Source organism: Pseudophryne corroboree, chromosome 11 (genome assembly GCF_028390025.1).
Source record: "Pseudophryne corroboree isolate aPseCor3 chromosome 11, aPseCor3.hap2, whole genome shotgun sequence".
Taxonomy (NCBI): Eukaryota; Metazoa; Chordata; class Amphibia; order Anura; family Myobatrachidae; genus Pseudophryne; species Pseudophryne corroboree.
The window spans coordinates 343,771,902-343,843,990 of NC_086454.1; the positions used below are offsets into that span (position 1 = coordinate 343,771,902).

A 72,089-nucleotide genomic window follows, 5' to 3' on the forward strand; every position below is an offset into this window, starting at 1 on the left:
GTGCGAAATCTCCTTTCCTCTAAACTAAGCGAGTGTTCAAGTGTCCTCTGTGATGATCTTACCAAAAACAGGTCCCGCGCAAGCTCTGTTTATTGTCCCCTTATATATTTGTAGATGTTGATCATGTCCCCTCTTAGTCTCCTCTTTTCCAGTGTAAACATGCCTAGCCTTGCAAGCCTTTCCTCGTATTCCAGCTTCTCCATGCCCTTAATTAGTTTGGTCACCCGCCTCTGAACCTTTTCTAGCTCCAGGATATCCTTTTTCTAGTATGATGCCCAAAATTGCACACAGTATTCAAGATGTGGCCTCACTAGTGATTTATATAATGGGAGTATAATACTCTCGTCCCTTGCATCAATTCCCCGTTTTATGCATGCTCATATCTTATTAGCCTTCTTTGCTGCAGTCCTACTTTGGGTACTGCTACTCAGTTTGCTATCTATGTGAACACCCAAGTCTTTTTCCAGTACAGAATCCCCTAATATTACCCCATTTAGTATGTAGGTGTTATTTCTGTTCTTGCTACCACAGTGCATTACCTTACACTTGTCTGTATTGATGCACATTCTCCATTTCGCTACCCATGCTTCTAGCTTAACTAAGTCATTCTGAAGAGACTCAGCATCCCCCTCTGTATTTATAACCTTACACAATTTGGTATCGTCTGCAAAAATTTACACCATGTTCTCTAGACCTGCTGTTAGGTCGTTAATGAAAATGTTAAACAATGGTGATCCAAGTACAGACCCTTGTGGCACACCACTTAGCACTTCAGTCCAATTTGAAAATGATCCATTAACCACAACGCGCTGCTCCCTATTATCTAACCAATTACTGACCCAAGTGCATATTGTGCTCCCTAGCCCTATTTCTTGTAGCTTATAGATAAGACGCATGTGTGGTACAGTGTCGAAAGCTTTGGCAATGTCTAAAAAGATTACATCCACCTCCTTACCCTGATCAAGGTTCGCACTTACTGTTTTATAAAAGCCAAGTAAGTTGGTTTGACATGATCTGTCCTTCACAAATCCATGTTGATTCCTTTTAATTACCTTATTGGCTTCAAGGAACTTCTGAATACAGGCCCTCATTCCGAGTTGATCGGTCGCAAGGCGAATTTAGCAGAGTTACACACGCTAAGCCTACGCCTACTGGGAGTGTATCTTAGCTTCTTAAAATTGCGACCGATGTAGTCGCAATATTGCGATTACAAACTACTTAGCAGTTTCTGAGTAACTTCAACCTTACTCTGCCTGTGCGATCAGTTCAGTGCTTGTCGTTCCTGGTTTGACGTCACAAACACACCCAGCGTTCGCTCAGACACTCCCCCGTTTCCCCAGCCACTCCTGCGTTTTTTCCGGAAACGGTAGCGTTTTCATCCACACGCCCATAAAACGCCGTGTTTCCGCCCAGTAACACCCATTTCCTGTCAATCACATTACGATCGCCGGAGCGATGAAAAAGCCGTGAGTAAAAATACTATCTTCATTGTTAAATTACTTGGCGCAGTCGCAGTGCGAATATTGCGCATGCGTACTAAACGGATTTTCATTGCGATGCGATGAAAAATACCGACCGATCAACTCGGAATGAGGGCCACTATCCCTTAGAATACCTTTCAAAACTTTCCCCACTATAGATGTAAGACTAACTGGTCTGTAATTACCCGGTTCAGCTTTACTTCCCTTTTTGAATATAGGCACTACTTCCGCTATACGCCAGTCTTTGGGAACCATACCTGATATAACTCAATCTTTAAAGATCAAAAATAGCGGTCTTGCAAGTTCAGAGTGAAGCTCCATTAGAACCCTTGGGTGAATTCCATCGGGACTCGGTGACTTATTAATCTTTAAATTTTTCAATCGGTCACAGACTATCCTCCTCACTTAAATAAGCACTTAGCAGTGGGACATTATCTTTATTGAGATTGTGTGTTAGTCCCTGCATTTGGTCCTCTCTTGTAAATACCGTTGAAAAAAACTCATTTAGTTTGTCCGCTATGTCATGATCATTTTTGATTAAGACTCCCAACTTTTCTTTTAAAGGGCCTATACTTTCCTTCTTTAATCTCTTGCTGTTGATGTATTTAACAAAAAAAAAAGGGATTCGCTTTGCTTTCCTTTGCTACTAGTTTTTCAGTTTCTACTTTAGCCGCTCTTATTTCTTTTTTGCATATTTTGTTACAATCCTTATAGCGCTGAAATGACTCCCCAGGTTCCGTTGTTATTAATGATTTCTGTGTGATTCTTTTACTTACAGTAATACTAAATTCTTGCTCAATGTACTATATTTCATGTCTGTAAAGCGACTTTGAGTCCTAGGGGGAAAATCACTATAGAAATAAAGTGATTATTATTATAAGAGAAACATCTACAACATTACATACAGTATGCGGCACCGTATGACCTCCGCTGTCCGGTAATGAGGGAGTTAAGTCGGGCTGGATCCTGGTAATGAGATGGTGACTGTGATGATGAATTGTCAGCTCACACCTCTCTCTGTGCAGCCAGCGCATGTGATACAGTGTGATCAAACTCCTAATCCGGCGCACAATCGCTCTCCCTGCAGAGCTGGGAATTATTCCTCCTTCCCATAGAGGAACATCTGCCCCAGCTGTCAGCTCACTGGCATCACATCATGATGGATGAGTGGTTATATACCCTCTGTAATGTACCGCAGTGCTTCCTGTCCAGCACGCCAGGACACAATGCATGTCACAGAGCGCGGCTCGTCACACATTACTGGTGCACAAGATGTGCAGTCAGCGGGACAGGACAATGCAACGAACAAAAGCCATTAGCAAAAGGCTATCAGGATTTCAATTTGTACTCAGGTTTTTTTCCCCATGAAAACTGTGTTATTTCATTACGTTATTTTCATTTTGATGTTTTAGTTGGTCCTGCCCTCTTCTCCCCCCCCCCCCCCCATTTGCTGAAATGCAAGAGCATCGCTGTTTAGCGATGCACTCGCATCTTAAGGGTTGCCCCCTGGCTCTGCAGCCTGGCTGCGAAGGCAGTCGCCGGGTCACCATGTTTTGGGTCGCAGCGGCTGCATGTGACGTCATGCAGCCATCGCGGCCCGCACACCTGCTTTGTCCGGACCATGCACCCCCCAACACCGTGTCGATGCCCATTAAATGCCGCATCGACTCCCCCGCCCGCACTGCGAATGCCTCTGCCCGTCAATCAGGCAGAAGTGTTTGCATAAGTGAGATGCCGTCACATGTCACCATGTACGCATGAGCAGTACGGCTCCAGCGCGTGCGCACACTGCACAGGGGCTTCAGTATACGGACGCATTGCTGATGTGTTCTATACTGAATTAGGCCCAGAATCTGCTTTAAGAGTTGCATGCTGGTATTATTGAGACATAGGGCCTAATACAGACCTGATCGTAGCAGCAACTTTGTTCACAGATGGGCAAAACCATGTGCACTGCAGGGGGAGGGGGAGGGGGGGGGGGGCAGATATAACATGTGCAGAGAGAGTTAGATTTGGGTGGGTTATTTTGTTTCTGTGCAGGGTAAATACTGGCTGCTTTATTTTTACACTGCAATTTAGATTTCAGTTTGAACACACCCCACCCAAATCTAACTCTCTCTGCACATGTTACATCTGCCCCACCTGCAGTGCACATGGTTTTGCCCATCTGCTAACAAAGCTGCTGCTACGACCAGGTCTGAAATAGGCCCATACATAGGTGTCGGAAAGTGATGGGGCGCATGGGGGCAGCTGTACCCAACACCCCCCTCCCCACCCCCAAACATGATGCAGGCGCTGGTGCGGGGGAGCGCTTACTTCCGCATACCCGTAAGCGGCTTCAACTTTGAAAGTAGTGTGCTGCTGCAGGCAGGGTGCGGTGCCCCTTCTGTACTAGCCGGCTGTCTCTCTCTAATGCATCACCAGTGAAGAGACGGCCGGGTAGAACAGAAGAGGGGACACCTGCGGCAGCACACTACTTTGGAAGCCGGCCACGGGGATGCAGAGGTAAGCACTCCCCCGCACTGATGGGGAAGGGGGGGGGGGGGTTGAAGGAGAGGAGACCGGCACCACAGCGGGGGGGGGGGCATATATGTTTGTACACTGCTAAAATGGCAATCTATGATCATTTCCTAGCAAGAGAGTGACAGAGTGCTCCCTTCATTAATGTGCCCCCTTTATGATTGCTCGGAGAGCAGCACTCTGCGCTGTCTCCTATGCTTCATACACTAGGGGGGTCATTCAGACCTGCATTCAGATAGTCGCCGCCCATAGGGGAGTGTATTTTAGCTGTGCAAGTGTGCGATCGCATGTGTGGCAGAGCTGTACAAACAGGTTTTGTTGTGCAGTCTCTGCGCAGCCCAGGACTTACTCTTCTTCCTGCTGTTCGGGACCGGAATTGACGTCAGGAATCCCTCCCTAAAAACTCTTGAGCCCGCCTGTGTTTTTCCAGACACTCCCTGAAAACGGTCAGTTGCCACCCACAGGCGCCCACTTTCTGTCAATCTCCTTGCGAACGCCCGTGTGAATGGATCCTTCGCACAATCCCGTCATAGGGTGCCGATGTCTGTTGCAGCCATGCTACGCGCCGGCACAGTACGGTGCATACGCATGCGCAGTTAGGATCTGATCGCCCGCTGTGCGAAAACCCACAGCAGCGATCAGATCTGAATTCCCCCCTAGGACCTAGTCTGCAGGGAGGTGCAACCTCCAACCTGGTGTGCTACAGCACATGTGCAGCCTGCAGTGACAGTATTGCACACACGTGCAGTACATAGCTCCTGAGGTGAGACACCTGTTAGCTGCAAGATCCATTACTCTGTACCTGCCGTTACCATATAAGTAATAATAAGTAAGTACATAATAAGCCCCGCATCCTGGTTCAGGACTCTCCGTGTGGCCTAACAGTCACTGTAACATCTTCTGTGCTCCTATTGTGACCTCCATCCCTATAGGCCATGGGGGTGATTCCGAGTTGTTCGCTCGCTAGCTGCTCTTAGCAGCATTGCACACGCTAGGCCGCCGCCCTCTGGGAGTGTATCTTAGCTTAGCAGAATTGCGAACGAAAGATTAGCAGAACTGCGAATAGAAATTTCTTTGCAGTTTCTGAGTAGCTCCAGACTTACTCCTACACTCAGGGCCGGTTCGAATGCCCTCGGCGCCCCGGGCAGGGAATGGGGGCGTGGTTTACTACAGGGGGCGTGGTCAGGCACGCCCCCTGTACAGCAGAAGCGCCGCTTAAATGCTGAGCGGTGCGCGATGACGTCATCGCCCACCGCACAGCAAAAGGTCCTCTCCGCGAAGGGAAACTAGACGCGTAGTGTCTAGTTCCCTTCGCGGAGAGGACCTTTGCTGTGCGGTGCGTGATGACGTCATCGCGCACCGCTCAGTAATGGTCCTTTTTGCGAAGGGAAACTAGACGCGACGCGTCTAGTTCCCTTCACGGGACCAGAGCCGCAGGAGCCGGGGGGACACAGCGGGCAGCGGAGGGCACAGCAGTGGCGGATCTTGCCATGGTGCGGCGCCCTCCGGATGGCGCCAGCGCCCTCCGGAAGGCGGCGCCCCGGGCAAAAGTACTGCTTGCCCGTGGCAAGATCCGCTACTGCCTACACTGCGATCAGTTCAGTCAGTTTGGTTCCTGGTTTGACGTCACAAACACGCCCTGCGTTCGGCCAGCCACTCCCCCGTTTCTCCAGACACTCCCGCGTTTTTCCCTGACACGCCTGCGTTTTTCCGCACACTCCCTTAAAACGGTCAGTTTCCGCCCAGAAACACCCACTTCCTGTCAATCACACTACGATCAGCAGAACGATGAAAAAACCTTGTTAGGCCGTGAGTAAAAAAACAAACTTTTGTGCTAATTTAATTGGCGCAGGCGCACTGCGAACATTGCGCATGCGCAGTTTGCGACTGATCGCTCCGTAGCGGAAAAAAAATAATGAGCGAACAACTCGGAATCACCCCCTATATACTGACCTCACTTACCATCAGGTATATTATGTGCACAGCCGTGTATTCCATTACATATCACTATATAAGGAGAAAGTATGATGAACATTTCCATTGTTTTCTAGTTTACCGGCAAACACTGGCATCACAGAGCGCCCCCTACTGTATATTAGCCTGACTTACACCATCTGCATCTGTCCTCACACAGGCACAGTATGTGTAACACCAGCCATTGTTATCTGCTTCTTCCTGGATTGGATCTACACTCAGGGCTGGTTGGAGCGCTTGCAGTGCCCCGGGCAGGCAATGGGGGCGTGGCTTCATACAGGGGGCATGGTCAGTTACGCCCCCTGTACAGTATGAGCGCCGCTGAAATGATGTGCGGTGAGCGATGACGTCATCGCGAACCGCACGGCAAAGGTCCTCTCCACGAAGGGAAACTAGATGCTACGTGTCTAGTTCCCTTCGTGGAGAGGACCCTTGCTGTGCGGTGCGTAATGACGTCATCGCGCACCGCACAGTAAAGGTCCTCTCCACGAAGGGAAACTAGACGCTACGCGTCTAGTTCCCTTCACAGCGGGGGGCAGCGGGACAGACCGGGCAGTGGGGGGCACAGCAGCAGCGGATCTTGCCATGGTGTGGCGCCCTCCGGATGGCACTGGCGCCCTCCGGAAGGCGGCGCCCCGGGCAAAAGTCCTGCTTGCCCGTGTCAAGATCCGCTATTGTCTACACTCTAAGGGTGGAATTCAAATATTTGAAAAGTCGGTTGGGTGTCTGTTTTTTCCTGTCTATTAGATAGGAAAAAACAGACTTCCAACTGACTTTACAAACAATTGAATCTCCCCCTCTGTCCACTACACCTGTGTTTCCCTGTGACCAAGGATACATACACCCCAGTGTCACATAGTCCTTACTACAAGTTACCGGTGGTGGTGGATTTCCCACAAGGCAGGTGAGGCACATGCCTAGGGGTGACACTTGCTGGGGGAGGCGGCACAGGATGCTCACATACATAAGATGCCTGCCAGGGCCGATGAGACAGGGTGACTCTTTTTTTTATGTTTTTTGTCATTACAATTTATTTTTTTTAGTCTGTAAAAGGGGGGGGGGGGGCAGTGGTCTGAAAATTGTGGTGGCGCAGCGGGCGGGTGAGGTTGGTGCTGCTTTGGCAGCTGGGAGACCCCAACATGAAGGGAGCAGTGAAATGATGACGGGGGGTAACCGATAATGTTGTGCCTAGGGGCAGCCTGACCCCTAAATCTCTCTCTCTCTCTCTATCAACCCTGGCTCTGCATAACATAGATCAATGGGCTCCATATTCTCATTGGTATAATGACATCATGATTGTTATAATTAACTTTTTTTTATACCTATATAATTGGTTTGTAAGCCTAAAGCTGCATACCACCAATGGCTTAAACAAGGGGAGATCTCTACGGGTTATACCCCATCCACTACCCACCCTACTACTAAACCCTATTCTCCTATGCACTAAGGAGTGATGCATATTTGAAGAGACAGGAGACCTCATCTCTCAGTTCATGTAGAATGCGGCAGGCTGGATGGACGTCATTCTCACCTCTCTGCACTTCAGATGTCCTCACTGGCAGATCCTACGTAGATCACGTAAAGTGTGTCTGTTCCTGCTCCAATAGTGATTACTTTTCAAGTAGCTACAGGGAAGCCGCTAGGATATGGGTCTTCAACCTGCAGCCCTCCTAATACTAGGACAGTGGTCTCCAACCTTAATTGGGGTATGAGCTACTTTCGGAAAATAAAAGTTCTGAAGGAGCTACCACCTCCCCCCAATGCGTGTGCGTTCCTGCGAAAGTGGGTGTGGCCTCACAACTACAAGTAATGCACCCCCCCCCGCGTAGTGCCAGATACACAAATAATGCCCTTCCGCAGTGCCAGATATTCAAATAATACCTCCCAGCAGTGCCAGATACACAAATAATGCCCCCAAGCAGTGCCAGATACAATGCCCCCACCAGTGCCAGATAAAATGCCCCCTCGCAGTGTCCGATACAGTGCCGCACACAGTGCTAACCCTTGCTGGCTTCTTCTACTGCCGCCGATGCTGCTCCTCCTGTATGAGGAACGGAAGAGGAGGAGAGCGCAGCGTGCACCTCTCCTGTGAAGTCCGGAGAGCGGCTGCGGTGAGGGTGACAGAGTCTCCGGTGGCGGCGGTCATTTAAAATATGGTGCCGGTAAGTGAGCCAATCAAAACTTGCGGTCCGGCAGCCAATCAGGTGCCGCCACTGCCGGTCCATGAGCTCTGATTGGCTGACGGCTGGCACCATATTAAAAATGAAGGGAGGAGGAGTGCCAGTGACTGCCCAAGCCCGTGCGCTGTGTGAGCTACCGAAAATACTACTGCGAGCTACGGGTTGGAGATCACTGCTCTAGGACAATATATCCTTAATCAGTGCTGCATAGAGTTTTTCCTTCCTAGAAACCTTGTTTATATTATTTTGTTGCTCTCCAGAGAAGCTCTAGCCTGAGACACATTACTGAGCAAAGAGGTCTTCTAATGGTCAATGTTGCCTGTTACACTGCCTAGTTCTGAGAGATGAACCTGGGAAAGTAGACTCGGCTTCAGACCATTTGTGGCCGCATAAGGTGAGGAAATAGACTGTTGGTTAATATTCCGCTCTGTTCCACACCTTACCCCTTCAGATTGAGTGGATTAATGCAGAATTTGTGGTATTAGGAAAGGTCTATTTGTCTGAATAAATGACACAAGATTACAGGGGTCTTACAGGGATCTCCTGAAGAGTCTTGATGATCATTCTTGATGTGGGAGCGGTAGGTTATCTCATGCAGCAATGTCTGCTCTCCCTGTGAATGAGAATCTGGCTCTGCAAGCCATAGATGACGGTTTAGTAAGAATATCGTTGTTTCTTGCAAAAGTGCCTGTTTATTTATAAATTGGTATTCTCTACTGCACCTCATTATGTTATCTCTGAAGCCTTGGACCTGCTTCAAGAACACTTGCCAACTTTTGATTGGAAGTCTGGTCAGATTCCCGCTGGAGGCTCTATAAATGCTTCACTTCAGAGAAGCCTTTAAGCTCCATTCACTTAGCTCTTACTGAACGTCATTGTAGAGATGCCTCTGATCCCTGCGATCGCCAGGGTGATGACACACAGGACACTATTGTCAGTCATTCTAATGATCAGCAGCAGAGATGATTGGCTCATAAACACCAGAAGCATCTTCCTCTGCTGTGTCACGGTGGACGCCTCGATTTCTGTCATTGGGCAGAGGAGAACGTTAACCACCAGCGCAGTGCAACTAGGATGAATCCATTGTCCGCTTGCCTCTGACATCACCATTGCATTCACCTCTGAAATAGGCCCAAAATGTATTAGACTAAGGCATAGGAGCCAGCTCTGTCCAATTCTATGCACCATGCTTGATGACTTTATTACTATTCCCTATGGGAGACCCCAGTTGGTGATTTCAGTTTGGGAGAAGTGAGGATGTTGCGCTGTGCATCACATCGCCTTGGCGCCACGCACAGCTGTACAATGCCAAAAAGTTGTACCACTGCGAAGCCAAGAGTGGGCAGCAATGACATTATTCATCGCAAATAGACTAATCTACTGAGGAAGTGGGTCATAATCAGGAGGCGGGTCTTTTTTGGGCTCTGAGAGGGTGGAGATGCCAGGAAAGTTCAGCCACACCCCCTTCAGTGTACAGCATATACAGGGAGCCCTGGTATTCACAACAGGGAGTGACCACGCTCAACACTTGGCCACGCCACCGACACTTTCAGGGTCCAAAAGATTTAATTGCAGCCGCGTCTTTGCATGGGATTATTCCAGTGTTGTTCAACCACTGTGCCGTGGCACACTAGTGTGCCCTGAGCAGTCTCCAGGTGTGCCGCCATAGAAGCAGAGCCAGGCCCGTCAGTGTGCTGCCTCTACTGAGGCCCTGGAACGATCAATACTGGTGGGTTTAGTGGTTGCAGAGCCAGTTCTAATTTTGGGTCCGGGCAGTGTTGGGCTCTTCTGGCTTTCTCAGATGTGGCTCAGGCGTTACCTATGGAGAAGCTACGACATGACATCCTAGGACACGCAACTGCACCATGCATCACCATTATATTTGAATGTGCCTTGGCAATATTTAGATCTTGTTCAGTGTGCCGCGAGTTGTAAAAGGTTCTAAATCTCTGGATTATTCAGTCATATAGGAATGGGGGTCAACGAGAGCAACCCCAATCACTTTCAAAATTTGGCACCTCTTGATTAAGGTGCTATTTATCATTATTCGCCTCACCGAGGTAATACATTTAATTATCCAACTATATTTATTTAAAGAAAAACTGCCAGGTCAGATAAGTTACCCCAAGGTGGGTTACTGTGTATACGAATGAGCGGGCATGCTGTCTCACTACATACAGGGGAAATGAAAGCCCAAATTTGGACTTACAGTCTTTAAGTAAAAGGAATAAAACATTTAAAGCAGTGATGGCTAACCTTGCCACTCCAGCTGTTGTTGAACTACATATCCCAGCATGCCCTGCTACAGTTTTGTTATTTGGCCATGCTAAAACTGATGCAGGGCATGCTGGGATGTGCAGTTCAACAACAGCTGGAGTGTCAAGGTTAGCTATCACTGATTTAAAGTATTACATAAATAAGCACTATATATATATATATATATATATATATACATACATACATATCTTTATTTATGTAGATAGATATTTAGATAGATATTTAGATAGATAGATAGATAGATAGATAGTTTATCTTTAACTTAAGTTCATTAAATATGTTTCTCTTTTTTTCTTTATAAATACAAATAATTTCAGCGTTATTGCAAAAAAATAAAATAATATAAATAAATAAATAATAATGAGATTGTTTGGGATGGCCTCCACACGGTCCTGGGGCTGGGGTGGGAGAACTGCAGGGACAGCAGGATGCCAATTAACTGTCCAATGGTGGTTTATTAATTTCATTTCCTGCTGGTGTTAATAAATACATAAACACTTAGAGCCTGATTCAGTGATGTAAGCAAACGCCGCAGCCAAAAGGCCTAATTCAGACCTGATCGCTCCTTTGCGAATTTGCGATCGGATAGTCACCGCCCAGATAGACTGAATATCCGCCCCGTGCAAGTCTGCGTACGCCGTGCGGAAAGCTTTTCAAATGCCAGCTGCAAATCCGTTAACAACTCACTCACCATGGAATGATTTTCCAGTCTGTGCGCAGCCCAGGACTTACTCCTACACTACAATAGAATCAGGCTGATCGGGGCCGGAGCTGACGTCACACACCCTCCCGAAAACGCTTGATCCCGCCTGCATTTTTTACGGACACTCCCTGTTGACACCCGCAAACGGACTCTTCCTGTCAAACACCTTGCAAACGCCCGTACGAACAAATTTTTCGCACCATCCCGTCGCTGTCCGACGCGCCTGCATACACAGTTTGGACCCTTTCGCACGCTTTTCGAAAACACACAGCATCGATCAAGACTGAATGATCCCCATTATTGCATGGGATGTGCTCCTGTAGGACAGCCAGGTATATTGTACCGCAGAGATCTGCAGCGTCCAACTCAGATGGGAGTTCAGTCTCTCCATCCCACCTCACTAGCCTGGGCTCCGTGCCAATGTCTCCTACACACACACATACACAGACACACACACAGACACCCTGAGACACCCCTCCCCTCACTGACGCTCACTCCCTCTGTATACTCATTTGCAATGCAAGGCTCACTCCTCATCAGTGAGGCCCTCAGGCTGGGGATGTACGTCTGTGCTGCATATCCGCCAGCCTGTCACTGCTGCCTGCTGTAAGGAGGGGATTAGTACATCTCATGCAGCCCTCTGCCCTGTCTCTTCCTGCTCAGCTGAAGGAGGGTGCAGCCACAGTGTCTGGATGGAGCCCCAGCCAGGGCCTGGTCCCTCAGGTGAGAGATGTTGGTCCCTTCTCCCAGGAGATGCTTCAGTCCCTGCAATCCTGAGTCTATGAGTTGTGTGGGGATATTCGATGAGTTATTTGTGGATGAAGGGAGCAGGTTGGGAAAGTGCGCATGGTGTCCTGGGATGCTGGGGACGTGGGCACTTTGCTGGCGGTCACTGCTGCATTGCATAGAGAATATTAATAGAGACCAACATGACATTCTGCATTAATAATAAGCGATAATGTTTCTGTGACGTGATGTATTCTCTCCAGGTGTGCACATATGCAATATCAAGTTGTCATCATCAGTTCTCTCATCATGATACATAATATTCTTATTTATCAATATTGTGTTTTTCAATCTTCTTTTTTTTTTAATTTTGAAATGTGTATCTCACAGCTCTTCCATGCAATAATTCCGTATCGCCCGCAGTGGGGGACGCCTGCAGATGATTGCTGGAAGCTGTGCAGACAAAGCAGATTTTAGGAATATTTTGTAAGAGTCCCAGCAGCGTCTGCAAACCACAATTCCGGCTGCAGTGTTGCTGGTATGAGAAGGGGGGGCTGCTACAGTATATGGGGGGGGGAGCAGAATCTGGGAACGCTGAGAATTCCTGGTGTATCAGAGACAGGACAGCTGCACAGAATGTAACAGAGACAGCGACACACTGTACTGTGAGGGTGACATCCAGACACAAAGCCCCCGGGCGGTTGGTGTAAGTTTGCAGAGCTCTGTAAGACACTTGTGTAATCCCGGGAGCAAAGCCTGACAGGCAGCAGTACAGCTTGGGAAGGCGGTTTGGGGGGAGGTCAGGGATGGGGTGCGTAATTTGGGCTGGTAATAAAGACCGGCCCATCCTTATTCTCTGCCATTCAGAAAATATACCATGGATGCACGATAACAGTAGAAGAATGGAGTTACATCTAGCCAGATATGATGGACAAAAGTTGAATTTCCTCTGTTAGCTCCTCACGTACACAGCGGTGGACGGGTAATGCAGGCTGTAGTAATGCTGGACGGCCTCAATCATCACAGCAAAAGCAGCTTCACCGTCATAAGGCTCAGCCTGGTGATGCCAATGGCAACAGATTGCTGCCCCTAGAGAGTGGCATGATGAGAGTCACACGGCATTTATTCCGAGTGACACTGTCCTCTGGGGGGAGCTGCAGCTACACAACACAATTACCCAGTACCAAGTGCAGTATATACCCAAACCTCCTAACCCACCGCTCTATGCTCCTCACTCATCCCCTCTGTGTCACCCGTCTGTCTGCCCCTCCCCTATAGAGTGTAAGCCATACTTGCCTACCTGACCCTCTCCATGAGGGAGAAAATGCTCTGTTCCTGGACTTTCCTGGTAATGTATGATTGCCATCACCTGTGGTGAGCTAGTTAATTGATAAGAAAGGTGTTTCACCACAGGTGATGGCAATCATACATTACCAGGAAAGTCCAGGAACAGAGCATTTTCTCCCTCATGGAGAGGGTCAGGTAGGCAAGTATGGTGTAAGCTCTCATCCTAACCCACCGCTCTATGCTCCTCACTCATCCCCTCTGTGTCACCCATGTCTGCTGCTACTCCCCTATAGAGTGTAAGCTCTCATCCTAACCCACCGCTCTATGTTCCTCACTCACTGTCTCTCCCTTCTGTCACCCCTGTCTGTCTGCCCCTCCCCTATAGAGTGTAAGCTCTCATCCTAACCCACCGCTCTATGTTCCTCACTCACTGTCTCTCCCTTGTGTCACCACTGTCTGTCTGCCCCTCCCCTATAGAGTGTAATATCTCATCCTAACCCACCGCTCTATGCTCCTTAATCACTGTCTCTCCTCTGTGTCACCCCTGTCTGTCTGCCCCTTCCCAATAGAGTGTAATCTCTCATCCTAACCCACCGCTCTATGCTCCTCACTCACTGTCTCTCCCTTGTGTCACCCCTGTCTGTCTGCCCCTCCCCTATAGAGTGTAAGCTCTCATCCTAACCCACCGCTCTATGTTCCTCACCCACTGTCTCTCCTCTGTGTCACCCCTGTCTATCTGCCCCTCCCCTATAGAGTGTAAGCTCTCATCCTAACCTACCGCTCTATGCTCCTCACTCACTGTCTCTCCCTTGTGTCACCCCTGTCTGTCTGCCCCTCCCGATAGAGTGTAAGCTCTCATCCTAACCCACCGCTCTATGTTCCTCACCCACTGTCTCTCCCTTGTGTCACCCCTGTCTGTCTGCCCCTCCCCTATAGAGTGTAAGCTCTCATCCTAACCCACCGCTCTATGCTCCTCACTCACTGTCTCCCCTCTGTGTCAACCCTGTCTGCCTGCCCCTCCCCTATAGAGTGTAAGCTCTCATCCTAACCCACCGCTCTATGCTCCTCACTCACTGTCTCCCCTCTGTGTCACCCCTGTCTGTCTGTCTGTCCCTCCCCTATAGAGTGTAAGCTCTCATTCTAACCCACCGCTCTATGCTCCTCACTCACTTTTTCTCCTCTGTGTCACCCCTGTCTGTCTGCCCCTTCCCTATAGAGTGTAAGCTCTCATCCTAACCCACCGCTCAATGCTCCTCACTCACTGTCTCTCCCCCCTGTCTGTCTGCCCCTCCCCTATAGAGTGTAAGCTCTCATCCTAACCCAGCGCTCAATGCTTCTCACTCACTGTCTCTCCTCTGTGTCACCCCTGTCTGTCTGCCCCTCCCCTATAGAGTGTGAGCTATCATCCTAACCCACCGCTCTATGCTCCTCACTCACTGTCTCTCCTCTGTGTCACCCCTGTCTCTCTGCCTCTCCTCTATAGAGTGTAAGCTCTCATCCTAACCCACCGCTCTATGCTCCGCACTCACTGTCTCTCCTCTGTCACCCCTGTCTGTCTGCCCCTCCCCTATAGAGTGTAAGCTCTCATCATAACCCACCGCTCTATGCTCCTCACTCACTGTCTCTCCTCTGTGTCACCCCTGTCTGTCTGCCCCTCCCCTATAGAGTGTAAGCTCTCATCCTAACCCACCGCTCTATGTTCCTCACTCACTGTCTCTCCTCTGTGTCACCCCTGTCTCTCTGCCTCTCCTCTATAGAGTGTAAGCTCTCATCCTAACCCACCGCTCTATGCTCCTCACTCACTGTCTCTCCTCTGTCACCCCTGTCTGTCTGCCCCTCCCCTATAGAGTGTAAGCTCTCATCATAACCCACCGCTCTATGCTCCTCACTCACTGTCTCTCCTCTGTGTCACCCCTGTCTGTCTGCCCCTCCCCTATAGAGTGTAAGCTATCATCCTTACCCACCGCTCTATGCTCCTCACTCACTGTCTCTCCCCTGTGTCACCCCTGTCTGTCCCTCCCCTATAGAGTGTAGGCTATCATCCTAACCCACCGCTCTATGCTCCTCACTCACTGTCTCCCCTCTGTGTCACCCCTGTCTGTCTGCCCCTACCCTATAGAGTGTAAGCTATCATCCTAACCTACCGCTCTATGCTCCTCACTCACTGTCTCCCCTCTGTGTCACCCCTGTCTCTCTGCCCCTCCCCTATAGAGTGTAAGCTCTCATCCTAACCCACCGATCTATGCTCCTCACTCACTGTCTCCCCTCTGTGTCACCCCTGTCTCTCTGCCCCTCCCCTATAGAGTGTAAGCTCTCATCTTAACCCACCGCTCTATGCTCCTCACTCATCCCCTCTGTGTCACCCATGTCTGTCTGCTACTCCCCTATAGAGTGTAAGCTCTCATCCTAACCCACCGCTCTATGTTCCTCACTCACTGTCTCTCCTCTGTGTCACCCCTGTCTGTCTACCCCTCCCCTATAGAGTGTAAGCTCTCATCCTAACCCACCGCGCTATGTTCCTCACTCACTGTCTCTCCTCTGTGTCACCCCTGTCTGTCTGCCCCTCCCCTATAGAGTGTAAGTTCTCATCCTAACCCACCGCTCTATGGGGGTCATTCCGAGTTGTTCGCTCGCAAGCGGATTTTAGCAGATTTGCTCACGCTAAGCCGCCGCCTACTGGGAGTGAATCTTAGCATCTTAAAATTGCGAACGATGTATTCGCAATATTGCGATTACACACCTCGTAGCAGTTTCTGAGTAGCTTCAGACTTACTCGGCATCTGCGATCAGTTCAGTGCTTGTCGTTCCTGGTTTGACGTCATAAACACACCCAGCGTTCGCCCAGACACTCCTCCGTTTCTCCGGCCACTCCTGCGTTTTTTCCGGAAACGGTGGCGTTTTTTCCCACACGCCCATAAAACGGCCTGTTTCCGCCCAGTAACACCCATTTCCTGTCAATCACATTACGATCGCCAGAACGATGAAAAAGCCGTGAGTAAAATTCCTAACGGCATAGCAAATTTACTTGGCGCAGTCGCAGTGCGAACATTGCGCATGCGCATTAAGCGGAAAATCGCTGCGATGCGAAGATTTTTACCGAGCGAACAACTCGGAATGACCCCCCATGTTCTTCACTCACTGTCTCTCCCTTGTGTCACCCCTGTCTGTCTGCCCCTCCCCTATAGAGTGTAAGCTCTCATCCTAACCCACCGTACTATGCTCCTCACTCATCCCCTCTGTGTCACCCATGTCTGTCTGTCCCTCCCCTATAGAGTGTAAGCTCTCATCCTAACCCACCGCTCTATGTTCCTCACTCACTGTCTCTCCCTTGTGTCACCCCTGTCTGTCTGCCCCTCCCCTATAGAGTGTAAGCTCTCATCCTAACCCACCGCTCTATGTTCCTCACTCACTGTCTCGCCCTTGTGTCACCCCTGTCTGTCTGCCCCTACCCTATAGAGTGTAAGCTCTCATCCTAACCCACCGCTCTATGCTCCTCACTCACTGTCTCCCCTCTGTGTCACCCCTGTCTCTCTGCCCCTCCCCTATAGAGTGTAAGCTCTCATCCTAACCCACCGATCTATGCCCCTCACTCACTGTCTCTCCTCTGTGTCACCCCTGTCTGTCTGTCCCTCCCCTATAGAGTGTAAGCTCTCATCCTAACCCACCGCTCTATGTTCCTCACTCACTGTCTCTCCCTTGTGTCACCACTGTCTGTCTGCCCCTCCCCTATAGAGTGTAAGCTCTCATCCTAACCCACCGCTCTATGGCCCTCATTCCGAGTTGATCGGTCGCAAGGCGAATTTAGCAGAGTTACACACGCTAAGCCGCCGCCTACTGGGAGTGAATCTTAGCTTCTTAAAATTGCGACCGATGTATTCGCAATATTGCGATTACTAACTACTTAGCAGTTTCAGAGTAGCTCCAGACTTACTCTGCCTGTGCGATCAGTTCAGTGCTTGTCGTTCCTGGTTGACGTCACAAACACACCCAGCGTTCGCCCAGGCACTCCCACCATTTCTCCGGCCACTCCTGCGTTTTTTCCGGAAACGGTAGCGTTTTCAGCCACACGCCCCTGAAACGCCGTGTTTCCGCCCAGTAACACCCATTTCCTGTCAATCACATTACGATCGCCGGAGCGAAGAAAAAGCCGTGAGTAAAAATACTTTCTTCATAGTAAAGTTACTTGGCGCAGTCGCAGTGCGAACTTTGCGCATGCGTACTAAGCGGATTTTCACTGCGATGCGATGAAAAAGAACGAGCGAACAACTCGGAATGAGGGCCCATGTTCCTCACTCACTGTCTCGCCCTTGTGTCACCCCTGTCTGTCTGCCCCTCCCCTATAGAGTGTAAGCTCTCATCCTTACCCACCGCTCTATGTTCCTCACTCACTGTCTCTCCCTTGTGTCACCCCTGTCTATCTGCCCCTCCCCTATAGAGTGTAAGCTCTCATCCTAACCCACCGCTCTATGCTCCTCACTCACTGTCTACCCTCTGTGTCACCCCTGTCTGCCTGCCCCTCCCCTATAGAGTGTAAGCTCTCATCCTAACCCACCGCTCTATTCTCCTCACTCACTGTCTCTCCTCTGTGTCACCCCTGTCTGTCTGCCCCTCCCCTATAGAGTGTAAGCTCTCATCCTAACCCACCGCTCTATACTCCTCGCTCACTGTCTCTCCTCTGTGTCACCCCTGTCAGTCTGCCCCTCCCCTATAGAGTGTAATCTCATCCTAACCCACCGCTCTATGCTCCTCACTCACTGTCTCTCCCCTGTGTCACCCCTGTCTGTCTGCCCCTCCCCTGACAATGCTAAATTCCTTTGTCGTATAAACAACCCTTATGAAGCTAAGAACACTGTACGCTGTTTACTTAAGAAGTACCGTAATGATACGCTATTTGCGTAACGATCGCTCAGCCGTAGGCGAGACGCTCAAGCGTCACGTTCGCTCACGGCCCAGTGATCACAGGACACGTTATTGGTTATGTCTAGGGGAAAGATTCGCTGTAACGTAGCGTACGCTAGAGACCACGAGGAGGTCACCAGCGATGCAGACGCTCACAACACTATACCTTTATGTTAAACCTTATACCGATGAAATACACTGAATACCTTAATGTGAGTACAGGGTGTAAGTGCAACCTTGTGGAACCTGACTATCTACAAAGCTGCATGAGCGTCACCGACGCTCAAATGAACACTTATCACTATAGGAAATACACAGATACTGGTTTAGGTTTCCAAGGCCTATTAACTGTATTATGTCTAATATACTTGTAAAAGGGGATAACAGTACATATGATACACTACAATATAACAGAGACTTCCTAACCACAGAACTAAACAATAAATACAAAAAGACAATACTACACTGACCTAAATGCAATACGATACAATACTATAATACTATAAGGTATTTAAGAGAAAAAGAGGAGAGAGAGAGATAGAGAGAGAGAGAGAGAGAGATTGGCTCGCAGAAAGACAATGATTATGGAGAGAACTTACGCACAAAGGGTATGATCGCCAGCGCCTCGATATCCAGCTCCCGATTATCAGCAGATAACCGTTGATGAGAGAGTGAGAGCTGGATGTGGTCGGCCTGCCTATTTATGCTCCACACACAATGCAATCTCCTGGTCCTACAATCCCATTGTCCATTGGCCGAAGGAATTCGGCCCTGCATCATAACAAAAGGTCATAGGGTGATTCATACAGGTGGGCTGTGACGATTTCCAACAGCTCAGGTGGGTGGGAAACTGGGTTTCCCGCCGCATACCTGAGTATGTGCAAATCATAGAAATGGACATAAACTTCTTATGTCCATAACTATTCGCACGAGCGATTAATACGCTCCAAACCAACACCGGAATATTGCTAATTAAATACTCTTCCGATGGGTACCAAACACTGCAGTATGATTCCTGTTAAACCCTTCGTACGATGCAAAGAGGGATTCCTCAGCTCTGGGACATTATACTTTAACCAAACTTACAGAAACTATCAAAGGGATCATGATCTATAAACTACATTAATTGTGAACATTTGTAACTAATGAGTCGCACGCTACGATCACATAAACTCTACCGTAAATGCGCATACTGCGCGTGCGAGTGCACGCTATTGCGGGTATGCGCTTCCACGGGAGAGCGTACGCATGCGCAGCACGGACCAGTGTGCGGTGCAAATATGGCAACGTGCATTGAGACATTTTTTCTGACTTTGACAGTCCACCCTTTGGCAGTCAATAATAACTGCCACAAAACATTTAAGGAGAAAAATGTAAGTCAGGGGTTAATTGATTTCCATGGTTGGGTAGGGGAGGAGAGAGGAGAAGGTGTGAAGAGGGTATGACCTAGTGAGAAAGCAGGAGCATGTGTGTATGAGTCCATGTTTGGAGGGTCATGTATCATCGTGCCGTACGTGTGGTAAATCAAGCTTCGAGGTATTGCGAAGTATACATTTGAATTCCTTCTTATCCTGTGGTACAGGTCTGTGGATGGGCTGTCAAACTCTACCGAGCTCATTTCGGCTGTAGTTGTAACAAAATGGGGATGCACATTTTAGTTGATGATACATGAATGGGGGAGGTATGTGGTTGCTGATATCTGTGCCTGTATTCCCTATCGACTATGTGTGTCATTACCTGAGGGTTGTAGAGATGAAGATAAAGAACACTTATGGAAAATGCAATGATATTCTATGTCAGGGAAATGTACATCTGTCGATTGAGGTCTTGATTGGTGTCGGTTGATTGGAGTCTTCTTCTTTGTGCTTTTGCTCATAAATCGTGAGTAAAGCAAACAACGTCCATGGATTTACAAAAAAAAATGTTGGGCTAGCGTGATTTTAAAGTTCCTAGGGAAACTGGGGTACCCATGGCATTGTCCATCAAAATCTTGTATATCAGGTCGACTGCTCTTCTTCTTTCCATCTTTCCGTTGTCGGCCCCTTGGCTCATCAAATCCTTCGTCTACGTGGGTCTTTGTACCTCGGAGGAAAACATAGAAATGGGTGAAAGACGGACCGTATACTCATTACATCATTACGTCATGGTTTCTAGCATTGGGTCATAAATCAAATCCAGGTTAATTACAGTTTCCTCACTCCTTAAGCTCATCACTTTCGTACTTTGCTTGCACCTCATCAAAGCCTGCCCGCATCTAAATATCAATCCAATAGATATAACGACACCCAAAATACATAGGAGAAACTTTCCAACATCCATTATGACTCCTTGAGCCCAGTCTCCTAAACCGGAGAACCAATTTCGCGGGTTCAACCATGACACCCAACCAGTCAGCTCATTACCTACAGCAGCAAGGGTAAGATTGTGTTTTCGACGAAATTCCCACTTTAATTGCAGAATATCGTCCATCTTTTGGTCTATGACCTCTACCGGATCCTCGGTGCTATTTGTGATATACGTGCAACACTTTATGCCGTACTGTGTTGCCAATGTAACACAATATCCGCCTGTTACTGCTGTAAGATAATTAAGAATCATCCTATGCTGAACTAGTTCTGTTTTATAAGCTTGAAGTTCTCTTCCAGTGTATCTAAACGTGTCATCATACATTTCAGTGATATTATCTAACAAATTGGCGAGTGCGGAAATGTATCTATAATTCATCACACCTCGAGCGGTGCGAGTGAAATCTAACGCTACCAGAACCTGAATCCCGGTGGATTCATGGATAAGATCAGAGGCCGGATGCTCTAACCTTTCTGACAGTTGTCTTTTAACAAGGTGCTCGTAGTGAGTGTGAGTATAAGGAGTTTGGGCACCACGGTGTATGTCCTTCATTTTGTCATGTGTAACAGTCATTACTTCAGGCAATACTTTTCCAATATAACACAATCCTTCAGAGTTTGGGGCAAGCCACTTGTACGCCTTTCTCCCGCATATGAAATATGCATCATCGGGGAGAACATAAGGGACGGAGAAGGACATGACCATGTTACAAACCTTCCAGGTGAAATCTCCTGACCCTAATTCTTCCATCTGTCTAATGCACGTATCAGTTTGTACGATATGTGCACAGTATCCTGGTGATACCTCTCCAACTCTAGTAATCCTATTTCCTAAGGTATATCGATACCGGAATGATTTTCCTCTACTGGCTATGTGGCGTACGAGCTCTGTATCTGTAGGCATTCTATCTGCTCTGTGTGAAAAGGTCATGGTAAGGTTGCTCCATGACACTTCCCAATTTCCCGGTTTTCTGGGATTGGAGATGTTAAAACATATGAGGGACCTATCCACATGGTATTGGTGGAGCTTCAAACTAGGAGGGCTGGAGATGTTAAACCTCCGGTCCACCGGTCTCCCACCACTTAGCTCAAGTACCTCCCCTAACGTTAAAGGAAATGGTACTAGCCCTGATTTACTGTGACCCTGAGGTACTTGAGAGCATACCCAACAATCTGTTTGGTTTAACACGTTACCCACTAAGGAGTGATAGTCACTCAATGGATGCCGGTCTATATGGATATTAAAACTAGATTGGCATTTCTTTATGCATCCATCTTCAACCAGATTATCACATAGCCTACAGATACAATTTTCCTCAGCTAACAATCCATCACAATTTCTTCTATCGGATCGTTTTCTGATACTCGCCTTTGCTTGTTGGCTTGGTTGATCTTGGAAAACTACACCTCCATCATCATAATCGGAACCCATTCCAGAACCTCTTTCGACCTCTATGGTACTCTCGCCGGAACAGACTGCTCTGGTCAACATCATGGTTAACATCAAAATCCGGACCACAGTCTCTTGGGGCAAGTCCATCTTTGAGGAGGAAATAGAGAAGAATGAGAAGGGGGAAAAAGAAATTTTAAAGGAGAGGGGATGGGAAGTGGAGAAAACAATAAAAGGGAGAGGGGAGTCGACAGCTGCTTTCGGTCTTCAAGGCTCAGGTGCCGCCTCAGTCCTCCTGGAACAGACACTCTAGTGATACACCCTCTACCGTCTGTTCCTTATCACGGGACTTCTCTGGATCAGCAACCTTCTTGCAGTGGGATGAATGGACCCAAGTCTCTCTCTCAGCAACCTTCAATGCTGTGGTGCTAGTCAATAAGACCTGGTATGGTCCTTCCCATCTATCAATAAGACAACCTGAGCGTAGAAAATTTCGTATCATTACATAATCCCCAGGTTCAATGTCATGACAATTACTATCTGGTAAATCAGGAATCACCAACTTCAGATTATCATTTTGATTCCTCAACTGTTTACTCATGTTAATCAAGTACTTTACAGTTACTTCATTGTTACATTTCAAATCATCCTGAGGGTTAATCATGACATGCGGTTGTCGACCAAACAAGATTTCAAAAGGGGACAGATTAAGAGGGGACCTGGGAGTGGTTCTGATGCTATACAAAACAATGGGTAAAGCTTCTGGCCACGTCAATCCTGTCTCTGCCATTACTTTACTCAATTTATTTTTAATAGTGCTGTTCACTCTTTCGACCTTCGCACTCGCCTGTGGACGGTACGGAGTGTGCAGCTTGCTATCAATACCCATCAACTTACACATTCCTTGAAAGACATCACCTGTAAAATGGGTACCCCTATCACTTTCAATGATTCTAGGGATACCATATCTACATACAAATTCCTGCACAATTTTCTTAGCTGTAAACATAGCGGTATTTGTAGCTGTTGGAAAAGCTTCGACCCAATTCGAGAAAACATCTATACAAACAAGTACATATTTCAAATTTCTACATGGGGGTAATTGAATGAAGTCAATTTGTATTACTTGGAAAGGGCCGCCGGCAGGTGGGATATGGGATGGTTCTGTTGGTATTGCTTTTCCAATATTCTTTCTCAGACAGGTAAGGCATGACATTGCTCTTTTACTAGCATGAGAGGAGAATCCTGGGGCGCACCAGTATGCTCTTACCAACTTGCACATCCCCTCCTTGCCTAGATGAGTCAGCCCGTGAGCTGCTTCAGCCAGACACGGAAGGTATGCCCTGGGGGCCACTGGCTTACCATGTCCATCCGTCCAGAGCCCTGAGGACTCCTGGCCATATCCCTTTGCCTTCCAGACTGCCTTCTCCTGAGTGGAACACAAATTCTGCATTTCACACAATTTTTGTGTGTTGATGGTATTAAATACCATCAGTTGTGTGGTGTCTGTCCGTATGGGGGTAGCAGCTGCAAGCTTTGCAGCTTCGTCTGCTCGGCTGTTACCGAGGGATACTGGGTCTTGACTATATGTATGTGCTTTACATTTGATAACAGCCACTCTGTCGGGTTCCTGTATCGCTGTTAGAAGCCTTTTTATGTGAGCTGCATGCGCTATCGGTGTACCAGCTGCCGTCATGAAATTTCTGAGACGCCATAGCGCTCCGAAATCATGGACTACCCCGAACGCGTATCTAGAATCGGTGTAGATATTGGCAGACTTACCCTTAGCCAATTCACATGCTCTGGTTAGGGCGACCAGTTCAGCAACCTGGGCTGAGTGAGGTGGGCCTAGCGGTTCCGCTTCTATGGTGTCTTGGTCATCTACGACTGCGTATCCAGTACACAAGTCTCCCGAGTCTGACTGTCTGTGACAACTACCGTCCGTGTAGAACGTGAGTTCTGCATCTTCTAGTGGATTGTCACTGATGTCAGGCCTTGCGGTAAAATTTTGGGTCAAATATTCCATACAATCATGTGTATCTTCCTTTGCATTAAATCCTCCTTCCCCATCACTCTCACCTCCCACCCTTTGTGCCTGTCCAGGCACACCTGGGAGAAATGTTGCAGGGTTTAATGCGCTGCATCTCCTTATGGTGATGTTTACTGGGGCCATTAGTGCCAATTCCCATCTCGTAAACCTTGCTGATGAGACATGTCTGGTTTGGGCAGAATTCAATAAGGCCGATACCGCATGTGGTGTATGGATTGTGAGGTTGTGGCCTAGCACGACATCTTCGCTTTTCGTCACTAGCAATGCTATCGCCGCAACGCTACGCAAGCATGTGGGGAGGGATCGCGCTACCGTGTCTAGCTGAGCGCTGTAGTATGCAATTGGCCTGCTGGCATCACCGTGTTTTTGTGTTAGTACACCTGCTGCGCACCCAGCACTTTCTGTTCCGTATAGTTCAAAGGGTTTCCCATAGTCTGGCATACCTAGTGCTGGTGCCTGCGTTAGGCACTGTTTGAGTCTCTCAAATGCTGTTTCGGATTCGTCTGTATGCGAAATCCGATCAGGTTTGTTTGAGGAGACCATTTCCTGCAAAGGTAGTGCTAATATGGAAAACCCTGGGATCCAATTACGGCAATACCCACACATTCCTAAAAACGTCCTTATCTGTTGCTGGGTTTGTGGCAGTGTCATGTCTCTAATGGCTTGGATTCTATCAGCGGTCAGGTGTCTCAGTCCTTGTGTTAGACAGTGTCCCAAGTATTTTACCTTAGCTTGGCATAATTGCAACTTGTCTTTGGAGACCTTGTGACCTGTGTCTGAAAGATGAAACAGGAGCTGTTTCGTATCCTTCAGGGATGCCTCCAATGAATCAGAACACAGTAGTAGATCATCCACGTACTGTATCAACACTGATCCACTTTCCGGTTGGAAAGACTGTAAACAGTCATGCAAAGCCTGAGAAAATATACTTGGACTATCTATGAAACCTTGGGGTAACCGAGTCCACGTGTATTGGACTCCTCTGTATGTGAATGCAAACAAATATTGGCTGTCAGGGTGCAGAGGTACCGAAAAGAAAGCGGAGCAGAGGTCAATAACAGTGAAAAATTTGGCAGTGGGAGGAATTTGCATTAGGATGACAGCTGGATTAGGCACTACGGGGAACTGACTCTCGACTATTTTGTTAATCCCCCTTAGATCCTGCACTAGCCTGTAACCCCTCCCCCCACTCTTTTTAACAGGGAAGATGGGACTATTTGCTGTGCTGGACGTTCTTACTAGAATGCCCTGTTGTAGCAAGCGCTCTATTACGGGAAAAACTCCTAACTCCACCTCTGGCTTCAGAGGATACTGTGGGATTTTTGGAGCTATCCTACCATCTTTTACTTGTACTACTACTGGAGCTACGTTTGCCATTAATCCAGTGTCCTGTCCATCTTTTGTCCAAAGCGACTCTGGTATCTGAGATGTCATCTCTTCTACTTGGGATGGATTCCTATTTGTCATAATGGAATGTGACATTAATTTTGATGGGGAGTCTAACATGTCTCGTACTTCCTGAGCGTGATTCTCAGGGATGTCCAAGAATACACCTTCAGGAGTACAATAAATGACGCAACCCATTTTACATAGTAAGTCTCTTCCCAGGAGATTGGTCGGTGCCGATGCAGCCAGCAAAAAGGAATGCTTGGTATGCAAAGGCCCTATTGTAATCTCGGCTGGTTTGCTAACAGGGTAGTACTGGACTACTCCTGTTACTCCCATGGCTGGAATTGTCCTACCAGTGGTTCTCATGCCCACTGTCGAATTTATCACTGACTTGGCCGCCCCTGTGTCTACAAGAAAGTTTAAAGTTTTACCAGCTACATTGATTGCAATTTCTGGTTCGTTTCCAAGACTAGCAATCAACTTAACTGGCTGCAGATTACAGGTATGGCCACACCCCTATTGGGTATGCTGACCTCCCTGAATCCCGCTGGCAGCAACTACTTGTGAGGGAGTTAGCTGGGAGCTACCAGAGGCATGCCAGTCTCTGTTTGGGGGATATCTTTTTGTTTCCCCTGTATGTGGCTCAAAACTCCGCCTCTGTGGACCCTGCTCCCAATGTCGTGTGTTGTGTTGTTGTCTAGGGGGTTGAAAAGATCTTTGTACATTTCTTACTCTACAGTCTCGTGCATAGTGTCCCTGTCTGTTACAAGAAAAACATGTTATTACACTTGCCTTACCCACAGGATTCGGTGGTACATACGCAGGCTGCCTTGTGGTCAGCGCCTGTATACTTACTGACATCAACTTATCACTTTGCGACTCCCTGTGCCTAGTGATGTTTCTGTCATGATCAATAGCAGCCTCTCTCAAGCCGGACACTGACAGACCTCGCCAACATGGTTGTGTGGTCTGTACCCTAGTTTTTAATGTTTCTTTCAAACCATCCATTAGTACAGATACTGCTACTTCTCGATGGTTTGGGTTGGTCTTTATGTCTTCTATACCAGTGTACTTTGCCATTTCTGATAGTGCCCGGTGAAAATATTCTATTGCCGTTTCGGACTCCTTTTGCTTAATGGAAAATATTTTATTCCATTTAACAATGGCTGGGAAATACTCCTTTAGCTGTAAATTTATCCTTTTTACATTATCCTTATTGTACACGTCTGTAAGCGGTACATCTTTATCCAATGCACAATCAGCTAAAAACTGAGTTGCATCAACATTTGAAGGTAAACAAGCTCTTAGCAGTATCTGCCAATCCTTGTTGTTGGGCTCTAAAGTGTTTCCTAAATCCCTGATGTATTTTTGGCTAGCAACTAAGTCCTTCCTGGGGTCAGGAAATTCGGACACTATTGTTCTTATTTCCATTCTGGAAAATGGGGCGTACATGGCAATATTCCTTATGGGAGTGGCTCCAGACACATCTGTTTTTCCATTGGGAACTGCTATTACCCTTACAGGAGCAATTCTAACAGCCTCTTCCTGTGTAGATTCTACAGCTTGTTGTGGTACAATTGTTTCAGTGTAGTGCATGGTGCCGTACTTACCCGTTGACACGACCTCACCTATCCCTCCGCTAGGGGCTTTCACTAATCTCGTGGGTGTCGCTGTGCCTACTGTGGTCTCTGCTATGGTGGCTGCAAGAGAGAGAGCTGAAATTGTTGCTGAATCGTCTTCTTGATCACACTCCTGAGGAAGGTTCAAAACAGGGTACATCTTGCACGGGTTAATACTTGCATGAGTTATTTGGTTAACATCATTAACATTTACAGTGTTACTAAGAGTTTGTGTTTTACAACCCAGTGCGTTTCTCTCCGCAATCAACTTCTCTCCTGCAATGTATGGTGGAGGAGGAGCTGTGGCAATCAACTTCCTGACTGCCCCAGATCCCGCCGCCAGAGCCAAACCTCTCTGTATCTCACCTTCCTGGTGCCATAACTGTAAATAATCATGATGCTGAATTCGTCTCTTTGCTGATTTTACGAGACATATCCTCCTCCTTAAATTTTGTAACACCTCTGGACTGAAGCTACCTATTCTTGGGAACTTGTCCCTGTCTTGTACAGTCATTCTTTGCCATTCATCACATAAAACCTCTGTGTGACTACCGTATTTTTCACACATAATGTATCTTGCCGACCCAATTGGTCGGTCCTCCGAATCAACCTGAACCTGGGTTGATCGCCCCCTACCGGAACAAATGGCCCCCATAATCTGTAGGCGTTGCTTATTCCTCCTTGGATCTTTTATCTCAAGGTTTTCAGCGAACCCTTACAAACAAACCAAGATGTCCTTGGGCAGGCCGGCGGTGGTGGTTTATCAAGTACCCCACTTACTTCTCGCCCACGTTGGCCTGTGCCGCAATCACTGTAACCAGAGCTGTGGTACCCAACCCAGGGCCCCTGTAAACCTTTACTTACTGGGGCGTGCTGGACCTACCAGTCCCCAGCAAGTATCGGTTGTTGGATAGTTCCTGAGTGACCAGCGAACTTCCCTTCCAAAAATAAAAAATTACACAAATCACGTCAGAATGTACAAATAGCGTTTGTGACCACTTTACTCTAATGGTATTAGGTCAGATTACTAACTACTGCACACAATTACGTGCGGTCCAATCGTTCAGTTCACGAACACTACTTGTCATGTACTGAAAGATTAATGGAATCGATGTTTCCGGCCGCGATTCCTTCAGCAAGAGCTTATGGCCTATATGGGTTCTGCACCAACACCCCAGGCGTTGTGCCACTGGACTTTTATAGTGGACCTCTTTGTCTATTTACCTGTTACCTTACGACCTCCTGGTCTGTTTACCTTATGACCTCCTGGTCTTGTTACCTTATGACCTCCTGGTCTGTTTACCTTATGACCTCCTGGTCTTGATACCTTATGGTCCGCTATACTCTAATGCTCAAATATTATTTTAACCAGGGATGCCTCCCTAGCCACCGTATATGTCACTTACACGTATGTTCCTCGACGAGTACCCGACTTTCCTTTTGGTTCCACCTTTAAAATTGTATAAACTTTTGTATACAAAACACACTCACTCAACACATGTACACTTTTGTTTCTATATCTATTTCTGCGCAGAAATTGTCTTCAGGCCAAAAGTGTTACCAATTAGGAGCAGGATCTGTTAAACTAAATTTCAGATTTTCCAAAAAAATAGATTTGCGTTATTTACCGCGTCGCGTTATCTACCGCTGTGCGTTACTTATCGCTTTTGCGCTAATTATCGCTTTGCGCTAATTATCGCTTTTCGTGACTTGGGCTACGTGGGCGTAACCAGACGCTACGTTGCGTAATGAACGCTGCGTGCGTCTGCCTTTTGGATTGCGTACGCTAGTCTTTGTTAGCGACACGTGTACGCAATGCAAAGGATCCACCGTAACACAATATATATACTTTTATCAATGTAAATGATCCCTGATCATCTACCGCAATCCACACTGACTGCCTTGTATCTCAGACAAACCGTGTGTTTGTTCTATACTTTAACTATTACCTCTACTATTAAATAACAGCAAATCTCTTTTTAGCCCTTTCTATCAACTATAAAATTTGGCAAACAGGAATAGTGATATACGAAAAAATGAAATAGAAATGCAGATATATGCGTGCGTACGCAAGACAAAAGAAAAATAAACAGTTTTAAAAGACACAAGCGTTTTGTTCTTACTTCCGGTTACCGGGTTCCTTCAGCACTCTTTGTCTAAGCGAAGCAGACGCTTATCCCGTCAGCAACTGCGAGATAACCTCCCACCCTTTTGCTGGGGGATAATGTCTGCTGATCTACCTAGTGCAGATGTGAAAAGGACCGGACGAGCCCGCAATTGACAATGCTAAATTCCTTTGTCGTATAAACAACCCTTATGAAGCTAAGAACACTGTACGCTGTTTACTTAAGAAGTACCGTAATGATACGCTATTTGCGTAACGATCGCTCAGCCGTAGGCGAGACGCTCAAGCGTCACGTTCGCTCACGGCCCAGTGATCACAGGACACGTTATTGGTTATGTCTAGGGGAAAGATTCGCTGTAACGTAGCGTACGCTAGAGACCACGAGGAGGTCACCAGCGATGCAGACGCTCACAACACTATACCTTTATGTTAAACCTTATACCGATGAAATACACTGAATACCTTAATGTGAGTACAGGGTGTAAGTGCAACCTTGTGGAACCTGACTATCTACAAAGCTGCATGAGCGTCACCGACGCTCAAATGAACACTTATCACTATAGGAAATACACAGATACTGGTTTAGGTTTCCAAGGCCTATTAACTGTATTATGTCTAATATACTTGTAAAAGGGGATAACAGTACATATGATACACTACAATATAACAGAGACTTCCTAACCACAGAACTAAACAATAAATACAAAAAGACAATACTACACTGACCTAAATGCAATACGATACAATACTATAATACTATAAGGTATTTAAGAGAAAAAGAGGAGAGAGAGAGATAGAGAGAGAGAGAGAGAGAGATTGGCTCGCAGAAAGACAATGATTATGGAGAGAACTTACGCACAAAGGGTATGATCGCCAGCGCCTCGATATCCAGCTCCCGATTATCAGCAGATAACCGTTGATGAGAGAGTGAGAGCTGGATGTGGTCGGCCTGCCTATTTATGCTCCACACACAATGCAATCTCCTGGTCCTACAATCCCATTGTCCATTGGCCGAAGGAATTCGGCCCTGCATCATAACAAAAGGTCATAGGGTGATTCATACAGGTGGGCTGTGACGATTTCCAACAGCTCAGGTGGGTGGGAAACTGGGTTTCCCGCCGCATACCTGAGTATGTGCAAATCATAGAAATGGACATAAACTTCTTATGTCCATAACTATTCGCACGAGCGATTAATACGCTCCAAACCAACACCGGAATATTGCTAATTAAATACTCTTCCGATGGGTACCAAACACTGCAGTATGATTCCTGTTAAACCCTTCGTACGATGCAAAGAGGGATTCCTCAGCTCTGGGACATTATACTTTAACCAAACTTACAGAAACTATCAAAGGGATCATGATCTATAAACTACATTAATTGTGAACATTTGTAACTAATGAGTCGCACGCTACGATCACATAAACTCTACCGTAAATGCGCATACTGCGCGTGCGAGTGCACGCTATTGCGGGTATGCGCTTCCACGGGAGAGCGTACGCATGCGCAGCACGGACCAGTGTGCGGTGCAAATATGGCAACGTGCATTGAGACATTTTTTCTGACTTTGACACCCCTATAGAGTGTAAGCTCTCATCCTAACCCACCGCTCTATGCTCCTCACTCACTGTCTCTCCCCTGTGTCACCCCTGTCTGTCTGCCCCTCCCCTATAGAGTGTAGGCTATCATCCTAACCCACCGCTCTATGCTCCTCACTCACTGTCTCTCCTCTGTGTCACCCCTGTCTGTCTGCCCCTCCTCTATAGAGTGTAAGCTCTCATCCTAACCCACAGCTCTATGCTCCTCACTCACTGTCTCTCCTCTGTGTCACCCCTGTCTGTCTGTCCCTCCCCTATAGAGTGTAAGCTATCATCCTAACCCACCGCTCTATGCTCCTCACTCACTGTCTCTCCCCTGTCACCCCTGTCTGTCTGTCCCTCCCCTATAGAGTGTAAGCTATCATCCTAACCCACCGCTCTATGCTCCTCACTCACTGTCTCTCCTCTGTGTCACCCCTGTCTGTCTGTCTGCCCCTCCCCTATAGAGTGTAAGCTATCATCCTAACCCACCGCTCTATGCTCCTCACTCACTGTCTCTCCTCTGTGTCACCCCTGTCTGTCTGTCTGCCCCTCCCCTATAGAGTGTAAGCTATCATCCTTACCCACCGCTCTATGCTCCTCACTCACTGTCTCTCCCCTGTGTCACCCTTGTCTGTCTTTCCCTCCCCTATAGAGTGTAGGCTATCATCCTAACCCTCCGCTCTATGCTCCTCACTCACTGTCTCCCCTCTGTGTCACCCCTGTCTGTCTGTCTGCCCCTCCCCTATAGAGTGTAAGCTCTCATCCTAACCCACCGCTTTATGCTCCTCACTCACTGTCTCTCCTCTGTGTCACCCCTGTCTGTCTGCCCCTACCCTATAGAGTGTAAGCTATCATCCTAACCTACCGCTCTATGCTCCTCACTCACTGTCTCCCCTCTGTGTCACCCCTGTCTGTCTGCCCCTCCTCTATAGAGTGTAAGCTCTCATCCTAACCCACCGATCTATGCCCCTCACTCACTGTCTCTCCTCTGTGTCACCCCTGTCTGTCTGCCCCTCCCCTATAGAGTGTAAGCTCTCATCTTAACCCACCGCTCTATGCTCCTCACTCACTGTCTCTCCTCTGTGTCACCCCTGTCTGTCTGCCCCTACCCTATAGAGTGTAAGCTCTCATCTTAACCCACCGCTCTATGCTCCTCACTCACTGTCTCTCCTTTGTGTCACCCCTGTCGGTCTGTCCCTCCCCTAGAGTGTAAGCTCTCATCCTAATTCCTAACCCACCGCTCTATGCTCCTCACTCACTGTCTCTCTCCTCTCTGTGTCACTCCTGTCTGTCTGTCCCTCCCCTATAGAGTGTAAGCTGTCATCCTAACCCACCGCTCTATGCTCCTCACTCACTGTCTCTCCCCTCTGTCACCCCGGTCTGTCTGCCCCTCCCCTATAGAGTGTAAGCTCTCATCTTAACCAACCGCTCTATGTTCCTAACTCACTATCTCTCCTCTCTGTGTCACTCCTGTCTGCCCCTCCCCTATAGAGTGTAAGCTCTTATCCTAACCCACCGCTCTATGCTCCTCACTCACTGTCTCTCTCCTCTCTGTGTCACTCCTGTCTGTCTGTCCCTCCCCTATAGAGTGTAAGCTGTCATCCTAACCCACCGCTCTATGCTCCTCACTCACTGTCTCTCCCCTCTGTCACCCCGGTCTGTCTGCCCCTCCCCTATAGAGTGTAAGCTCTCATCTTAACCAACCGCTCTATGTTCCTAACTCACTATCTCTCCTCTCTGTGTCACTCCTGTCTGCCCCTCCCCTATAGAGTGTAAGCTCTCATCTTAACCAACCGCTCTATGTTCCTAACTCACTATCTCTCCTCTCTGTGTCACTCCTGTCTGCCCCTCCCCTATAGAGTGTAAGCTCTTATCCTAACCCACCACTCTATGCTCCTCACTCACTGTCTCCCCTCTGTGTCACCCCTGTCTGTCTGCCCTCCCCTATAGAGTGTAAGAGCTCTCATCCTAACCCACCGCTCTATGCTCCTCACTCACTGTCTCTCCTCTGTGTCACTCCTGTCTGCCCCTCCCCTATAGAGTGTAAGCTCTCATCCTAACCCACTGCTCTATGCTCCTCACTCACTGTCTCTCCTCTGTGTCACCCCTGTCTCTCTGCCTCTCCTCTATAGAGTGTAAGAACTAATCCTAACTCACCGCTCTATGCTCCTCACTCACTGTCTCTCCTCTGTGTCACCCCTGTCTCTCTGCCTCTCCTCTATAGAGTGTAAGCTCTAATCCTAACCCACCGCTCCTCACTCACTGTCTCTCCTCTGTGTCACCCGTCTCTCTGCCTCTCCTCTATGGAGTGTAAGCTCTAATCCTAACCCACCGCTCTATGCTCCTCACTCACTGTCTCTCCTCTGTGTCACCCCTATCTGCCCCTCCCCTATAGAGTGTAAGCTCTCATCCTAACTCACCGCTCTATGCCCCTCACTCACTGTCTCTCCTGTGTCACCCCTGTCTGTCTGCCCCTCCCCTATAGAGTGTAAGCTCTTATCCTAACCCACCGCTCTATGCTCCTCACTCACTGTCTCTCCTCTCTGTGTCACCCCTGTCTGTCTGCCCCTCCCCTATAGAGTGTAAGCTCTCATCCTAACTCACCGCTCTATGCCCCTCACTCACTGTCTCCCCTCTGTGTCACCCCTGTCTGTCTGCCCTCCCCTATAGAGTGTAAGAGCTCTCATCCTAACCCACCGCTCTATGCTCCTCACTCACTGTCTCTCCTCTGTGTCACTCCTGTCTGCCCCTCCCCTATAGAGTGTAAGCTCTCATCCTAACCCACTGCTCTATGCTCCTCACTCACTGTCTCTCCTCTGTGTCACCCCTGTCTCTCTGCCTCTCCTCTATAGAGTGTAAGAACTAATCCTAACTCACCGCTCTATGCTCCTCACTCACTGTCTCTCCTCTGTGTCACCCCTGTCTCTCTGCCTCTCCTCTATAGAGTGTAAGCTCTAATCCTAACCCACCGCTCCTCACTCACTGTCTCTCCTCTGTGTCACCCGTCTCTCTGCCTCTCCTCTATAGAGTGTAAGCTCTAATCCTAACCCACCGCTCTATGCTCCTCACTCACTGTCTCTCCTCTGTGTCACCCCTATCTGCCCCTCCCCTATAGAGTGTAAGCTCTCATCCTAACTCACCGCTCTATGCCCCTCACTCACTGTCTCTCCTGTGTCACCCCTGTCTGTCTGCCCCTCCCCTATAGAGTGTAAGCTCTTATCCTAACCCACCGCTCTATGCTCCTCACTCACTGTCTCTCCTCTCTGTGTCACCCCTGTCTGTCTGCCCCTCCCCTATAGAGTGTAAGCTCTCATCCTAACTCACCGCTCTATGCCCCTCACTCACTGTCTCTCCTGTGTCACTCCTGTCTGTCTGCCCCTCCCCTATACAGTGTAAGCTCTTATCCTAACCCACCGCTCTATGCTCCTCACTCACTGTCTCTCCTCTCTGTGTCACCCCTGTCTGTCTGCCCCTCCCCTATACAGTGTAAGCTCTTATCCTAACCCACCGCTCTATGCTCCTCGCTCACTGTCTCTCCTCTGTGTCACCCCTGTCTGTCTGCCCTCCCCTATAGAGTGTAAGCTCTCATCCTAACCCACCGCTCTATGCTCCTCACTCACTGTCTCTCCTCTGTGTCACCCCTGTCTGTCTGTCCCTCCCCTATAGAGTGTAAGCTCTCATCCTAAGTAACCCACCGCTCTATGCTCCTCACTCACTGTCTCTCCTCTGTGTCACCCCTCTCTGTCTGCCCTCCCCTATAGAGTGTAAGCTCTTATCCTAACCCACTGCTCTATGCTCCTCACTCACTGTCTCTCCCCTCTGTGTCACCCCTGTCTGTCTGCCCCTCCCCTATAGAGTGTAAGCTCTCATCCTAAGTAACCCACCGCTCTATGCTCCTCACTCACTGTCTCTCCTCTGTGTCACCCCTGTCTGTATGCCCTCCCCTATAGAGTGTAAGCTCTCATCCTAACCCACCGCTCTATGCTCCTCACTCACTGTCTCTCCTCTGTGTCACCCCTGTCTGTCTGTCCCTCCCCTATAGAGTGTAAGCTCTCATCCTAAGTAACCCACCGCTCTATGCTCCTCACTCACTGTCTCTCCTCTGTGTCACCCCTCTCTGTCTGCCCTCCCCTATAGAGTGTAAGCTCTTATCCTAACCCACCGCTCTATGTTCCTCACTCACTGTCTCTCCCTTCTGTCACCCCTGTCTGTCTGCCCCTCCCCTATAGAGTGTAAGCTCTCATCCTAACCCACCGCTCTATGCTCCTCACTCACTGTCTCCCCTCTGTGTCACCCCTGTCTGTCTGCCCCTCCCCTATAGAGTGTAAACTCTCATCCTAACCCACCACTCTATGCTCCTCACTCACTGTCTCTCCTCTGTGCCACCCCTGCCCCTTCATTTTAGATTGTAAGCTCTCACGAGCAGGGCCCTCTGCCCTCTTGTGCCCCCCCCCCCATCCCAGCTTATATCATCATCTTCTCCCCATTGTTAACAATGGCACCAAATCTTTGGTTTTAGCTGGCACTACTTATTTGGGTATTATGGCCACTGATGCAGAAATGTTTATAAGCCTCGTAGTCCTCATTCTGCAATGTTCTGTACTTTTTTTTCTTGCTTTGTTTGAAGTGTTTCTGTTTATATACAGTGTAAGGCGCTGCAGACCCCTTGTAGCACCATATACATAAAGAAGAAGTAGATAAATATGCATGATCTATCAGGTGTGGCCTTTAATGTTGGGCAAAATCCTAACAAAAACTTTTTAATACACGGGGAACTGCCAAGATCTGTATAATACATTGTATGTTTTTTTTTTTGTTTTTTTTACGCAGAAGAGAGTTTTCCCTCTCCCAATATGCATATATTGCATCTCATCCTACTACTTATACTACAGGGTCTATGACATATCGCCATTAGAGCTAGACAGTGTGGTCCATAGTCGTCAAAGGAGAAAGATCAGCTGGAGCATTGTGCTTCCCTGTCCTGATTTCGAAAGCAGTGATGCCCAGCCTGCCCCCTGCCCGGCACTGACCTGCCTGGGTAATGTTTTCACTATGGCAAGGAGCACAACCCACTCTTCTGGTTCCTTGTTATACTGGAAACTAACCCAGTTTCCAACCAAATCCCCTTCAGCCCTGGACAAAGCAGCTCCAGCCACCACATATGTGCAGCCTCAAACCATCCAAACCTCCTTTCATGGTACATCAAATAGACCCATTACCTTCAAGAGTGCTCCTGCCCTGCTGATGGCCACTGGACAGAAACCTACTGTGCAGGCAACAGTCTTCCTGTTCTCCAGGAAGGCTTCATGCCCAATCCCAAGATGTCCACCAAGATCTCAATTGAGCATGTGCCGGGGCCATCTTGTTCTTTTTTTGTGTTAGAGCACCACAGTGGTGACATCCAGAGAGGCCTGCAATTAGTCGATTACCTGCAATCCACAACGATTCCATTGTTCCTACGCCACTACCCATTGCTAAAACCATTGCAACTGGGCACATCTATGTAGTGTGCAGCCTCACATCCAATCCCAGCCACACACTACACAGATATGCTCAGTTGTAATGCCGATTATTTCTGACAATTACACGTATCTTCTTATTGTATAGTTAGAATTTTCATGCTTCCTAAGAAGGAGCAAATATCTCTATCTATAAGGTGTAAAAGGTGATGGGCTCGAATTCTGGGTATGACAGAATATTAAAAGGTGTGTCATAAATACAGAGGATGTGACTTAAGGTGCAGGGACTGGAGGGCAGTCAGCCACGGAGGAGATAGCAGCGGCAGGTGGAAGGTATATGTTAAAATGATTAAAATAGTTAATTGACAGGTGCTGCCCACAGCCAGACCCTAAGCGGCCACTTGTGTTGCCTAGCGGTAACTCCGCTACTGAGCCAGTGGTATATAACGTAATTCAATGCCTGTGTCTCCATGTATAGTTCCTCATCTCCCACTTTCTGTGTACCGTGTGCAGAACAGACCCGAGAAGCCCAGAGCACAACCAGCTTGCACTCTAATAACCCTACTGAGGTGACCGTAGAGGAACCTCAACAATCGCTGGTGGCGGAAGAGGAAATTGGAGTCTTGGCACCTAGTTCGGGGCTTCTTCAGGTCACAGAGCGAAGACGTGAGTACCTCCATAAACCACTGTGCCATGCAGCATACATTTATTTTTACACTTTTTTTACTCCTAATATTAGCTGTTGACTATAGGTTGATTGACAGTTTATTGATAAGTGCCATGATAAAGGAATGGTGTCTGAAGGACTTTATGACTGATGGACATCCTTCCCCGCAGGCCCAGAGAGACCCTCAGCTCCTTATTTGTGTCAGCCATATGAAGGGTCTGTGACTGCCAATGGCAGACATGTTTATTTAGTAGTTAAGTTGCTATTATTATTTTCCGTCCCGGCTTCACCTTCCCCGGAGACGTTGTTTTTTTTACAGCTGATTCAGAGTTCCATATCCCCACAGGAATGTTATCATCTGAGGTCATAGCATGCATCAAGCCATAACCTCTATTTTGTCCCTGTAGAGCCTCTCAGTAGCGTCTCCTCCCTTGAAGTGCACTTTGATCTTCTGGACTTGACAGAGCTCACAGATATGTCCGACCAGGAGCTGGCTGAGGTGTTCGCCGACTCAGATGACGAAAACCCACACAACGAGCCTCCACCAGGTGTGAAAGTTCCCCAATACATAAAAACAGATATACACAAGGTAGAGAGATGTGAAATTGAGAGGAAGGTGATGAATGACCAAACTTCCCAGGCCATGCAACATGTCTCCTGCAGCTGATGAATTAGTTATTACACAATTGCAGCATTAAGTGTGTGCGTGTCCTGAATGTGTGAAGAATTATTTCAGCAGTTGCGCACATGACCTTGGCTTCCTAGTAAGGACAGAGATAGGATAGATGACACCCCTAGGCCTAGATCATGTCATATGCTCAGGTTTCTGCCTTCTCAGTTAATGCGTTGGGGAATTCCTTCTTCTCTGACATATTGTTTTTCACGTTCAGGTTTGCAATTACCTCCCCTCCCTCGAGCTGGCTACCTGCGTTCTCCATCCTGGACCAGGACACGAGCAGAAAGGGAGAAGAAACATCTCAGTGACTCCGAGCTGCAAGGAGGCCTGCTGGACACTTTCCTCGCTGCAGAGAGAGCCAAAGAGAATTAAAAGCCTTTACCCATCCCCCTCTCATATTGGTCCCCGCTGTCCTCTTATCACCCATATCAGGGAATGGACCACAGAAAGTGCCAAGACCATAGCTCTCCAAACTCCATTCCCTACAGAGACTCATCAGACTGATAGATAGGACCTGCCCAACACAACATGCAGAAGAGGACGGGTCTGGAGACTTGCTTGTTGTACTTTATGGCAGTACAAGAACATTTCGGTATCGGAGCTGTGATAAAGACAACAGTTCATGCCATCATAAAGAATAAAACTACAAGAAGCATTGGCACAAGAACGAAGACGACATGAGACTTGGTAAAACCTCAAGTTGCCCTGTAGATCTGAGACACTGTTATACTACCAGCTGTGTTCAGTATCAAGGATACCCTAAACCTTATAATCTACACGGTGCTTGGGGATGCACTAACACCCAATGGAATGACGCAGGAAAAACGGGAACCACGTGAAGTAGAACTGAGATCCGGACTGACGTCATGTTTGTCCAGAGAGACGCAAGGCAGAGGAGCACATTGTAGGACTTGCAGTTTTGGGACAGACTTCAATGAACATTACTTCCTCCATAAGCACAGAATGTCCCCCGCAGCCTTAAAGACACCCCATCTATCTACCACACCTCAGATAGCTTTGGTGGCCTCATAACCCTGACTATGGAAGCACTTTGATGGGGGAGATGCGGTGCACAAACCCATATTCATCCATTAGTTCTCACGTTCTCTTGCAGAAGCCGCACTACGTTGTGTAGTCCAAAGTCCAGGTGACCACTTTTTGTTTCGTTGCTATGGTGACACTTTTGCACTTTAAATCACATGATGTGGCTGCACCCCACAGCATTGGGATTATTTCCTCTAGGCCCCTGTGAAGGGCTTTTGACACTTACAAGGTTTATCATTATACTGTAGTTCCCGACGCCTCCTTCGCTTGCATTGTATTCGTTCTGAGACGCATCTTCATGTGTAGTCATTTGCTGAGCCCAGCAAGTCCCTGAATAAACCAGAACGCCTGCAGTTTGCTCTCGCATCTGAGAACCGCTAGAAGCGCGGAGGGTCAGGTAGCACGAATGCTTTATAATCACCCCTACCCTTCGCCATGTAGGCCCTGACATTAACTAACCTCACCTGAAAGTTGAATTACACTCAGAATGGACTTTCTCCCCTGACCAAGCCCACCCACTGGAAGAATTGTCCTGGACCCTTGGCCCGTATTTGTGATGGAACTGAAGCGTTTCCATCTGCTGAGCCCCATGTGGACCTGTCTAGAGCGCGCTGGTAGCTGCAGCTGGTTGCACAGGCAGCGCTGTGACCAGATGAACACCACCCATTACCATACGAAGCTAACCTGGGTGCATCATCTCTCCAGCCCTCGTGGGGTTCAGAAGATGGCGGCCATTGTTCCTGCTAAAGCAGAGATTGATATGTACGCAGAGTTCTCAGGTTGGGGCCCTTACCAGACAGCTTTGCATTCTGGGCCTGATTTAGAGATGTATGCTAATGCAATCACAGCTACTGTGCGAAAATGCTTCTCCGCCTGGACGTGTAATGAGACGCCTACAACGCATCGCAAATCCCAGCAACTGCGTACAAAGGGGGCCATTCCGAGTTGATCGCTAGCTGCATTCGTTCGCTGTGCATCGATGAGGCAAAAAAACGGCACTTCTGCACATGCGTATGCGGCGCAATGCGCACGCGCAACGTACTATTACAACGAACGATGTCGTTTCACACAGGGTCTAGTAAAGCTTTTCAGTCGCACTGCTGGCCGCAGAGTGATTGACATGAAGAGGGCGTTTCTGGGTGTCAAGTGACCGTTTTCAGGGAGTGATCGTAAAAACGCAGGCGTGCCAGGAAAAACGCAGGCGTGGCTGGGCGAACGCAGGGCGTGTTCGTGACGTCAAAACAGGAACTGAACAGTCTGAAGTGATCGCAAGCGCGGAGTAGGTTTTGAGTTACTCTGAAACTGCACAAAAAAAACTTTGTAGCCGCTCTGCGATCCTTTGGTTCGCACTTCTGCTAAGCTAAAATACACTCCCAGCGGGAGGCGGCATAGCGTTTGCATGGCTGCTAAAAACTGCTAGCGAGCAAACAACTCGGAATGACGACCAAAGTCACAGCGGCAGTCGTAGGTCCTGCGTTTTTGCAGCCACTCGTTACCTCCCCCAAATAGTTCCTGACTATCAATCACTTTGCAAATAAATCCTCTCTACGAGCGACTTCGATGAGGTACCTTGGCGCGCACACAGTGCGCCCAAAACGCATGCACAGTCAGCTGATAATCGCTCAACTCTGTATATATCTGCATGCGTACAACTCTTAGTCAGGCCCTCTATGCATAGTTCTTCAAATATGACCAATCTCATAAGGCTTTCTCTCATCACCCAGCTCGCGTTGCATACAACACAACACCGGGGGGCTCTCATCTAGAAGTGATCTGCTAGTAACCAACATAATTACTTTTATTAAAGGACAGGGTGCAGTGACGTGCGGTGAGGTGAGGCAGAGCCTTCCCTGTCACACTAACGTTTGTGCCAAAGTTTTGATTGTGTAAAGTATATGAAAAATACTGTCATAAGTATCTTCTTTGCATTATTCTGATCAGTTTTATAGCCAAAACTCTGGACTAAAAAGTCTATGGCAGGAGAGGCAGGAAAGGTTTCTTCGCCTCACAATTTCCAGGAATTTATACTGCTGCACCTGTGTATGATGTCCAGATGTACCATTTGTCTCATATATTGTGTGTAAATGACTCTGGTGCAAGTCAGTGCCTCCTGAGCCATTTACCTCACCACACGTCCCTGACAGGGTGATACCTTTATGTGACCTGCGCTGCAGTGATTTTAACAGTCCCTAGTGCAGTGATAGGCTGCACTTTTCTGTACATTGGTTTAGCCCCGACAACCTGCTGCCACCACTGAGAGTAATCAATGGAAGGACATTAAGGGGCACAGTGGAGAAGTTGCCTATGGCAACCAGTCAGCTACTCCGTACAATTGTAGAGTATGTAAATTATAAATGTGACTGCAATGCTGATTGGTTGTCATGGGCAATTTCTCCACAGGCTCACTTCTCCACCCTTTTCACTGCTTCATGAATAGATCTCTAAATTACCAGTACTGGAGACTGAACGTTAAATTCTCCTGAGTGGCCTCTATCTTGGCCTCGGGTGCACCAGAAGGAACAGTCACCAGTTCAGCAGGTTTCTTTCTTGAAAACAATGACTCAGGACACTTTACGTCCCTTTTTAAGAATTATTCTAAGAACTCAGGGGAAGATTAAGGGATCAGTCCACTACTAGGCACAGCATTAATGGCCGAACCTCCATTTTATGGGTCACATACCTCACTGCTACCCAATCAGATAGTTGCCTCTGTTAACTGGACAGGCTAGCCTGCTGATTGGCCAGCCCCAAGGCCCGGGTGCACGCTGATTGGTCCATCCATTTCCTAGTAGCTACAAAATGCTCCAGCTGTTCCGTACTGTGCACACTTCCTGTCCCTTCACACGAAATGGACTATAATACAGTACAGTGGAAATATTTTTTAGTTGCTGGAAAATTTCGGACGGACAGTAATAAAACGAGCACCAAGCTACTGTTCAGTGACGGTATAGAGACCCCTAGTGTGATTTTCACTCTATGCCTGTATTTCTTTAGGTCGGGTACATTTTAAAATGAACCTTTTAAGGGCTTTGATTGGCCTCTAACACTCACTACGTTATAAACAATGTTTTGGCTGGGACTCAGCAATGTCTTTGTCTAATCAGTGATTACCTGCCTCTAGAAACATCAATTATTAACACTTACATGAGTTAGGGGCAAGCAGAAGGCTAGAGGGAGATAAATACAGAAATCGGATTTTTCACTGAACACAGATAAGACACCGGCTTGGGATTCCAAATGGAGACTTACCAACCTTATGTCATCCGCTCTGTCAAATGTTTCCATCTCAGCGACCAATTCCTGCTCTGTTATACTAAAGGTTTCTTCGCCTCACACTGTGAGCTGATGCTTATTACAGATGCACAGTTACTGCACGTTGGGGGTCATTCCGAGTTGATCGCTAGCTGCCGTTGTTACCTGCACATGATCAGGCTAAAAATCTGCATTTCTGCATATGCACCGCAATGCAATGCGCACGCGCGACGTACAGGTACAAACCCCGTTGTGGTTGTGCACAGGTTCTAGCAAAGTTTTCAGTCGCACTGACGGCCGCAAGAAGATTGACAGGAAGGGGGTGTTTCTGGGTGTCAACTGACCCTTTTCAGGGAGTGTTTGCAAAAACGCAGGCATGTCTGAAAAAACGCAGGCGTGGCTGGGCATTCGCTGCGCGGGTGTATGACGTCAAATCTGGACACGAATAGGCTGAAGTGATCGCAAGCGCTGAGTAGGTTCAGAGCTACTCTGAAACTGAACAAACTGTTTTTGCTGAGCTCGGCTGCACATGCGTTTGCACTTCTGCTGAGCTAAAATACACTCCCCAGTGGGCGGCGGCATAGCGTTTGCACGGCTGCTAAAACTAGCCAGCGAGCGATCAACTCGGAATGACCCCCTTTGTACATGGCAACAAGATAGACACCTCCCGTCTTCATCAGCGGGTTTCTAAATAGATTGTCACTTTCCCATCCAAATTTAGGTTCCTTAGATGCAACTATCCAGGTCGCTTCTGTTGTCAGAGAACTGTATGGAGAGAGGATATCAGATATTGTAGATACAGGACAGAATCTCCTCGGTAATGATACAACGTGAGGACCTCTGCTGTCCGGCTGGTTCAGTTTTAAATCTTAGATTCGTCTTTCTACTCCTCCAAAGATGATGTGGAATATAGGGGGTAATTCCAAGTTGATCGCAGCAGGAAATATTTTTAGCAGTTGGCCAATACCATGTGCACTGCAGGGGAGGCAGATATAACATGTGCAGAGAGAGTTAGATTTGGGTGGGTTATTTTATTTCTGTGCAGGGTAAATACTGGCTGCTTTATTTTTACACTGCAATTTAGATTGCAGATTGAACTCACCACACCCAAATCTATCTCTCTCTGCACATGTTATATCTGCCTCCCCTGCAGTGCACATGGTTTTGCCCAACTGCTAAAAAAGTTCCTGCTGCGATCAACTTGGAATTACCCCCATAGCCAGGAAAACTGCGAAACATTACACCGTGCAAGATCACATAATGAAATTTGCGTAAGATGTATCATCAGGCAAAAAGGAGCTGATGCCAAAGAATAGTACACCAGTTTGTGTAGCAATTCTGCCGCTTACTGCCCAGGCACCTGGAATGATGGGATAGGGGAGGCAAGGGACATTATAGCATAGGCTGTGTGTAGTAACGGCGCGTCTATGCAAATGTAGCTTACGCAGGTCTAAAGAAAGACGCATATAAGCCTGTAAGAAGTCTTATCCTAGAAGTCTGCTACATGGCTCATTCGCAGCAAAGGCGGGTGCATCCCCAAGTGAGTGCGGCTCTGCACATGCCACAAATTCACTCATTTTAAATGCTCTTTTATTATTTACGCCCATTTTGCAGAAGACTCTGCACCAACTACTTTGTAAGGCGCTGCGGACCCCTTGTGGCACCATAAAAAATAGGATTTTAAATACCTACCGGTAAATCCTTTTCTCACAGTCCATAAGGGATATTGGGGGAGACTTAGCACAATGGGGTATAGACGGGGTCCAAAGGAGCCAGTGCACTTTAAATTTTCTTCACTGGGTGTGTTGACTCCTCCCCTCTATGCCCCCTTCCACAGGCAGTTATAGGATAAAACGTGCCCGAAGAAGAAAGGACATATATGAGAGAAGGAACATGATAACAAAGAGTGGTGAGATTTACACACCAGCACACCACTAACATACAATGACCAGCAACAGCTAAACAGGTAACCACGTAACAGAGAACCTGCAGAAAGGCACCACACGGAGGCGGGTGCCCAATATCACTTATGGACTACAAGAAAAGGATTTACTGGTAGGTATTTAAAATCCTATTTTCTCTAACATCCATAAGGGATATTGGGGAGACTTAGAACGATGGGGACGTCCCAAAGCTTCCAGAACAGGCGGGAACGTGCGGTGACTGCTGAAGCACCGCCTGCCCAAAATGGGTATCCTCTTGTAGAACTTGACAAAAGTGTTCTGCCCCGACCAGGTAGCAGCCCGGCATAGCTGCAAAGCCGAGACTCCACGGGCAGCCGCCCAGGAAGAGCCCACCGATCTTGTAGAGTGGGCCTTCAGAGACTTAGGAACAGGTAAGGATGCTGACACATAGGCGAGCCTAATCCAACGAGCAATGGACTGCTTCGAAGCAGGACAACCTTTTTTCTGCGCATCATAGAGCACGAACAAGGAATCTGTCTTTCTGATCCGAGACGTTCGTTTGACATAGATCTTCAAGGCTCACACAGCATCCAATGCCTCCGGAGGAGCAGAAGAACTAGAACCCGACGGAACCACAATAGGTTGATTTAGATGAAACGCGGAGACAACCTTCGGCAGGAACTGCTGTCTAGTCCGGAGCTCCGCTCTGTCCTCGTAAAAGACCAAGTACAGACTTTTACACGATAAGGCCCCTAATTCAGAGACACGTCTAGCAGAAGCCAGGGCCAGTAACATCACTGTCTTCCACGTGAGGTACTTGTCTTCTACTGTCATCAGAGGTTCAAACCAGGAGGACAGTAGAAATTCCAACACTACATTCAAATCCCAGGGCACAGTAGGTGGCACAAAAGGTGGTTGTATGTGGAGTACCCCTTGCAAGAATGTCTGAACTTCAGGCAACATAGCCAATTTCTTCTGGAAGAAAATGGAGCGAGCTGAAATCTGGACCTTTATGGAACCCAGACGTAAGCCCTTATCCACACCAGCCTGCAGGACACGTAAGAAACGTCCCAAGTGAAACTCTGCGGATGGAAATGTGTGTTCCTTGCAGCGAGAGACATATCTTCTCCAGATATGATGATAGTGTTTTGACGTCACAGGTTTCCTGGCCTGAACCATGGTTGCAATAACCTTTTTGGAAAGGCCCTTGTGAGCTAGGATGTTCTGCTCAACCTCCATGCCGTCAAACGAAGTCGCTGTAAGTCCAGGTAGACGAACGGTCCTTGCTGAAGAAGATCGCAGTGGTAGAGGCCAAGAGTCTTCGACGGACATGTCCAGAAGATCCGCGTACCATGCCCTCCGAGGTCAATCCGGGGCAATCAGAATTGCCTGGACTCCTTGATTTCTGCTTGGGCACCCTTGGGAGCAACGGAATCGGAGGAAACAGGTAGACCAGCCGGTAAGGCCAAGGCGACGCCAGTGCATCTACTGCCCTCGTCTGAGGGTCCCTGGTGCATGAGCGATACCAATGTAGCTTCTTGTTGAGATGAGAAGCCATCATATCTATCTGAGGGTAGCCCCACCGGTGGATGATCTGCTGGAACACCTGCTGGTGTAGATCCCACTCTCCCGGGTGGAGGTTGTGACGACTCAGGAAGTCTGCTTCCCAGTTGTCTACTCCCGGAATGAAGATTGCGGACATTGCTCTTGCATTTCTTTCTGCCCAGAGGAGTATTTTTGACACCTCTCGCATGCAGGCTCTGCTCTGTCCCTCCTTGCTGATTGATGTACGCCACTGCCGTGGCGTTGTCCGAATGTACTTGGATCGCGTGATCCCTGAGTAGAGGAGAGGCCTGAAGCAGAGCACTGTAGATCGCCTGAAGTTCCAGAATGTTGATCGGAAGGAGGTTTTCATGGGCTTACCACCTGCCCTGGAACTGCACCCCTTGGGTGACAGCTCCCCACCCTCTTAGACTCGCATCCGTCATGAGGAGGGTCCAATCCTGAATCCCGAAAATCCAGCCCTCCAGGAGATTGGAGGACTGCAACCACCACAGGAGGGGGCCTGAGGTGACAGCCGTATCATCTGGCGCATCTGAAGATGTGAGCTGGACCATTTTCTCAGGAGATCCAGTTGAAAAGTTCTGGCATGGAACCTCCAATATTGGATCACTTCGTATGAGGCGACCATCTTGCCCAACAGTCTTATGCAAAGATGGATGGACACTTCAGTAGGTTGGAGCCCCATGCAGACCATCTCCTGAAGTGTTCTCGCCTTGTGCTCTGGTAAGAACACCTTCCGGGCCACAGTATCCAGCAACATCCCCAGGAACAGGAGCCGCTGATTTGGCTCCAGGTGGGACTTCTGTAAATGGAGGATCCACCCATGGTGTGACAGAAGTTGGATAGTGCGGTCGATATGGAGCAACAAAAGCTCCCTGGATCTTGCTTTGATCAGAAGATCGTCCAGGTAGGGGACAATATTGACCCCCAGGACCCTCCGCCATCACCTTTGTGAACACCCTCGGAACTGTGGACAGGCCGAAGGGCAGTGCCTGGAATTGGTAGTGATTGTCCAGCAGGGCAAACCTCAGGTACGCCTCACGAGGCGCCAAATCGGAATATGGAGGTAGGCATCCTTGATGTCCAAGGAAACCATGAATTCCCGTTCTTCCAGACCCGCAATCACTGCTCACAAGGATTCCATTTTGAACTTGAATACCTTGAGGTAAGGATTCAAGGATTTTAGATTCAAAATGGACCTTACCGAACCGTCCGGTTTCAGTACCACAAACAGGTTGGAGCAATAACCTCTGCCTCGTTGTGGTATTGGTACTGGAAAAATGACGTGGGACTGGACCAACTTTAGGATGCCCTGTTGCAATGTAACTTGCATATCTTCCAAAGCTGGTAAGCTTGATTTGAAAGATCATTGGGGAGGAGCACCGTCGAACTCCAGCTTGTAGCCCTGAGATCCCTGACCCAGGTATCCTGGCAGGAAGCCTCCCATACGCGGCTGAAGTGGCGCAGTCGAGCTCCCACCTCGAGATCCCCTCAGTGTGGGTAGGCACCCGCATGCTGAGGCCTTAGTGGAAGCAGAACTGGTGGTCTGTTCCTGAGAGCTGGTGCTGGCAGGTTTTCTTGACTTACTCCTGGTGCCTCTAGTCGCATTGGAGGCACCTCTGGCCTTAGACCGAAATCTGTGAGACCAAAAGGGCTGTACAGACGCCCCCGGGTGGGAGCATCTCGCCGGCGGGGCCCCAGAGGGGAGAAACGTGGATTTCCCAGCTGTAACTTTGAAAATCCATGTATCCAATTCGACCCCAAAGAGACATTCCTCCGAGAAGGGGAGGGTTTCCACACTGCGTTTGGATTCTGCGTCCACTATCCACTGACGCAACCACAAGGCCCTACGCGCCGACACTGCCATGGCAAAAGTCCTAGCATTAATATTCCCCATTTCCTTTAGCGAATCACACAGGATGCAGGTAGTATCCTGAATGAATGGCATGTGACATCCAGCAACCTGCGATAACCGGTCGTTGCGATACACCTGCTGCCATGTAAATAGATTTGAGTGTAGCTTCTATTTTTCTATCCCCAGGATCCCTAATGGTAAAGGAGCCCAGTGCAGGCATCACTGACTTTTTGGACAGTCGAGAGACCGATACATCAACTCCCGGGGGTTCCTCCCAAAATTTCCTACCTTCAGGAGCAAATGGGAAAGTGCACAAAAACTTTTTGACACTTGGAATTTCTTGCCTGGATTTTTCCAGGCTAGCTTAAATAGGTCATATAACTCTGTAGAATCAGGGAAAGTGACATTAGGCTTGTTTTGTGTAAAGAAAAATGACTGCTGTGACGCTGCGTCCTCTAGAGGGCGCTTTTCCCGTATAGCCAGAATTAGGGGTTCAATACCCTGAGCAGAATCAGGATCCCCACTAACGGGATCCAAATCCTCCCCATCCTCATCTGGGTCAGATAGTAGAGCAGGCAAACCACTCTTTTGTGGCCCTGCACGAGAGGATGTGGGCTGTGTAACATCTGCCCTAGCAGCTAAGTCTGCAACAGCTTGTTGTAGTAGCTGAGTTTTCTGTACATTGGCAGTGAGCTGTGATGACATATCAGACATCATATTTCTAAGAGACCCCAACCATGTGGGCTCTGCACACTCTCCCTAAGCCCGCTCACTGATCTGTGAAGATTGGCTGCATTGTTCACATGAGACAGAATCAGATGATAGAGGAGAGAATCTTTCACAGTAAGCACACTAACATACACAGAGAGTATTTGCAAGCCTGCCCTAACTGTATGTGAGAGGAGACACAAGAGAGGACACCAGCACACCCCTAGCTGCACAGTCCCAGTGAGGCTTGCAGCTTGCTATATCACAGTGAACACTAATATATTATGTCCAGTAAAGGACCCAGATAGTGTACAATAGCGGCTCTCGCCGTTTGCTACACCCTGTACCAGTTTTCCAGCGTGTCTTGTGAGGCAGGAAGCACTGAGTGTGCTGTCTGTGTAGAGGAAGGCGCCAAAATGCCTCTGGTCCCGCTCTGAGGTAGCTCCGCCCCCCCAATGGCGCCGGAGCTACACCAAATATTTATACTGGCAAAGTCTCCTTATAGCTAAAAAAAAACATCACACAAATGCTAGTTTTAGCAGTTTAGTGCCAGTCTACACGGGGGATCTTAGCGGGACCCCCCCTGGGAGGGTCCCGTACGCCACAACCGTGGTCAGCCGCACAGTGAACCGAGGGACCCCCCAGGTTGGATCAGAAGGGGGTGGGGAAGGGTAGTGACGAGTAGAGGCGGCGGTGCAGAGGCAGAACGGGGGCGGGGCAGAGAAGGGGCTGATGTAGTGCATCATTTATTACTGGCATTATACTGCAGGGGGCGTGGCTATGACGACGCGATTCAACAAAAAATTGCGTCATCGACTGCTCGAACCGCCCACTATAGTCACTAAGTGGGCGGCCGGGCAGGGGGGTGGAGCACAGGAATCGGGAGACTAGCCTGCTTTTCCGGGAGGCCAGCCTGCTTTTCCGGGAGGCCAGGAGGGTCATCCGATTTTCGGGAGCCTCCCGGCCATTCCGGGAGAGTAGGCAAGTATGCTGCATCCTGGTTTTCTCCACTGGTTTATATTTTCCAATCAATGCCATATTGTCGTCCTTACATTTCCATCACTCGGAGTCCTGATCCATAGGTTCCTGCAACTGCTTTACCCTATGCGGGACCTAAAGAAGCACATTAAGATGCCCTAGCAACCTGTAGGTCCCATCCGGAGTTTCATTTCAAAATGATGGGAGGGATCATGGCACGCTAACACTCCAAATGTGGGTCAGGGTTCTAGAGGTTATGAGGTGGCATTATACGCCAGGAGTGCTGTATTGTTATATACTGTGCATCGCGTTTGGTGGCAGCCAGCGGCCTCTCTGTGTCCAGCAGAAATTGTGTTACAAATTAGCAATTATCATTTTGAAAAGTTAAAAAACACAAAGTCGTTTAAATGTCCTGGAAATATTATCTGCTCTCACTGGGCCTGATTCATGTCTGGAAGTACAGCAAAACATCAAGTAACTGTGTGTCTGGAACAAACCATGCTGCCATGCAAGAGGGCAAATACATTTACTGTATATTGTTTCTGTGCAGGGTAAATAACAGCTGCTTTTACATGTTGCCCACACATGTTAGCTTTATTCTTACACTGCAATTTAGATTTCAGTTTGAACACACCCCACCCAAATCTAACTCTCTCTGCACATGTTACATCTGACCCGCCTGCAGTGCAGCATGATATTGCCCAGCTGCTTGCTTTTTTGTTGTACTTGCAAACATGGGCCCTCATTCCGAGTTGATCGGTCGCAAGGCGATTTTAGCAGAGTTACACACGCTAAGCCGCCGCCTACTGGGAGTGAATCTTAGCTTCTTAAAATTGCGACCGATGTATTCGCAATATTGCGATTACTAACTACTTAGCAGTTTCAGAGTAGCTCCAGACTTACTCTGCCTGTGCGATCAGTTCAGTGCTTGTCGTTCCTGTTTGACGTCACAAACACACCCAGCGTTCGCCCAGGCACTCCCACCGTTTCTCCGGCCACTCCTGCGTTTTTTCCGGAAACGGTAGCGTTTTCAGCCACACGCCCCTGAAACGCAGTGTTTCCGCCCAGTAACACCCATTTCCTGTCAATCACATTACGATCGCCGGAGCGAAGAAAAAGCCGTGAGTAAAATTACTTTCTACATAGTAAAGTTACTTGGCGCAGTCGCAGTGCGAACATTGCGCATGCGTACCAAGCGGATTTTCACTGCGATGCGATGAAAAATACCGAGCGAACAACTCGGAATGAGGGCCATGAATCAGACCCTATGTACTAAGCCTTTGAGAAAGATAAAGTACCAGCCAATCAGCTCCTGTCACTTTTCAAACACAGGGGCAGATGTATGCATGCGTTCTGTGCTGTGCGCTCTAGCGGGGATTGCAGAGGGGGGAGTTTTCACTCCCCCACTCCGGTAACCGAGATGGCAATACATCTTGTCGGTGTAGCCTCCTGCTTCGCTTCGGTAAAGAGGCAAAGCAGGAAGCGCTATAGCGGCACGATATGTTCTTGGCTCATGAGCAGACGCAGTGATAAAGAACGCAAGATTCATCCGCTACACAGACTTGTGTCCCCCAGAGTCAGTAGCTCAGGACATGTTACCTATACACTGTGGAGGCAGAGAACTTGTGGGCTGAATCAAAATATATACAAGCCTACTAATTCACTATTAATGCCCTCGCAGACAACCTAATGCAGGAGTCTCCAAGATGTTTCACCATAACTGTGACTATCACTATACCATATGTCCTCAAACTCGGTCCTCGGGACCCCAGCCAGTGCATGTTTTCCAGGTCACCTCACAGAATGACAAGCCATAATTACACCACCTGAGGATCTTTTAAAAAATGATTCAGTAATGAGTACACCTGTGCTCCTGCTGGGTGACCTGGGAAATGTATCAGTGAGTAATGAGTACACCTGTGCTCCTGCTGGGTGACCTGGGAAATGTGTCAGTGAGTAATGAGTACACCTGTGCTCCTCCTGTGTGACCTGGGAAATGTGTCAGTGAGTAATGAGTACACCTGTGCTTCTCCTGTGTGACCTGGGAAATGTGTCAGTGAGTAATGAGTACACCTGTGCTCCTGCAGGGAGACTTGGGACATGTGAGCTGGCTGGGGCCCTGAGCACTGAGTTTGTGAACCATTGCACTATACCAACACCAGGGAAGAAACATGTCAGACCATGCTTACGATTTTTGGAATGACAATAAAGATGTGTCGCTTACCATGCCCACAGACAACGGGCTTAGAATAAATGTGTTAATGATGTTGCATTAGAAACTCATGAAATCCCCCATGTAGAAGATTACAGGGAGGTGTGTGCACTCTTTGTGTGATCACTGTGAGGGCAGACATCGGTCATAATCCAGATACGAGATAATGACAGCGGCTTGTACAACACGAGGTCTTACCAGTTTATATAGCAGCGATTTCATTAAAGATCTGTCCTGATCAGTGCCAGCTTGTGTGCCCGCCGTCTTCTTATATCTCAGCTTGTGTGTCCACTATCTTATGTCTCAGCTTGTGTGCCCGCTGTCTTCCTGTGCCTCAGCTTGTGTGCCCGTCGTCTTCTTATATCTCAGCTTGTGTGCCCACTATCTTATGTCTCAGCTTGTGTGCCCGCTGTCTTCCTGTGCCTCAACTTGTGTGCTCGCGGTCTTCCTGTGCCTCAGCTTGTGCGCCCGCGGTCTTCCCGTGCCTCAGCTTGTGTGCCTGCGGTCTTCCTGTGCCTCAGCTTGTGTGCCCGCAGTCTTATGTCTCAGCTTGTGTGCCCGCAGTCTTATGTCTCAGCTTGTGTGCCCGCAGTCTTATGTCTCAGCTTGTGTGCCCGCAGTCTTATGTCTCAGCTTGTGTGCCTGCGGTCTTCCTGTGCCTCAGCTTGTGTGCCTGCGGTCTTCCTGTGCCTCAGCTTGTGTGCCCGCAGTCTTATGTCTCAGCTTGTGTGCCTGCGGTCTTCTTATGTCTCAGCTTGTGTGCCTGCGGTCTTCTTATGTCTCAGCTTGTGTGCCTGCGGTCTTCCTGTGCCTCAGCTTGTGTGCCTGCGGTCTTCTTATGTCTCAGCTTGTGCGCCCGCGGTCTTCTTATGTCTCAGCTTGTGTGCCTGCGGTCTTCCTGTGCCTCAGCTTGTGTGCCTGCGGTCTTCCTGTGCCTCAGCTTGTGTGCCTGCGGTCTTCTTATGTCTCAGCTTGTGTGCCTGCGGTCTTCCTGTGCCTCAGCTTGTGTGCCTGCGGTCTTCCTGTGCCTCAGCTTGTGTGCCTGCGGTCTTCCTGTGCCTCAGCTTGTGTGCCTGCGGTCTTCCTGTGCCTCAGCTTGTGTGCCTGCGGTCTTCCTGTGTCTTAGTTTGTGTGCCCGCTGTCTTCTTGTGTCTCAGCTTGTGTGCCCGCAGTCTTATGTCTCAGCTTATGTGCCTGCTGTCTTCTTGTGTCTCAGCTTGTGTGCCTGCTGTGTTTTTACCTGTCACCAGCGAGTGCCAGTCTGTGTTGTGTGCCTTCTGATTGTGGCAGTCTATTAGCAGCGAAGTACTCTACTGGTACCAGTTGCTGTGCCCAATGAACGGTCATGCCAGACTACATTACTAATAGTGCCAGCGTGTGTGCTTACTGCATGCAATCAGATATAATAAATATATCAGGACACTTAGTACTGTCAGTCTAGCGGGCAATGTGACCTTAGAGATTATAGCCGTGTGCCCATGATGCATATTACACATTAGAGGTGGATATTAGACTGCTGGCAGCGCGCCCTATTGCTGGCAAACACAACCTCAATGAGAGCTTTCATTGCCTCTCGCTACAGAGCTAAGGAGGCACGCCGCTCAGTACTGCCACCCTCCCAGACTGGTATTCATTCTTACAATAAAGCATGATATTTAATACATTCATTTTTAAAAATTTATTTAAACATAGCGCATGTGCAGAGCGAATACTACTCTGGACAGTGGTGTGTGCAGAGGACAGTGGTGTGTGCTCAGGACAGCGGGGTGTGCTCAGGACAGCGGGGTGTGCTCAGGACAGCGGGGTGTGCTCAGGACAGCGGGTGTGCACAGGACAGCGGGTGTGCACAGGACAGCGGGGTGTGCACAGGACAGCGGGGTGTGCACAGGACAGCGGTGTGTGTGCTCAGGACAGCGGTGTGTGCACAGGACAGCAATGTGTGCAGAGGACAGCAGTGTGTGCAGAGGACAGCAATGTGTGCAGAGGACAGCAATGTGTGCAGAGGACAGCAATGTGTGCAGAGGACAGCAATGTGTGTACAGGACAAAGGTGTGTGCAGAGGACAGCAATGTGTGCAGAGGACAGCAATGTGTGCAGAGGACAGCAATGTGTGCAGAGGACAGCAATGTGTGCAGAGGACAGCAATGTGTGCAGAGGACAGCAATGTGTGCAGAGGACAGCAATGTGTGCAGAGGACAGCGGTGTGTGCTCAGGACAGCGGTGTGTGCTCAGGACAGCGGGGTGTGCAGAGGACAGCGGGGTGTGCAGAGGACAGCGGGGTGTGCAGAGGACAGCGGGGTGTGCTCAGGACAGCAATGTGTGCTCAGGACAGCGGTGTGTGCTCGCTCAGGACAGAGGTGTGTGCTCAGGACAGAGGTGTGTGCTCAGGACAGCGGTGTGTGCACAGGACAGCGGTGTGTGCACAGGACAGCGGTGTGTGCACAGGACAGCGGTGTGTGCACAGGACAGCGGTGTGTGCACAGGACAGCGGTGTGTGCACAGGACAGCGGTGTGTGCACAGGACAGCGGTGTGTGCTCAGGACAGCGGTGTGTGCTCAGGACAGCGGTGTGTGCTCAGGACAGGGGGGTGTGCTCAGGACAGGGGGGTGTGCTCAGGACAGGGGGGTGTGCTCAGGACAGCGGGGTGTGCTCAGGACAGCGGGGTGTGCTCAGGACAGCGGGGTGTGCACAGGACAGCGGTGTGTGCTCAGGACAGCGGTGTGTGCTCAGGACAGCGGTGTGTGCTCAGGACAGCGGTGTGTGCTCAGGACAGCGGTGTGTGCACAGGACAGAGGTGAGTGCACAGGACAGAGGTGAGTGCACAGGACAGAGGTGAGTGCACAGGACAGCGGTGTGTGCTCAGGACAGCGGTGTGTGCTCAGGACAGCGGTGTGTGCTCAGGACAGCGGTGTGTGCTCAGGACAGAGGTGTGTGCTCAGGACAGAGGTGTGTGCTCAGGACAGAGGTGTGTGCTCAGGACAGCGGTGTGTGCTCAGGACAGCGGTGTGTGCTCAGGACAGAGGTGTGTGCTCAGGACAGAGGTGTGTGCTCAGGACAGAGGTGTGTGCTCAGGACAGAGGTGTGTGCTCAGGACAGCGGTGTGTGCTCAGGACAGCGGTGTGTGCACAGAAGAGCGGTGTGTGCTCAGGACAGCGGTGTGTGCTCAGGACAGCGGTGTGTGCTCAGGACAGCGGTGTGTGCTCAGGACAGCGGTGTGTGCTCAGGACAGCGGTGTGTGCTCAGAACAGCGGTGAGTGCACAGGAGAGCGGTGAGTGCACAGAAGAGCGGTGTGTGCTCAGGACAGCGGTGTGTGCTCAGGACAGCGGCGCGCGCACAGGACAGTGGCTGCACAGATATGTGCCTTGCAGACTGACATGATTACGACACTTACTGCAGCCTGGGCCTAGAGAGACGGGGGAGAGGGTTGGAGTTATTACAGTTGGGGCATGTTTGCTGAAGCACAGATACAAGCAGACTGAGGCCCAGGCGCATACAGTACATGCCTGAGAAAGATGGATCATTTGCCAGTAATATATTTATATATATTTTTCCCTTGCCAGTGATGTATTTAAAGGTTTGCTGATGCCTAATAGGGAAAGCCTAGCGACACGTGGGTATATGACGCACGCCCGGCACATGCTACAGCTGCTTATCTGACGCTTCTCGTACATCGAGCTGCATCAGCCGTCCAATGTCCACTGAGGTGGACGGGGCCTAATGTCAATTTGCATTATTACAGCACGCCCACCCAGGGCTACCAGCACAACGGACAGGCCTGAGCACTGGGGGAGAGGTGTCCATAGGAGGGTCGCACTGCTATACCCCATTGTGGTGCAGATTCCTACGTTCACCTCCGCTATAGCAGGCCCGAATTAAGCCTTGGGGGTGCCCGGGACACTTAAGACAGGGGGGCCCCGGTGGAAGGTGGGGATGTATAATACATTGTGCATACCTCCCAACATGACCGATTCCAGGAGGGACAAAATGCTCTCTACCTGGACATCCCACTTAATATACGATTGCCGTCACCTGTGTTAAACTATTTAATTGATAAGAAAGGTGTTTCATCACAGGTGATTGCAGTCATAAATAAAGAAGGAAATCCAGGTAGAGAGCATTTTGTCCCTCCTGGAATGGGTCATGGTGGGAGGTATACATTGTGTATATTAAATGTAAAACAATGGTGTATATTAGTTTTAACTAATAGTTTAATAATGCCTGGGTTCTGTTTATAGCTCCACCTAATTGAGAGACAACTATTTTATAAAATGTTATTGTAGTGGAATGAAGACAACTTAACCTCAAAATACACATCTCCTATATAATAGCCAAGATCTGTGACTGTGCCTCATTTGCTAATGCTGGGCGGAGTCACAACACTGGGCGGAGTTTATCAAATGAGTCACAGATCTGGGCAAATCCTATATGAGATATAGGCGACTAGGAGCAGAAGCAGATGGTATGGGCATGGCACAGACAGGGGTGCATACCTCCCAGCTTTCTTCAGGCAGACAGGGGTGCATACCTCCCAGCTTTCTTCAGGCAGAAAAAGGAACAGACGCGCTGCGAAAAGGGAGCGTGGCCAATGAAAAGGGGGCGTGGCTACACAGGAGGACCCGCGATCGCGAGCCACGCCCCCGTTTTCGTCAGTGAGGGGGCATGCCCAGCGCTCTGTGAGCTGCTGGCATGCCCCCAGGGGCGGATTACGAGTCCGGGGGGCCCAGGGCACTTGAGACAGGGGAGCCCTATCTCATTGCTGTGCCTGCTGCGGTTTCGGGGGCATGGCCTAATCGCGGCCAGCGGGGCCACGCCCCCTTATGCAAATTCCGTTTTTTTTTTTTTAATGGGATTTTGGCCCCTCAGCTAGGGGTAAATCCAGAGGGGGTGGTCGCTCCCCCTACAAACCCGCACAGGCAGAAGAAAGCAGGGAGACTGCTGCCTCCCTGTAACACCACAGACCTGCCAATACGCAGCAGCGTGTGCTGACTGTAGCACAATGCTGCTGCTGTTACTGGCAGGACGGGGGAGCTTCAGAGCTGGGACAGAGCTACTCCAGCTGGGGGGGCCCCTAAAACTGTGGGGCCTGGGGTACGTACCCCCTGGGTATGTGACCCCTAAGCAGAACAGAGAGTACAGGGGCTTCCCAACTGCCCCCTCTCCCCCACTGCGGCCCGCGGGTGGGACAGCCCCCCAAAAATGGGACTGTCCCGCGAAAATCGGGACAGTTGGGAGGTATGGGGGTGTGTGAGGGGTATGTCATACAGACAGACGGGCACCGGTTCACTGTGTGCTTGCCCCCCCCCACATCAGCAAACTCAGCAGGGTCTCTCTGATGCGGAGGAGCGTCACTTTCTGGCACACTCCACGCTTCTTAGCTGCAGTTTTGTGGGGCACCTGCCGCTGTGCAGGTTCCGTACTGCCTCTGTTATCCCCAGCCCCGGCAACCCCACCGCTAGCTGTAGCGCTGCCACCCGCAGTGAGGTGCGCCCAGCTCATTCACACACTTTAGCCAGTGCTGCAGAAGTCCGCGCTGCTTGAAGGCTCCGACCCCCTCCTCCCTCCAGCCGCGTCTCCTGGGGGCTAACCAGTCACTCCCAGTCTCCCCTTACCACAGTGCCCGGCAGCCGTCAACCCTATCCTGGCCCTGTCACCCCTGTCCTGGTCCTGCCGCCCCTACCCTGGCCCTGTCACCCCTATTCTGTCCCTGTCATTTCTGTCCTGGCCCCGTCACCCCTGTTCTGACCCTGTCACACCTGCCCTGGCCCTGTTACTGCATACCCTCCAACTACCTTTTTGGCAGGTACAGTACCCGCAGCGCCTTCAGACACCTCCCCAATGCACCACACCTCCGCACCTTCCCCTCCACCACATGCGGCACTCCACCCCTCCCCCACACGCTGTGCCTCCAGACACCCTACACCACCCACTCCCCCACCCCTCCACCACCCACAGCACCTCCGGGCCCCCTCCACCCCTATATATGTCTCCCCCCACACCTACCCCCCCTCTACCCACATCTGCAGACACCCTCCTCCATCCGCGGTCCCCCCCCTCCACCGCCTCCGGACCCCCTTCCCCATCCACCGCACCACCCGCCCCTCCCCCACCCGCAGCACCTCTGGACCCCCTACCCCATCCCTGACACCCCCGCCCTTCCCATCCCACAGCACCTCCGGAACCCTTCACCCATCCGCAACATCCCCACACCTGCCCCACCCCTCCCCCACCCATGACACCCCTGCCCCTCCCCCACCTGCAGTGCCTCCGGACCCCTCCCCCATCTGCAGCCCCCACTGCTCTGGCCCTCCCCCACCCGCAGCACCTCCCGACCCTTCGACATCCGGCCTCTCCCCCCGCTTCAGCCCCCCCTCCACCCGCAGCATCTACAGACACCCTCCCCCATCCGCAGTCCCCCCGCACCCACTACATTTTGTACATCCTGCCCTGCAGGTGCTGTTCATGCTGTTGCAAGGGCCTGCGCCTCCTTCACCATCGCTCACCCTTTCATTGTGCAATATTTACCCACTAACAAAGGAATGCAGGTAATACTCCATACAATACAAATATTGAACCCCAGAAAGGCATGCAAGGGTTAAGGGGGCGTAGCCCCTTACGACGGTGTGAAGAGCGCCCGTAGGGCGCGATGAAGCACCTAGTAGAAAAATAAGATCATTTATCTTGTCGCATGCAAGAATAGCAGCAGCCTCTATACTACTTACACACTGGGACAGGACTCAGGAGGACTTTCTGTCTGTGTCTCTCTCTCTCTACACCCAAATGGTTCAGTTGCATAACAGTTTACAGAGGACTCAGACACCCAGGCAGGGAGGAGAAGCTGGGATCCCTGTGTCACTTACAGCTCTCTCCTCCCTCCAAACTCTCCTCTGGTCAGTAACTCATGAAATCTGATAGAAAAAAAAGAGAAAATAGGGAGGGTCTACAAGTTTGGCGCACAGCAGCCCGTCCACTGACAAAATACCTATGTAAAAATCACCGATTTTACCAAAACAATATATAGAAGAAGCAAGTGTTGGTATTTATCTGTGTCCAGGGCGCGTAAAAAAAGAAAAAGGTAATGAAACTTAACACATCCCTTGTCAAATGGGTATATGATGTCTTCTCCAGATTATGCAGGCCTATGAGTCCTTTCATTCAGGTGAATCTTCTCGTTATAAATGGCTCCCAGTTCATGTCAAAATGGAGAGAAATAAGAGAGAAAAGAAATGTGTAGCACCGTTTACAACAGCTAGAATCGAGAATTCCACACAATGAAAGTTTTTAAGGGCGTACCCCACTCACACAGAAACAAGTAAGTGGGTTCCCGTAAAGGTATCTTTATTGCTAGTTTTTTTCTCCAATCCCCTCAGGTTAGGTTCACGTAATTAAGCGTGCCTGAATCTCACACCACATGGGGTACTGTAAACACGTAGGGGTAGTGTCTGAGGCAATTTCAATGCGTACCCTCACTTACACAGAGCAAAGCCAGAACATTCATATAACGGTTTCTTTAGATCAACAAAAATCCTCAGGTGCGTACCCCAACTCACTCAGTAAACGATGAATGACTCCTATAAAGGTTTCTTTAAATAGATTCACTGGTATCCCTTTGGTGGATCCACAAGAGGAAAAGGAACTCTTTCTCCCAAATGCCAGACCAGAGTCATGAAAAAAATCCTTCTTTCTAAAACAGGTTTTTTATTCCAGACATAGTCCAAATTCATACAAAGAAATCACCACACATGGTGACAGAAAAAAAAAAAAAAAAAGTTAAAATTTAAAAGTACAATAAAAATTCCAAAGGCAAAATTTGAGATAATAATCGGCGTGATTATTCCCTTTTTCCAGAAAACTACTCACAGTACAGTCGTCCGACGCGTTTCGGTCTCGAATGGACCTTAATCATGAACTATCTGCACTGTGAGGAGTAAGCATATTTATGCTATGAACATCCAATGAATGAGTAGCCGGAAATGACATCATTAATTACAATGAAAATTAATTTTGTTTAAAAACATGATTATTCATCACACAAATTCATAATAACATATACATAAACACTAGTATCATGCATGGTGAAAAAGTACAGCAGGAAAAACACTTTAAAACATATTTTCTTCTCCATTAAAAAACGGAGCTTGGAATTCTGGGAAGTTTCACCAGCAGCGGTGCAACACAATATCCGGTGGAAACACCATATATGGTCATGTAGTAGTTCACTATGGAAACTACATTACCCAGAATTCCAAGCTCCGTTTTTTAATGGAGAAGAAAATATGTTTTAAAGTGTTTTTCCTGCTGTACTTTTTCACCATGCATGATACTAGTGTTTATGTATATGTTATTATGAATTTGTGTGATGAATAATCATGTTTTTAAACAAAATTAATTTTCATTGTAATTAATGATGTCATTTCCGGCTACTCATTCATTGGATGTTCATAGCATAAATATGCTTACTCCTCACAGTGCAGATAGTTCATGATTAAGGTCCATTCGAGACCGAAACGCGTCGGACGACTGTACTGTGAGTAGTTTTCTGGAAAAAGGGAATAATCACGCCGATTATTATCTCAAATTTTGCCTTTGGAATTTTTATTGTACTTTTAAATTTTTTTTTTTTTTTTTCTGTCACCATGTGTGGTGATTTCTTTGTATGAATTTGGACTATGTCTGGAATAAAAAACCTGTTTTAGAAAGAAGGATTTTTTTCATGACTCTGGTCTGGCATTTGGGAGAAAGAGTTCCTTTTCCTCTTGTGGATCCACCAAAGGGATACCAGTGAATCTATTTAAAGAAACCTTTATAGGAGTCATTCATCGTTTACTGAGTGAGTTGGGGTACGCACCTGAGGATTTTTGTTGATCTAAAGAAACCGTTATATGAATGTTCTGGCTTTGCTCTGTGTAAGTGAGGGTACGCATTGAAATTGCCTCAGACACTACCCCTACGTGTTTACAGTACCCCATGTGGTGTGAGATTCAGGCACGCTTAATTACGTGAACCTAACCTGAGGGGATTGGAGAAAAAAAATAAGAATTTACTTACCGATAATTCTATTTCTCGGAGTCCGTAGTGGATGCTGGGGTTCCTGAAAGGACCATGGGGAATAGCGGCTCCGCAGGAGACAGGGCACAAAAGTAAAGCTTTTACAGGTCAGGTGGTGTGTACTGGCCCCTCCCCCTATGACCCTCCTCCAGACTCCAGTTAGGTACTGTGCCCGGACGAGCGTACACAATAAGGGAGGATTTTGAATCCCGGGTAAGACTCATACCAGCCACACCAATCACACCGTACAACTTGTGATCTAAACCCAGTTAACAGTATGATAACAGAGGAGCCTCTGAAAGATGGCTTCCTAAACAATAACCCGAATTAGTTAACAATAACTATGTACAAGTAATGCAGATAATCCGCACTTGGGATGGGCGCCCAGCATCCACTACGGACTCCGAGAAATAGAATTATCGGTAAGTAAATTCTTATTTTCTCTATCGTCCTAAGTGGATGCTGGGGTTCCTGAAAGGACCATGGGGATTATACCAAAGCTCCCAAACGGGCGGGAGAGTGCGGATGACTCTGCAGCACCGAATGAGAGAACTCCAGGTCCTCCTTTGCCAGGGTATCAAATTTGTAAAAATTTACAAACGTGTTCTCCCCTGACCACGTAGCTGCTCGGCAGAGTTGTAATGCCGAGACCCCTCGGGCAGCCGCCCAAGATGAGCCCACCTTCCTTGCGGAATGGGCCTTAACAGATTTAGGCTGTGGCAGGCCTGCCACAGAATGTACAAGTTGAATTTTGTTACAAATCCAACGAGCAATCGACTGCTTAGAAGCAGGTGCACCCAACTTGTTGGGTGCATACAGTATAAACAGCGAGTCAGATTTTCTGACTCCAGCCGTCCTTTAAATGTATATTTTTAAGGCTCTGACAACGTCCAACAACTTGGAGTCCTTCAAGTCGTCTGTAGCCGCAGGCACTACAATAGGCTGGTTCAGGTGAAACGCTGATACCACCTTAGGGAGAAAATGCGGACGCGTCCGCAGCTCTGCCCTATGTCGAATGGAAAATTAAATAAGGGCTTTTATAAAACAAAGCCGCCAGTTCAGATACTCTCCCGGCCGAAGCCAGGGCCAGTAACATAGTCACTTTCCATGTGAGATATTTCAAATCCACATTCTTTAGTGGTTCAAACCAATTGGATTTGAGGAAATCTAAAACTACATTTAGATCCCACGGTGCCACCTTAGGCACCACAGGAGGCTGTATATGCAGTACTCCTTTGATAAAAATCTGGACCTCAGGGACTGAGGCCAATTCTTTTTGGAAGAATATTGATAGGGCCGAAATTTGAACCTTAATAGATCCCAATTTGAGACCCATAGACAATCCTGATTGTAGGAAATGTAGGAAAACGACCCAGTTGAAATTCCTCCATCGGAGCACTCCGCTGCTCGCACCACGCAACATATTTTCGCCAAATACGGCGATAATGCTTCGCGGTGACTTCCTTCCTTGCCTTTATCAAGGTAGGAATGACTTCTTCTGGAATGCCTTTTCCTTTTAGGATCTGGCATTCAAACGCCATGCCGTCAAACGCAGCCGCGGTAAGTCTTGAAAAAGACAAGGACCCTGCTGAAGCAGGTCCCTTCTCAGAAGTAGAGGCCACGGATCGTCCGTGACCATCTCTTGAAGTTCCGGGTACCAAGTCCTTCTTGGCCAATCCGGAGCCACTAGTCTTACTCCTCTTTGCCGTATAATCCTCAATACCTTTGGTATGAGAGGCAGAGGAGGAAACACATATACCGACTGGTACACCCAAGGTGTTACCAGCGCGTCCACAGCTATTGCCTGCGGATCTCTTGACCTGGCGCAATACCTGTCCAGTGTTTTGTTGAGGCGAGACGCCATCATGTCCACCATTGGTTTTACCCAACGGTTTAATAGCATGTGGAAAACTTCTGGATGAAGTACCCACTCTCCCGGGTGAAGGTCGTGTCTGCTGAGGAAGTCTGCTTCCCAGTTGTCCACGCCCGGGATGAATACTGCTGACAGTGCTATCACGTGATTCTCCGCCCAGCGAAGGATCCTGGCAGCTTCTGCCATTGCCCTCCTGCTTCTTGTGCCGCCCTGTCTGTTTACATGGGCGACTGCCGTGATGTTGTCCGACTGGATCAACACCGGTCTTCCTTGAAGCAGAGGTTCCGCCTGGCTTAGAGCATTGTAGATTGCTCTTAGTTCCAGAATGCTTATGTGAAGAGACTTTTTCAGGCTCGACCACACTCCCTGGAAATTTCTTCCCTGTGTGACTGCTCCCCAGCCTCTCAGGCTGGCATCCGTGGTCACCAGGATCCAATCCTGCATGCCGAATCTGCGGCCCTCCAATAGATGAGCCTCCTGCAACCACCACAGAAGGGATACCCTTGTCCTCGGCGACAGGGTTATCCGCAGGTGCATCTGAAGATGCGACCCTGACCATTTGTCCAACAGATCCCTTTGCATGGAATCTGCCGAAAGGGATTGCTTCGTAAGAAGCTACCATTTTTTCCCAGGACTCTTGTGCATTGATGTACAGACACCTTTCCTGGTTTTAGGAGGTTCCTGACCAGGTCAGATAACTCCTTGTCTTTTTCTTCGGGAAGAAAAACCTTTTTCTGAACTGTGTCCAGAATCATCCCCAGGCACAGCAGACGAGTTGTCGGCATTAATTGGGATTTTGGAATATTCAGAATCCATCCGTGCTGCTTTAGCACCTCTTGAGATAGTGCTAAACCCATCTCTAGCTGTTCTCTGGACCTTGCCCTTATTAGGAGATCGTCCAAGTATGGGATAATTAATACGCCTTTTCTTCGAAGAAGAAATATTATCTCGGCCATTACCTTTGTAAAGACCCGAGGTGCCGTGGACAAACCAAACGGCAGCGTCCGAAACTGATAGTGACAGTTTTGTACAACGAACCTGAGGTACCCCTGGTGTGAGGGGTAATTGGAACGTGGAGATACGCATCCTTGATGTCCAAGGATACCATAAAGTCCCCTTCTTCCAGGTTCGCTATCACTGCTCTGAGTGACTCCATCTTGAACTTGAACTTCTTTATGTACAGGTTCAAGGACTTCAGATTTAGAATAGGCCTTACCGAGCCATCCGGCTTCGGTACCACAAAAAGAGTGGAATAATACCCCTTCCCTTGTTGTAGAAGAGGTACCTTGACTATCACCTGCTGAGAATACAGCTTGTGAATGGCTTCCAAAACCGTCTCCCTTTCTGAGGGGGACGTTGGTAAAGCAGACTTCAGGAAACGGCGAGGTGGCTCTGTCTCTAATTTCAACCTGTACCCCTGAGATATTATCTGCAGGATCCAGGGATTTACCTGCGAGTGAGCCCACTGCGCGCTGTAATTCTTGAGACGACCGCCTACCGCCCCCAAGTCCGCTTGCGAAGCCCCAGCGTCATGCTGAGGCTTTTGTAGAAGCCGGGGAGGGCTTCTGTTCCTGGGAAGGAGCTGCCTGTTGCTGTCTCTTCCCTCGTCCTCTGCCTCGTGGCAGATATGAATAGCCCTTTGCTCTCTTATTTTTAAAGGAACGAAAGGGCTGCGGTTGAAAGGTCGGTGCCTTTTTCTGTTGGGGAGTGACTTGAGGTAGAAAGGTGGATTTCCCGGCCGTAGCCGTGGCCACCAAATCCAATAGACCGACCCCAAATAACTCCTCTACGCATCGCCTGTCCACTGTCGTGTCCATAAAGCTCTTCTGGCCGAAATGGACATAGCACTTACCCGTGATGCCAGTGTGCAGATATCTCTCTGTGCATCACGCATATAAAGAAATGCATCCTTTATTTGTTCTAACGACAGTAAAATATTGTCCCCGTCCAGGGTATCAATATTTTCGATCAGGGACTCTGACCAAACTACCCCAGCACTGCACATCCAGGCAGTCGCAATAGCTGGTCGTAGTATAACACCTGCATGTGTGTATATACCTTTTTGGATATTTTCCATCCTCCTATCTGATGGATCTTTAAGTGCGGCCGTCTCAGGAGAGGGTAACGCCACTTGTTTTGATAAGCGTGTTAGCGCTTTGTCCACCCTAGGAGGTGTTTCCCAGCGCTCCCTAACCTCTGGCGGGAAAGGGTATAAAGCCAATAACTTCTTTGAAATTAGCAGTTTTTTTTTATCGGGGCACCCCACGCTTCATCACACACGTCATTTAATTCTTCTGATTCGGTAAAAACTACTGGTAGTTTTTTCACACCCCACATAATACCCTGTTTAGTGGTACCTGTAGTATCAGCTAAATGTAACATCTCCTTTATTGCCAAAATCATATAACGTGTGGCCCTACTGGAAAATACGGTTGATTCGTCACCTTCACCACCGGAATCAGTGCCTGTGTCTGGGTCTGTGTCGACCGACTGAGGCAAGGGGCGTTTTACAGCCCCTGACGGTGTTTGAGGCGCCTGGACAGGCACTAATTGAGTGTCCGGCCGCCTCATGTCGGCAAACGACTGCTTAAGCGAGTTGACGCTATCCCGTAATTCCACAAATAAAGGCATCCATTCTGGTGTCGACCCCCTAGGAGGTGACATCCTCATATTTGGCAATTGCTCCGCCTCCACACCAATAACGTCCTCATACATGTCGACACACACGTACCGACACACAGCAGACACACAGGGAATGCTCTATACGAAGACAGGACCCACTAGCCCTTTGGGGAGACAGAGGGAGAGTCTGCCAGCACACACCAAAAAGCGCTATATATGACAGGGATAGCCTTATGATTAAGTGCTCCCTTATAGCTGCTTTTATATTAATATATTGCCATTTATTTTGCCCCCCCTCTCTGTTTTACCCTGTTTCTGTAGTGCAGTGCAGGGGAGAGACCTGGGAGCCTTCCTGACCAGCGGAGCTGTGACAGAAAATGGCGCCGTGTGCTGAGGAGATAGGCCCCGCCCCTTTTTCGGCGGGCTCGTCTCCCGCTATTTAGTACATTTAGGCAGGGGTAAATATCTCCATATAGCCTCTGGGGCTATATGTGAGGTATTTTTAGCCTTTTTAAAGGTTTTCATTTGCCTCCCAGGGCGCCCCCCTCCCAGCGCCCTGCACCCTCAGTGACTGCCGTGTGAAGTGTGCTGAGAGGAAAATGGCGCACAGCTGCAGTGCTGTGCGCTACCTTAAGAAGACTGCAGGAGTCTTCAGCCGCCGATTCTGGACCTCTTCTTGCTTCAGCATCTGTGAGGGGGCCGGCGGCGTGGCTCCGGTGACCATCCAGGCTGTACCTGTGATCGTCCCTCTGGAGCTTCATGTCCAGTAGCCAAGAAGCCAATCCATCCTGCACGCAGGTGAGTTCACTTCTTCTCCCCTCTGTCCCTCGTTGCAGTGATCCTGTTGCCAGCAGGAATCACTGTAAAATAAAAAACCTAAGCTAAACTCTCTAAGCAGCTCTTTATGAGAGCCACCTAGAATTGCACCCTTCTCGGCCGGGCACAAAAATCTAACTGGAGTCTGGAGGAGGGTCATAGGGGGAGGGGCCAGTACACACCACCTGACCTGTAAAAGCTTTACTTTTGTGCCCTGTCTCCTGCGGAGCCGCTATTCCCCATGGTCCTTTCAGGAACCCCAGCATCCACTTAGGACGATAGAGAAACTAGCAATAAAGATACCTTTACGGGAACCCACTTACTTGTTTCTGTGTGAGTGGGGTACGCCCTTAAAAACTTTCATTGTGTGGAATTCTCGATTCTAGCTGTTGTAAACGGTGCTACACATTTCTTTTCTCTCTTATTTCTCTCCATTTTGACATGAACTGGGAGCCATTTATAACGAGAAGATTCACCTGAATGAAAGGACTCATAGGCCTGCATAATCTGGAGAAGACATCATATACCCATTTGACAAGGGATGTGTTAAGTTTCATTACCTTTTTCTTTTTTTACGCGCCCTGGACACAGATAAATACCAACACTTGCTTCTTCTATATCATGAAATCTGATACTCCAGTGTCTACCTGCACTGCATACTATCCTGCTCGCATTCTGGCTGCTGATTCTGCTGCTGCTTAAGAGGGAAAGCTAGTAATGTCAGTGTGCTCTGGCCAGGGGAACGATATTCCCTGCATCCCCTGGCTATGCGCCATACGACTGGTCCCCTGTATAGGACACGGCCGTTTGTTCGGCCCCTCCCCCCCATGCCTATTGGCATTTACATATCTAGACAAGTGGCTTATGGGGGAATTACCTGCTGTCTCAGGAGTCCGGGAGGTTCCCTGTAATTTGTGAGTCTCTAGAACGTCCCAGAAGAGTAGGCAACGCTGCTTTATGCAGAATAACTTTGCTTATACATTTTTGGGGTGTACATTTCTTATTTAATTCGCCATATAGCCTTTTTTACTGGAGAAATAGTGATCACCTCTGTATCTGTGTTTATACGGAGACACCCAACGGCGGCTATGCGAGTTCCAGCGGCTACAAAGACGCATTTCTCGCAGATCAGTCGATTATCAGGCTTCTAAATAACCCTGTGGTCGTACAAAATGGCAGAGGGCAGTGAGACGCAGAAGCTGCGAACGGGATTGCAGGTAAAGGCCACAAAAACGTACGCAACACACCTGCGTTTGTGCCACCATTCCCCTTTACCTCCTTTGAACGATCCCCGACTGCCAATCACTTTGTGAATAAATCCTCTCTACAATTACCGTTACATGACCGCAGCGGCACATACGCGGTGGGACTTAGAAGCCTGTGCAGGCGGGTGATAATCGCGCACCTGCGCCAGAAATCCAGTTTATGTCCATTTCAGCCCGACCAATATCCTTAGAAAAAAAATAGAATTATTTTCCTATGCCACCAGCAGAAGGACTACATGTTCTGAATGTAAAAAATAGGATTTTAATTACCTACCGGTAAATCCTTTTCTTGTAATCCGTAAGGGATACTGGGAATTCAACTAGTACCATGGGGTATAGACGGTCCACTAGGAGCTATGGGCACTATAAAAGTTTCATTAGGTGTGCTGGCTCTTCCCTCTATGCCCCCCTCCTATCAGACTCGATCTAGGAAATTGTGCCAGAGGAGACGGACATACTTTGAGAGAAGGATATAGAAAAGGAAAATGGTGAGAGATTTCAAACCAGCACAACCATAACAAGAGGAAAGCCATGCTAACCAAAACTTGTAAACAGGAATAGCAACAGCTGAACCAAACAACAGTAGTTAAACAATTAACCATGCAGGAAGAACTAAGCATCGGGTGGGGATACTGGGAATCCAATTAGTAACATGGGGAAGTACCAAAGCTCCCAAACCGGGTGGGAGAGTTCCTGCAGAACTGATTGACCAAACTGAAGGTCCTCAGAGGCCAAAGTATCAAACTTGTAAAACTTAGCAAACGTATTCAAACCTGACCAAGTAGCTGTGAGGCAGAGATGTAAAGCCGAGACACCCCGGGCAGCCGCCCAAGAAGAACCCACCAACCCTAGTAGAGTGGGCCTGTACAGATTTTGGAACCGGCAATCCTGCCGTGGAATAGGCATGCTGGATAGTGAGGCGGATCCAGCGTGCAATTGACTGCTTTGAAGCAGGAACCCAATCTTATTGGTATCATAGAGATCGAACAGCGAGTTCCTGTTTCGAGCTGTTCTCTTTACATACACCTTCAAAGCCCTCATAACAACCAAAGACTTTGAAGTAGCAGAGGTGTCCGATACAACCAGAACCACAATAGGTTGGTTTATGTGAAACGCGGACACCACCTTAGGAAGAAATTGCTGACGAGTCCTGAGTTCAGCTCTGTCCTCATGGAAAATCAGGTAGGGGGCTCTTGTAAGACAACGCCCCCAACTCCGACACACGTTTTGCTGAAGCCATGGCTAACAGTGTGACAGTCTTCCATGTAAGGTACTTTACGTCTACATCCTGTAGCGGTTCAAACCAGTCAGATTGGAGGAACTGCAGCACCAAATTGAGATCCCAAGGTGCCGTGAGAGGCACAAAGGGAGGTTGGATGTGCAGAACACCTTTCAATAATGTCTGGACCTCAGGGCGAGAAGACAATTGTTTCTGAAAGAAAACAGACAAGGCCAAAATCTGGACTTTTATGGAGCCTAGACGTAGGCCCACATCAACTCCCGACTGCAGAAAATGGAAACGTTCCAGATGAAAAATTCCACCGCAGAATATTGTCTGCTCTCACACCAAGAGACATATTTCTTCCAAATACGGTGGTAATGTTTAGACGTTACCCCCTTCCTGGCTTGGATCATAGTCAGGATAACCTTGTCAGGAATCCCTCTCCTGGCTAGAATCAGCCGTTCAACTTCCATGTCGTTAAACGTAGCTGTGTTAAGTCTTGATAGACGAATGGTCACTGTTGCAATCCTCGCGAAGAGGTAGAGGCCACGGATCATCAAGCAGCATCTCTAGAAGATTCTCATACCAGGCTCTTCGTGTCTTCGCGGCCAGTCCGGAGCAATGAATATTGCTTGAACCTTTTCCCTTTTTATTCTTTTTAGAATTCTTGGGATCAGAGGAAGTGGAGGAAACATGCACACTAGCTGGTAGACCCACGGAGATGTCAGAGCGTCTACCGCCACTGCCTGTGGGTTTCTCGACCTGAAACAATACCGCTTGAGCTTCTTGTTGAGTCGAGAGGCCATCATGTCAATTTATGGATATCCCCACCGACGTGTCAACCACCGGAACACCTCTGGGTGAAGGCCCCACTCTCCCGGGTGCAGGTCGTGTTTGCTGAGAAAGTCTGCTTTCCAGTTGTCTATGAATGAAAACTGCCGACAACGCCACGGCGTGTTTTTACGCCCAGAGGTGACACCTCTGACATTGCGGCTCTGCTTTTCGTTCCGCCCTGTCAGTTTATGTACGTCACTGCAGTCACATTGTACGACTGGACCTGAATAGCCTGATTCTGAAGAAGAAATGCGGCCTGAGTTCCAGGATGTTTATTGGAAGGATGGCTTCCTGACTTGACCACCTTCCCTGAATCTGAACCCCCTGGGTGACTGCGCCCCAACAGGCTCGCATCTGTGGTTAGCAGAATCCAATTCTGAATCCCGAACCTCCGACCATCGACTAGGTGAGAAGTTTGTAACCACCACAGGAGGGAGATACTGGCTTTTGGAGACAGATGAACACTCTGGTGCATGTAAAGATGCAATCCGGACCATTTGTCCAACAGATCCAGTTGGAAGGGCCTCGCATGAAACCTTCCATAGTGAATCGCCTCGTAGGAGGCCATCATTTTCCCCAGAAGGCTTTGCAGAGATGAACCGAGATCTGGGTTGGCTTCAGGACAGCCCGAACCATCGACTGGATTACCATTGTCTTTTCCAAGGGAAGGAATACTTTCCGAGACTGTGTGTGCAGGTATCATTCCCAGGAAAGGAAGCCTCTGTGTTGGGTCTAGGTGGGATTTTGGTAGGTTCAGAATACACCCATGATCCATGAGTAGTCTGGTTGAGAGAGCAATGTTGTCTAACAACCGCTCCCTGGACAGTGCCTTTATCAGAAGATCATCCAGGTACGAAATTATGTTCACTACTTGTTTGCGGAGTAGTAACATCATCTCTGCCATCACTTTGGTGAACACGCTCGGTGCTGTGGAGAGACCAAATGGCAGGGCCTGGAACTGGTAGTGACAGTCCTGCAGTGCAAACCGTAGATAAGTCTGATGGGTGGCCAGCTCGGAATATGAAGGTATGCATCCTTGATATCCAGAAACACTAAGAACTCCCCCTTCTCCAGACCTGAGATCACTGTTCTCAGAGACTCCATCTTGAATTTCGTAAGTACGGGTTAAACGACTTGAGGTTCAGAATTGGTCTTACCGAACATCCGGTTTCGGTACTACAAACATGCTGTAATAGTAACACTTTTTTGTAGATGAGGTGGAACTGGAACAATGACCTGGGTCTGTAACAGTTTTTGAATGGCGTCCTGTAAAGTTATACTTTGATTTGAAGAATCTGTGAGGTGGGAGCTCCTGGAACTCCAGTCTTAGCCCTGGGATATGAGGTCTATGACCCAGGGATCCTGGCAGATCTTGTCCAGATGTGACTGAAGATTAGTCGGGCTCCCACTCGACAGTCTTCTAGGCATCGCGGTCCACCGCCATGCGGAAAGTTTTGAAGAAGCAGAGCCTGAAATCTGTTCCTGTGAACTGGCAGTAGCTGGTTTCCGTGGTTTACCTCTAGCACCTCTGGCGGCGGCAGAGGAACCTCTGGCTTGCCCCTAAACTTAGCCGTCCGAAAAGACTGTAAGTTGGACCATAAATAGGCCTTCCTAGCTGGGGGAGCTGCAGAAGGTAGGTATGTAGACTTACCCGCATTAGCTTTGGAGAACCATTTGTCTAGTTCATCTCCAAATAAGGCCTCGCCTGTGAAAGCTAGGCTTTCCACAACTTTCCTGGAGTCCGCATCCGCAGTCCACTGGCATAGCCATAAACCCTGAGCCCACACACTGCCATAGCTGTAGTGCGTGCATTAAGCAAGCCTATTTCCTTTATGGCTTCCATCATAAAGTTCGCAGAGTCCTGTTCATGTTGCAGGAGCAAAACAATCTCCCCTTGAGGTAAGGTTTCTAACCCCTCAATTAGGTTACCTGACCATTTAGCAATGGCTCACGTAATCCACCCACATGCTATAGTGGGTCTCTGGGCCACCCCTGCAGCAGTATACAAACATTTTAGTGTAGTCTCAATCTTACGATCAGCTGCATCCTTTAGGAAGGCTGCACCAGGAACAGGTAACCATATTTTACGTGAGAGCCTGGATACCGATGCATCCACTGCTGGTGGATTCTCCCATTTTTTCCTATCCTCAGGAGGAAAAAGGAAAAGATAACAACCGTTTAGGGATTTGAAATTTCTTATCAGGATTAACCCACAGTTCTTCAAACAGGGTATTTAGTTCCTTTTGACACAGGAAAAGTGGCTGAGGATTTCTTCTTTATATTAAAATAAGATTCCTCACTCTCCTCTGTCACCTTATCAGGGATATTCAGAACTTCTCTGATAACTTCTATGAGAGCATCTATTCCCTGCGTCAGAGTACCCTCCCTCACCTCTGAGTCCACCTCACCCTCCTCCATTCCTGACCCTCATCATCAGAGTTAGATGCAGGATATGGGCCAAAGTACTGTACGTTTTGCGGACAAATGGCAGGAGACTGAGACTCTGGTTTGGGGACTTTTTCATAAACTCAGTCATTGCGTCTCTTTCTCATTCCGAGATAACGTAGTAGAAATTGTGGAAATCATTTCCCTAATGGAGTCCAGCCATGCTGGTTCTGCTCCACTAGCCTGGGAAGGGATACTACACTGAGTAAACTGTAGTGAACCCCCTGGAGAAGAGAAACACTGTGCCTTACATGAAACACACTCTTTGCCTGACATACTGTAACAGTGACAGCACACACACAGGAAAAGGTTAAATGCACAATTAACCCACAAAGAGCCCTTCCAGGGAAACACAGAGATAGTATGGAACCAGCACACGGCGCCCTTATCGCTAATGCCAGGCTTAGCCGGGTCGCAGACTAAGTACCTAGATTAGTGGACTTAGTACACTAATAACCGCTCTCCCCCCTGCTATGACCCCCTGGTACCGCTGAATCTTTCCGGAGGAGCTGTGCGTCCCTGTCAGTCAGCGTCTGTGTCAGCTGCAGTAGGGAAAATGGCGCTTGTGAGCTGCTGGATCTGCTCATAGTGAAGCCCCGCCCCTTCAATTGCACGCGGTCTTCCTGCTCTTCTTTATACTGGCTGTATGTGTCTAAGGGGGTAATTCCAAGTTGAACGCAGCAGGAAATTTTTTAGCAGTTGGGCAAAACCATGTGCACTGCAGGGGGGACAGATATAACATGTGCAGAGAGAGTTAGATTTGGGTGTGGTGAGTTCAATCTGCAATCTAATTTGCAGTGTAAAAATAAAGCAGCCAGCATTTACCCTGCACAGAAACAATGCATAGTGGGGTTTCCGAATAGTTCCCTCAGGAGCTAGCGTCCTGTCAGCGGGGAACGGGACCATTAACCCTGAGAGAGGTTGGGCCGTTTTCCCCCCTAAGTCCCACGAAGCAAGCAGGCTGGTGCCATACAGTCCGAAAATATCAAACTCAGAAAATAAATGCAGAAAACTCTTCAGGAGCTTCCAGCGACGTGACCGGCTCCTCCGGGCACATTTTCTAAACTGAGTCTGGTAGGAGGGGCATAGAGGGAGGAGCCA

General features: G+C 48.7%; 1 protein-coding gene across 1 annotated transcript; it reads left to right on the plus strand.

Annotated features, from left to right (window-relative positions):
- Positions 1 to 11,616: 11,616 nt before the first annotated feature.
- On the plus strand, positions 11,617 to 42,573 carry DBNDD1 (dysbindin domain containing 1). Its single transcript, XM_063945932.1, has 4 exons — positions 11,617 to 11,858; positions 36,520 to 36,672; positions 37,081 to 37,221; positions 37,564 to 42,573. The coding sequence occupies exons 1-4, from the start codon at positions 11,828 to 11,830 to the stop codon at positions 37,719 to 37,721; spliced, it is 483 nt and encodes a 160-aa protein (XP_063802002.1). The 5' UTR covers positions 11,617 to 11,827; the 3' UTR covers positions 37,722 to 42,573.
- The last annotated feature ends 29,516 nt before the right edge of the window (positions 42,574 to 72,089 follow it).

Excerpts from the sequence above, each read along its gene's own strand:
- DBNDD1 (XM_063945932.1), top strand. The coding sequence starts at position 11,828 with ATGGAGCCCCAGCCAGGGCCTGGTCCCTCAG. Across the intron at positions 11,859-36,519 it reads GCCAGGGCCTGGTCCCTCAG|AACAGACCCGAGAAGCCCAG; the intron begins GTGAGAGATGTT and ends TACCGTGTGCAG. Across the intron at positions 36,673-37,080 it reads TCAGGTCACAGAGCGAAGAC|AGCCTCTCAGTAGCGTCTCC; the intron begins GTGAGTACCTCC and ends TTGTCCCTGTAG.